Raw genomic sequence first — 65,300 nt, forward strand, 5'->3', positions numbered from 1 at the left:
ATCTAGGATGCCATCTGACAGGATATACACCTTCTAGCAAGATATAGCCAAAAATGACATGAAAGATCTCTCAAAAATTCATTAATGGGGCTCTCCTTTGTGTTCCCAAAAAACTTTGTGACACAAACGTTGCATTTATAAAGGACCAAGTCTCCTAGGAAACAGGGCATGGGCTTTAGAATCAAGAGACCCTGGAGTTTAATTTGATCAACTGATTGATTAGATTGTTCAGTAACCTACTCTGTACCTACCTCTTAAGTGCTAGCAATTCACTAATGAACAAAATGAACACTTTCTCTGCTTTAAAGAACCTACTGTTTAGAGGAGAAAATAGACATTAAACCAGAAGGCACATTAATAAATATGTAATTAAAAAACACAACCCCAACTTATCTTTTTTCTTGTATAAAAATTCCTTACTCTTTCTGAGCCTCAGTTTATTTTTTGGTAAAATGGGAATAATAACACTGCCTACCTGAGTATTGTGAGGATTGGAAATAATGATTCTATTTGTGTACTTAGCATCATGTCTGACACAGAGAGTAGGTGCTCAATGAATGGTTTTGGATGGCTAAAACAACGAGCATTCTAACCGTATTTAGTTTTTTATTTATATGCTGCCTCTTTCTACAAAGTGTTTTCAGTAGCTGGTTAGGTTATTGTTGCATGGCAGATTGTAGGTGAATTTTGACTCCTGATGTAACTCACACTTCTTGAGTATATTTTCTAAATCTATTCTTGGCACATATAAAACATGCAATAAGTGTTTCTTGAATCACACTATACCTGGAATAGACTTTGGAAGTGTCACAACACAACCCTGGTCATTTTGTGGAAGAAAAAAGGCAAAGTTGGAGTGACTTACCCAGAAACATACTTTCAATAGTAGTTTCAGAAAAGAAACTATTTTCAGAAGAAACTATACCAGGAACATACTTTCATTAAAAGTTTCTATTTTCATAAGAAACTTATGCAGGAATGTACTTTCAATAATAGTTTCAGAAAAGAAACTCTTCAAAAGAAACTATTTTCAAACTACTTTCAAAAACTATTTTATGAAATAGTTTTGAAAACTATTTCAGAAATTAGTCATATCTGCTAGGCATTTGTGGAAGGAGAAGAATTTGTGGCCAAGTGGTCAGAGAAGTGAGGGAAAAACTGGGAGAATGAGGACCTTAGAAATGAGCAAGTTTCAAGAAGAGTAACTGATGTTTGACTAACATTGTAGAGAATTTTAGTAGGTAGAAGATGGAAAAAGACGTGGCCATAACAACTGAGAATCTCACCAAAAACAGGTTGCAGAGAGGGAAGAACTTGTCCCCTGAGGGACAGTGGAAGTGAGGACATAGAGACAGACAGACAAAAACTCCTCTTTTAAGACAGTGTGTGATAAAGGAAAAGAGAGAGCTAAGGAGCTAGACGCAGTAGCCAGGGGTACCCAGGAGATTTCCTGTTTATTTTTTTCCGGAATGGAGGACTTGAGTGTATTTGAGGCTGTGTTGAGGAGTTCATGGAAATGAACTCCTTTCAAGACATGGAAAGTACAAGGGGGAGATCATTGTCAGCACCATGTCCTGAATGAAGGAGAATGAATGAATAGGTCAGCAGGATCGGGGGCAATTATTGTATTTTTTATTTTTATTTTTTGGAGATGGAGTCTTGCTCTGTCACCCAGGCTGGAGTGCAGTGACTCAATCTCAGCTCACTGCAACCTTTGCCTCCCAGGTTCAGGTGATTCTCCTGCCTCAGTCTCCCAAGTAGCTGGGATTACAGGTGCATGCCACTATGCCTGGCTAATTTTGTATTTTCAGTAGATATGGGTTTCACCGTGTTGGCCACCTGCTTTGGCTTCTCAAAGTGCTGGGATTAGAGGCATAAGCCACCACACCCGGCCAGGGGCATTTGATAGCCTTCAAAAGTGAGGAGGCACCTTGGCTTCTAAGATGAAATGAAAATATGGATAAACATTTAGCTATATGTTGAGAGGAGAGAAGGGCAGTTGAAGAGGTGAGCTATGGAGACCAGCTCATGGAGAGTGAAGACAGCATCATATGTGGATGGTCTACTTGAATATCTAGTCCCTACTTTCCTGAACTCCTAACCTAGACCTGAGCTTCTCAAAGTCGGGGTCCCTTGGGCCAGTGTGGGACTACAGATTATTTGTTGCTGGCTCAAATTCAGAGAAGAAGCTTGTGTTGGAATGCAAGTAAACAACTGATTTTCTTCTTCTCTTTGAAAGAAGCACAGCATTAATTTAACTTCTGGCAACACTCTGTTTCTCATCACAGTGCCCAGAGCAGGTACTTTTGGGAAACACTGATCCACACAATTTCCTACTGACATATCAATTTCAATACTTCAGAGATGTCTCTAACCAAACTGAACTCATCACCTTACTTCCTATACTTTCTTCTGTTTGTTTACTCTTCCTCGGTGAGTTGGTGCCTTCCATCGCCAAGGCATCAAGCCAGAAATATGAAGGAGTATTCCTCTTCACCTGCCTTGACTAATCATTCACCAGCCTAGTTGATATTCTCCCCTACATAGCTCTCAAATCCACCCTCTTCTCTCTATCCTTATTACCACCAATCTAGTCTAGGTCACCTTGAAATTTTGCTTGGATATTGCCAGGCAAATCCAAGCAAGGCTTTCTGTACACTGCTGCTCCAGTGAGCTGTCAAAAGTCCAAATCTAAACACTTTACTCCACTGGTTGACCCTCCGCTGGTTCCTTATAGCCCATGTAAACACCAGGCATGGCTCAGTTAACTCTCCATAAGCCTGGCATTTCGAACTACTGGAATCTGTCCTTTCCTTGATCTCTGAGTTTTTATGCATGTTGCTTCCTTCACGTAAGATTTTTGGCCTATATTTCTGTTGCCTCTTAGTTCCTTAACACTAAGAATAGACATTTGGTCATTCCAAACACCCAGAACAGTGCCTGGAAAATAGTAGACATCTAGTACATGTTTGTTGAATGAATAAATGAAGCCAAGGAATAACAGTTGATCTCATACTGAGCAGAGCTCATGAAAGTGGTGTCATTAAATGCTTCCTGATTATGGTCAAGGTGGTTTCAGATCCCAGAGCCTATAGAGAAAGTCATAGAACCCCAACAATGGATGTGGAGTGCTGTGGAGGCTGAAAGGTAGAAGAGCCACTACTGAAATGCATCTATTGGTTGTGGCTTCCTTCACTGAATCTGGTACATTCATGAAAGCGTTCCTGGATTACATCAAAATCAGCTGTGGTTGAGATCATCTTTCAGAATGAGAATCTTACCATCCATGCACTTTGTCTGCTACTCTTCATTTCTAGGTTTCCCTGGCTTCTCTCTCTTCCAACGCTAATATTACCATTCCCCTTCCCCATCACCACAGACACCACCACCATGTTGGCTTCTGTCCTTGACTTACCATTTAATTTTTGTCTTTGCATTCCTATAAGATACAACTTGCAAAATTTGGCCACAGACACCAATGTAGCAGAGATAGTAAAACAGACCCAGTTCTGACATTCTAACCTGGTCTTTAGGACTTCACCTGCTAGGTTGTCACTTTATGCCAAAAGAATGGTAGGTAGGACAGAGAGGGAGTGGGGGTGGGGAAACTAGCACAACCATTTGGAGCTAAATAATAGATTATGGCTGGAAACTCCCGTCTTGATTTGGCCCAAGGGCCACAGCTATATTCGGCTGGCCCCTGATTGACATAATTATTATTGCCAGAAAGTAATTTTAGAAAGAACTTAAAAGGAGGACATGGGTGATTAAACTTCTAATAATAACATTTTTTAAAAGTCTGGGTTAATGAATCTGTAACTTAGGTAAAAGAAAAGAGGCTTCAAGTGTTCAGGGACTAGTACCTGGAACTAATCTTGGGAAAAAAATATTCTGTTGGGGAGTCAAGTAGGGCAAGAATAGATCACATGCCCCTAAGAAATCTTGGGGAAATATAGAGAGAAGTAGCTCATTTTATACTGGAAGTTCTTCTAAAAATGTTGTGAGCAAAATAAAGTTTCACAAGGCAGACAATGTTTCAAATTAATTCACTGAGCATATCTTACATGCAAGGCACTAGTCCCTTTGGAACATTCCCATGGGCATGCACAGGGCTGTTGTGAGCATGGGCTTAGGCATTCTGGCTGTCCCTAGCCAGTGTCTGCTTTGATTAGGCCAATGTCCAGTCTGATTGGTTGATGCCCTACCAGTTGTTAAATATTTTGAATATAATAATTTTGACTATCACCTGGGTAAGGCAAACTTCTTGTTTTGAAATAGCTTATAGTTTAGATGATAAGATATGCTTACAAATAACTATAATGCAATGCTATGTCATAACAATTGTCTTTGCAAAGTGCTTTTATACATTTTATCTCATTTGAACTCCACAGCAACTCTGTGGTGCATGTTCCTATTCTTATTTTGCAGATTAAAAAAACATGAAGTTCAAGGAGAGAGGCAGTCTTTCACATTTCATAGAGCAAGAACTTGCCCTGATTTCTCAACATTTTATTTCCCCTTTAGTGCTCACCCCACAGTGCCCATGGCTTTCCCTGTTTAAAACAGCAGATTTATTAATGCAAATAATTATTTTATGAATTAATTATTGATTTCTAAAAACAGATTTTCATACCCAAATAACCCTATGAAGATTAGCCTTTTAACCCCATCATCCTGATAGGAAGTTTAACAAGCCTCATTCTGAGAAACAAAGAGTCACAGAGCTCAGTTGATATACATTTGGGAAAGCATTGAGTTTCCTTTAAGCCCTCTTCTAGGCAGTGAGGTATAAAACAAAAAAGTACAAAATAAAACAAAAAGGCAAGGGCAATAAGAGAGTGGACCGCAGAGGAAAGAACAAAGACAAAAAATAAGCAAGCAAACAAACAACAAATAAAACTTTAAAAATAAAAAGTGCTCCATTATCTGGGTTCAGATCTACACACCTGAACAAGCTGTAGCAAGTCACAGTAGCTCAGCACAGAACAATGTTGGTGCTCCTCATACTGGCTCTGAGTAAAATAGGTTAGAAGCTGCTGAAAGGAGTGCTAATGTTTCCAGAAATAAGCCCAGATTTTCTGGGAATTTACTCATGTAGAGCACCATGTTCTCTAAAGGGCCACATATACATATGACTGCTTTTAAAACACCTCAAGTCTTTATGTACAGGGCCACATACAACATGTAGATAGGGCACAGGGAAGAAGACAATATCTCCCGAGGGAGTGATACCTAGTGTTTATACAATAATTTGTCCAGTGCTTCTGATACAGGAGGATACCCAGATCTAGGTTTTAAGAGCTGGGATCCCTGGTTAATTTGACAGCTTTTCCTCTGTATCTAGCATGCATTTAGCCATGTTCCATCCATTCTACTCCCCCAGAAAGATTTCTTCCATGGAAGCATACAGAAAGTCTATGTCATAATGGAAAGACAATTTACAAATTGTTTAATGCACCTTCTCCCTCTTTTTCCAGGAAACACAAATGAAACTTACAAAAGTAAACTGACTTGTTCAAGGTGACAAGAGAGGCTAGTTATGAAATCAATACTAGCAACTCTAATTTATGGTTATTGTTACTAGGCCTTTCTTATTTCATGTGATTTCCATGTTTGAAATAATCTTACTATGAAAAGACTTGTGGAACTAGGAACTCCACTAGGTATTACAGTGTCAGTCACAGAATTAGGCCACCTTATTAGTACCTGCTCACTAGAACATCCTGCCCTCTATATGAGGAGGGTTTCTGAAAAGTTTGGCATAAATTCACTTTTGATTATTTAGATTCTGTTTTGCACGTATTCAGGGATCTCTCTGGTGCATCTCTGAAAAGACTCCAGAATAAACTTTTTTGTGTGTATGAAGCAAAGAAGCTTGTTACAGGAAATATTTGCTGCCTGATTAATTCTTTTGACAGCTCTAACTGTGCTTATCTTCAGGCTGGCATACCCATATCGCATCGTCATCTGATTTGTTTTGGTCGCTGATTAATTCACTTTGCTGCAATAAGTGCACAAATTAAACCTCCATAAGGGTAGGGAAATTTGCCTATTTTGTTCAACCCTGAATGTCTGATACTTAGACAAGGGCTTGGAGCACAGGAGGTGCACAATAAGTATTTACTGACTGAATAAATAAATTGATGTTTAAGAAGAGAATTCCTGACCTTGTCTCACCTCACTTGTGTCCACCTTCACAGATGCTCCTCTTGCTTGGGGCTGCTTCCTATGAAGAGCATGGCTGCACAGCTGCAAACCATCCCTTTCCTGCTGCACTGGCACAGGTGGCCGCTGCCACCTAGGAACGCCTGAATTTTGCTGTCTCCTTCTTGTGGAGTATGAACAAGCAGGCCTCCGGTCCGATGCGTCAGATCCCTCCTATTATGGCTCTCCATCTTCCATCATTCTTCATGGGACTATCTTCTAAGCTTCCTCAGAGTATGTTTTGTCCTCATCCTAGAAGCTGCCCAACTTAGGTCTACTGTTGGAGTTTCCTCTATCACTCATCTTGGAAAGTACATCCCCATCCAATACTGGGTGGAGACCACAGTGGAGACCTTATGGCCCTACTCCTGCTAAAAACCCAGCACCCTCCTTCCCATTAAGCGACAGAGCTGCTGCCATTGCCGCCACTGTTGCTGCCCACTTTATAGACAGGTGCAGCTTAGTTTCCATACCATTGTTGAGTTGTAAATGCTCTCCGTGTAAAGGGTATCCACAGTTGTGAAGTGTATCAACATCATCTGGAGACAGGATGGCATCATGGTTAATGGTGTGAGCTTTGGAATCAACTGACTGGAGGTTAAGTCTGGCAACTTCTACTTCTTGTATAACCTTGGGCAAGTAATTTAATTTTTCTACAACTCAGTTTTCTTATTTGTGAAATTGGGAAAATACCAGAAACTTTCTTGGAGGGTAAAAGTGAACATTAAATGTGAAAAGTTGCTCACAGTCTGGTACCTATTACAAATGCTCAATAAATCTTTTATACGTATGATAAGAGAAAAACAAATGATTATTTTCAGAGGATGGCAATTCAAATAAAAGTCAAGAGAAGGCCAGATATCAGAAGAAAACAGGTTCCAAGGGAGAGATTAGGGATGGGGTTGGACTAGAGGAAATATAGGGAAAGGAAGGATAAAGAATGTTGAAACAGGTTTGTAGGGAGGGAGAAGCAGGAATTGAAGACAAAGAAAGAGTAAGAGGAAGAAGGTATATCCTAAGCTTTTGAGGAAAGATAATTTTAGGGAAAGAATTTGCCAACCAGTTCTCCTCACCCCCACAGTAGCATATGCTCCCTTGGACTATAAGAACCTATAGTCTTTCTTTTAATTTACAATTTTATAAGTTCTTACTGCTAGACTGTAATTTCTGAACAGTAACAACTCCTCCAGTTTTACTTACTCATGTATCCCAGTGTCTAGCTTAATCTCTGGACCAGATATCTGACTGCATGGAAAGCAGCCCAGGTCTCTTCCTGTCTTTTCAGAAAACATGGGCTTCAAATTCATTTGATTTTAAAATAATGATAGAAGAGATAGAAGTCGTTAGTCCCCTTCCTGCCTGCTCTTGCTATGAACACAACAACAAAGATAAATCAATAAAAGTTAAGTGTTTATTCTCCTTAACTTCAGTTCATTTTGAGATTTAGCCTCCTGTTCATGTATTTACTCTATAATGTGCTTTGCTCAATAAGAGAAAACAGTTATGGATGATTGGGACCCTGATCTATTTCACAAGTTTCAGCTGCTTTTTTATACTCGTAGGTGGTCTAGGTCTCATCAGGGAGCCTCTCAGCGCAGATAAATGGCAAGTTGGTGGAGATGCCCAGCTTTCTGTTCCACCCCAGCTCAGCTTCTGAGCTCTGCCCCTAGGTTCCAGCACAATTCTGACCATAAGTGAGAGAGACTGCATCCCAGTGCTCATGCCCCAGGTCCTCTGTGCTGCTTAGAATGTGGTTCCAGGTTTCATTCACCAGCCCTTTCCCCAGAGGCTACAATCTTCAAACTGGGCTTTATTCACTTATCTCCGAGTCCTTGCTCTAACTCTCCCTTCTCTCTTAAGACTACACGTTGCTTTGGTCCTAACAACAGTAACAACAGTAATAATAGCTAACATGTTTTGAGCATTAGCAGTGTGCCAGACATGGTAGGAAACACTTTATTTGCATAGCCTCATTCAACCTTCACAATCATCCTGTGAAGTATCAGAACTATTTATTTCATTGTACAGATCAGGACGCTAAAAGAGGTTATGTAACTTACTCAAGGCCACATAGCCTGGAAATGTCAAAGCTAGCCCTCAATCCAGATAATTGGTCTTTCTGCTTCTTTATTACGTCTCTCTAATCTGTTCCTCTTACAGAATAATTCTTTAAAAGAGGAAAATCTGAATCCATCAGTCCCTTGCTTGAAACACTTCACTGTTATTTCTCTGCTTTTAGAATAAAATCACTTTGTATTGGGAGACCCTGGAGGGTCTGGCCTCCACTTCTATCCCCAGTTTCATCTCATGTCCTTTCTTCTTCCTTCACTAAATTCCAGCCCCTCTCAGTTCCTGGAGTAAATGGACTCCTTTCCAGCCTTAACATATATGAGTATGCCATTTCCCCTCCGGAAGGCTCTTATCTCAGCTCTTTGCGTATCTGGCTCCACTTTTTCCTTCAGTTCTGAGCTTAAATGCCACCTCCCTAAGAATTTTTCTAAATTGAGTCCTCTTCTTATTCTGTATCATAGCACCCTGTTTATTTTCATCATAGCAGATAACATTTTGAAATTACTTGTTTACTGGCTGATAATCTGTATTTTTTCTTTCTGTTAGAATGAGTTTTGGGTGAGGGCATGAAGGCAGGGACTTCATCTCACTTATCATTGAACACTTAGTCCTTTGCCTATGTAGGTGCTCAGTACTTTTTTGTTGAAAGAATGATCTCTCTGACTCGGGGGTAGATTTGCCATGAAGCTAACAAACTTAAGCTTAAGAGTCTATTACTTGCTAATGGCCCTAGCAACGTGTCCACATGGTCACATATTTTTGAAAAATTGTCAAAACTGAGATTTTTAAACTGCAATTGGTTAAAATCATTGGGGATTTTATGTAGTTCTTAGACACTTCCATGTATAGTTAAGTTGCTACTGGCTATTCTCAAGCAAGACTGATTTTCGGGAATACTTCCACTGTTCACTGTGTGATATCACTTGCTGTTGTGACACAAAGATACAGGGACATGGCATCAGAAGTATGTGGATTATATGTGGATTGTGGAGGAGAAACAAGGTTTGAAATGTTTGGCACCAGGTGCTAGTTTACAGAAAATTCTTCCAAATCTTATAGCTCCTTTATGAAAGTTCAACAGTTTTTCCAACTTTAATAACAATTCTGAAAAGGTATTTGGCATTGGTAATAATGAGTAACAAATCTGAAAGAAAATTCTCTAAATTACTGGGTTGGTGCAAAAGCAATTGCAGTTTTCATCATTACTTTTGCACCAACTCAATATCACTAGTTAAAAAAAATGAAAACAAAAATTTCCTGTAATTGTGGATTTATGACACTAAGTGAACCTTAATATATGCAAATTTTTTAAAATTTAGGAAGTCAGGAGATCCTAGGATGGAATGCAGAGTGTGATACAAAAATCTAACTGAATTAGAAATATATGAACAAGCTTACTGAAGAGGACGGGGGAGAAGGAGAAGAGCCATGTAGCTTGGGAAATGAGTGGCATCTGTAAGACTCAAGGCCACAGACACTGCATAAGCACTGTACCCTATCTGATAAAGTTGTGTCCCACAGACGTAAGGTTAATAATTCCAAAATCACTATCCATGTGTCTTAGTTATTTTGTGCTATTGTAACAAAACACCTGAGACTGGGGAATTTATGAAGAACTGAAAGTTCTGGAGTCTGGGAAGTCCAAGGTCAAGGTGCCAGCAAATTCACTTTCTGGTGAGGGGCCCAGTCTCTCCTTCCAAGAGGCACCTTGTTGCTGTATCCTTCAGAGGGAGTGAACACTGTGTCCTCACATGGCAGAACAGTGTAAGAGCAAAGAAGGGCCTAAGCTAATTCTCTCCAGTAGAGCCCTCATGACTTAATTATTTCCCCAAAGCTCCCACCTCTGTCTTTTCTTTCTCTTTTTCTTTCTTTTTTTTTTTTTTTTTTTTTTTTTGAGACAAAGTTTTGCTTTTTTGCCCAGCTGGAATGCAACGGTGTGATCTCAGCTCACTGGAACCTCTGCCTCCCATGTTCAAGTGATTCTCCTGCCTCAGCCTCCCATGTAGCTGGGATTGCAGGTGTGCACCATCATGCCTGGCTGATTTTGTATTTTTAGTATAGATAGGATTTCACCATGTTGTCCAGGCTGGTCTTGAACTCCTGACCTCAGCTGATCCACCTGCCTCAGCCTCCCAAAGTGCTGGGATTACAGGCATGATCCACCACACCCAGCCTGGTCCCATCTCTTAATGCCATCAAGTTGGGGATTAAGTTTTGGCATGAATTTTGGAGGACACGTTCAAACCATAGTACCATGTATACTGAAATTAAATAATTAAGGGAATAGATGGTAGATGGTGAGAACCAGGTTTCTTGCTATTGGAGTAGGAGGTTACAGAAAAGCAAAAGGAAGAAGCTAGAATGAGCCATAAGATAATGGATTGGAATTAGAGACATCAGTATGAACTGATGTTTAGCTTCATATAGATATGGATGGTTATGTATGGAAATATTTATTGCTATGTATATATACATAGGTTAGCATATACACCTATTTTTCCTTGGTTTGTTAGTGGCAAGGGCCCACAAGCAATAACACTGTAGTAGCAATGAGCACACCTAGTACTTACAACTTGGTTTCTAATACCATTCTCCAATAAAAGAAAATAGAGCACTTTGGAGAAATAATTGATTCTAAACTGGGAGAGGAAACATACAAGATGAATCTGGAGCATCCTATAGTGTCAGAAAGTAATAAAGGATTTAAAAAAAGTACAGGGGTATGTTAAAGGGGCACAAGATCCAACTGAAAGAACTCCTGATGGTTAAAGCAGAAATAATTTGAGCAAAAAATAAATAGAATCATATTTCGTTATAACCCAACATGTAACATAAATATCCACGAGTCCACAGTGATATACATAAGTGATTGAAGACATAGATAAGTGGGTGAGAAGAGACAAATTTCCCATGCTGAAGCATTCCAAGCAATTTATGTAGAATTTCTTTCTCAAGGAGGTGGAATGTAACTCACCACTCCTTGAGTATAGTTTGTGCAGAATGACTTCCTTTGAAGGAGTACAGCATGCAAAGGGGGCAGGGGAAAGGTGCAGAGAATAACTGTTCAGTAGAGAAACCTGAGAAACACCACTTCAGCCAGGTGACCAAGGTCAACATTGATATTAATAATAAGTCACGCTGACAACATAGACCCTTGATAAGATATGATGAAAATGGTATTTTACTTCTGTGTTTTCTCCCTCCCCAAGACTGTAACTTCAGTCTAATCATGAAAAAAAAAAAAATCAAACAAACACTGATTGAAAGACTTTTTACAGAATACCTGACCAATATTGCTCAAAACTGGTCCTCAAAAACAAGGAAAGTCTGAGAAACTACCACAGACAAGAGGGGACTAAGAAGACACTATAACTCAATGTAATGTGGTATCTTTTATGAATCCTGGAGTGGAAAAAAAAGACATTGGTTTACAACTAAGAAAATCTACCTAAAGTATGAACTTTTCTTGATAATAAAATATCAATATTACTTTATTAATTGTAATCAATGTATCATGCTAATGTGAGAATCTACAGGAAACTCTAGGTGTGGGGTATATGGGGCCCCTTTTGACTAACTTTACAATCTTTTTTTTTTGGTAAATCTAAAGTTATTCTAAAAAATAAAATTTATTTTAAAACTTTCAATAACATTTGTTGGAGAAAAGACAATTTATCTTTCTACTCTCTGTATAGAAAATGATATTGCAAAACCAGTTACATATGAAATGGTGGTCAAGGAATATGTGGTGAGTATATACAAGAAAAGAATACTTTAGAGGTGAGTCATGCAGTTATGTTCTGGAGGCCATAAATTAAGTTGAGCAAATAAGTTGTGTTGTTATACTATTTTTCTGTATTTTGTAGAATTTATGAACCATTAGCTTTGCCACATGTGTAATTTTTTGTGACTTCTCATTCTAAATGAATATCGCTTTTGGATCAAATTTGGTATATGTAATTTGGTACTGTTTTCCTTACATTGGACTCCCTCAAATTGTATAAGCTTCAAGCCCCACAAAACCCCCTCCAACTCCAGAGCTGACCTCAATGCTACGTCAGTGGCCATACCTTGAGCCCCAGACCAGATGCTTGGGGCCTTTATGAAACCCCTCATTTGCCAACTGCCTCCCTGTCTTCTAGAACTTCCTCATCTCTGCCCACTGACATCTCTAACTTACTACCTCTTGACCATCATTTACTCCTACTATAGTATTTCTCATACCATTTGGGTATTTTTCTTTTATACCAGACAGTATGATTCTTAAAAATCTGCAGCAATGTGAGCTCCCCAGTTTCTCTGTGGGCCCTGGTCTCACCTCCATCCAGGCACATCACGATCTCACTGCACTACCACTATTTTTGGCAGGTAACTGGCCATGCTCCTGGCTATGCTTAGGAGTAGTTTGTTCCTATAAATACTTTGCACTTGTTCTTCCTCCTCATGATTCTACCACATTGTCAGAAACAAAGTCTACAACCCTGGTGATTTTCATCTTAATTTCTCTGGCAGTAAAATAAAAATTGTCTTTCTCTGAATTTCTTGAAACTTGATTTCCAAAAATCAAGGATTGGTATGTGGCTAGCTCTTCTCAAAATTTCCTTTAAGGGCCATTACAAAGTTAGGGTGACATGGTTTTATCCCCCTACATATTCTTCCTCTTTGTACAGGATTAGTGTCTCTATAGTAGGTTTTTCATGTCATTTTTCTCATCCTCCCAAGAGATTCAAATAAGTAAATAAGTAAGTGACATCAACTTTTCTTCTAATAGAATATGATTTCAGCCACTTTTTGACCATCTAGATGATGTCTGCATCACCACAGTTTCCTTCTGCAGCTTTAGACAATTTGATATTATCCATAGCTTTCATCGGGATGGGTGGTATGTAGTATATTACCATAAAAATGTTACCTTACTGTTTATTTTTACTCATATGATATCCTCCACACTTCAAAACTCACATTTTCAGGTTTGCATAGGCTTTATTTTTTTTAACCCATAGTATTTCTCCCCAATCTTGGTAGGAGTGTGTGTCTGTGTTTGTGTGGGTGTCTGTGTGTGTGTATATATATATACATATAGCACTTCTAGCAGCCTTGTTGAAAAAGAAATGTCCACTTCCATTTTCTGCACTTCTCATGAGGATAAAAAATAAAATTGCACTGGGAGGATAGTGGAAACATTATTTAAGGTGTAAACTAGGATATCGTTCTAGTTTTGGTTGTTTTATTTCAGATGGAAGCATTTGTTGCAGACTCTGACCTTAGAACAGTTGTTAAACAGATGTTTTCATTTGAGGAAGGCAGGATGGGTATCCAATTACCAAACATCCTGTTAAAATTCATCTCTGTGTGTGTACATGTGTGTGAAATAATTGCTACCTGTGTGATTCTCAAGATATTGCTGGTCCCAAAAGATAACAAAAAATTAGATGATTAATTAAACCTAACTGTAGAAAAATTATTAGCTATAACTGACAACAATAAGTCAAACCATTTGTTTTGGTCAGTTATTTACTCCAGAATTGTTGCAAGAATGCGTGAGATACTGTCTGCGAGGTGCTCTGCACAGTGTCTGGCACAGTCTACAGTCCAGGAGTTGTGGCCTCCTCATGCACTGTACTGTAGTCTTTTTGCTCCCTCTAGCCACATTGGTCTCTCCATGCATCAAATGGGCCTTTGCACATTCCTTGCTCTCTTTGAAGCCCTCTTCTCCCCACCTTGTGTCAGGTTCCCTTTTAGATGCTGTCATAGATTTATAACCTTTCCTTCACATCACTAATCTCAAAGTGATTATCTGATTAATATGTTTCCCCTACCAGGTGATAAACTTCACAAAAGCAGGGACAGTGGCTGTTTTTGTCACTGTTGTTTTTCTCCTGCAGAGTGCTTAGCATGTACTAAAGTTTCAACAGTCTTTGTTGAATGAATGGATGTTTATTACCATTAACAAATGATTGTATGTTGGATTTCACTGATTTTATGCTTATTTTGGGCCAGGTCTTCTCCCCTTGTCTCTGCACTTCCTTCACCTCCTGCCTTTCCTACCCCTGTTTCACCACTCACAGCTGTCCTTTTCCTCCTCCCCTTATATTTCTTCCTTCTCTTCCTCTTTTTCCATCATCATCATCATCATCACCATCATCATCACCATCATCATCATGCTATATTTATGGAATATTTACTAGACATTCTTCAGAGGGCTTTTCATAAGTTAACTCAATGAATTCTCATAAAATCTCATAACAACAACAATGGCAGTTTATTACCATTTCTACTTTTCACATGAGGAAAACTGAGTTACAGAAAGTTATTGACTTGCCCTTGATCATACATTAGGTACTAGTTAAGCCAAACTTTGGTCTTTTGGAATTTACTGAGATTTATTTTATGGCCCAGCATGTGGTCTGTCTTGGTAAGTGCTCCATGTGCACGCAAAAATAATGTGTACTCTGGCCAGGCACTCATGCCTGTAATCCCAGCACTTTGGGAGGCTGAGGTGGGCAGAGCACGAGGTCAAGAGATCGAGACCATCCTTGCCAACATGGTGAAACCCTGTCTCTACTAAAAATACCAAAATTAGCTGGGCGTGGTGGTGCACGCCTGTAGTCCCAGCTACTCAGGAGGCTGAGACAGGAGAATCGCTTGAACCTGGAAAGTAGAGGTTGCAGTGAGCTGAGACTGCGCCACTGCACTTCAGCCTGGTGACAGAACAAGACTTTGTCTCAAAATAATAATAATAATAAAATAATGTGTATTCTGAAGTTATTTGCTGTAGTTTCTACAGATGTCAATTAGGTCAAGTTGATTGACGGTGTCTTCACATCTTCTATATCTTCACTGAATATCTATATATATGTTCTATCAGTTACTGAGAGTGGCTAGTTTTATGTGTCAACTTGCATAGCCTTTAGTATCTAGTTTTTTGTTTGTTTGTTTTAATTTTAGATTCAGGGGGCACATGTGCAGATTTCTTACATGGGTATATTGTGTGATTCTGAAGTTTGGGCTTCTAATGATTCTGTCACCAAATGGCGAACATAGTACCCAATAGACAGGTTTCCAACCCTTGCCCCCTTTCTTCCCTCTTCACTTTTGGCATCCCCAGTGTCTATTGTTCGCATCTTTATGTCCATGTGTACCCACTGTTTAGCTCCCACTTGTAAGTGGGAATACATGGTATTTGGTATTTGGTTTTCTGTTTCTGCATTAATTCACTTTGCATCTATGTTGCTCCAGAAAATAGGATTTTATTCTTTGTTACGGCTGCACAGTATTCCATGGTGCATATGTATCACATTTTCCTTATTCAATCCACTTTTCATGGGCATCTAGATTGATTCCATGTCTTTGCTCTTGGAAATAGAGCTGTGATAGATACACGAGTACAGCTGACTTTCTGGTAGAATTATTTATTTTCCTTTGGGTATTTACCTAGTAATCGGATTGCTGGGTTGAATGGTAGTTCTGTTTTCAGTTCTTTGAGAAATGTTCAAACTGCTTTCCACACTGGCTGAACTAATTCACATTCCCACCAATAGTGTATAAGCATTCCCTTTTCTCTGCAATCTCTCTAACATCTGATGTATTCGACTACTTAAACAAACACTAATCTAGGTGTTACTGTGAAGGTATTTATTTTGTGAAAGTGGTTAACATCAACAATCAGTTGACCATTAGTGAAAGAAATTCACCTTAATTATGTGGGTGGGCCTCATTCAATCAGTTTAAAGACCAAAGAGAAAGACTGCAACATCAATTCCTGTCTGAGTTTTCCTTTTGTTACTTCCTTTCATGCTGGCCTGCCCTACAGATTTCAGACTTGACAGTCCCACAATAGCATGAGCCAATTTTTTGAAATAATTCTCCCTCTATGTGTATATCTGGATCTATTATGATTTTTTAATATATATATATATATATCCTAGAGATTACATATATGATATGTAGTTATCTATAAATATATGTATATATAACATACTTATATGTAATCTGTTGATTATATATAAAATATATATTCTGTTTCTTTGGAGATTCCTGACAGACATGGGGTGTTAAAATCTCCTTTATGATGGATTTGTCTATTTCCTTCAGTTCTTTCAGTTTCTGCTTCACATATCTTTAAGCTCTGTTATTAATTACATTCACATTTAGATTGTTTTATCTTCCTAATGATTTTCCCTTTTATTATTATGCAATATTTCTCTTTGTTGCTAATACTTAAGTCTACTTTGTCTGATTAATATAAATACACAATTTAAAAAATGCATATTGTTCATGCAGTATACTTCTTTCCATCTTTTACTTTCTATTAATATTGTGCCCCTTTTAGACAGCATAATTGGGTATTGCTTTATTTGTTCAGTCTGACAATTACTTCCTTTTAATTGTAGTGTTCAGTTCATTTACATATAATGAAATTATTGATGTAATTGAATTTTACCTACCCTCTTGCTGTCTGTTTTACATTTGTCCCTCATGTTTTTGTTCCTCTGTTGCTCTTTTTTAAAACCTATTTTGAGTTAATTGAATAATACTAGTATTGCATTTTAATGCTTATATTGTCTTCTTAGTTACATCTCTCAGCTTTTGTTCACTGAAAAGGTATTTATTTTATCTTCATTGTTGAAGGACATTTTTCCTTGGGATGTAGAAAGCTGGTTGGCAGGGTTTTTTGTCCCTTTTATCGCTTTAAAGGCATTGCTTCAGTGTCTTCTGGCCTCCATTGTTTTCAGTGAGAAGTATTCAAAATTTCTTGTCATTTCCTCCTGTATATATCCTTTTAAAAAACGGTAGATAAATAATTGATAGAGTATTCTTTAGAACAGTTTTAGATTTACAGAAAATTGAATAGATAGCACAGAGAGCTTCCATATTCCCCACCTCACCCCCACTAAATTTCCCCTAAACATCTTGCATTGGTGTGATACATTTATTAGAATTGATGAATCAATATTGATACATTATTACCAGCTAAGTCCACAATGTACATTAGGTTTCATTCTTTGTGTTGTTCAGTTCTATAAATACACTATCATGTCATTTATCCACCATTATAGTATCATAGAGAATCGTTTTACTGCCCTTAAAACCCCTGTGTTTTGCCTATTTATTTATCTCCTTCTCCCCTCAAACCCCCGGCAACCACTCATCTTTTTACTGTCTCTGTAGCTTTGTCTTTTCCAGAATGTCATATAGCTTCAGTCATATAACTTGTACCCTTTTCACAATGGTTACTTTCTCAAAGCAATATGCATTTAAGATTCCTCCATGTGTTTTATGGCTTGATAGCTATTTATTTTATTTTATGTTATTCCCCTCTTCTTTTTAGAGATTTTTCTGTTTAGTTCTGGCTTGCAACAGTTTGACCATGATGTGGCTGGTGTGGTTTTCATTCTATTAATTTTGCTTAAGATTTCCCAAAATTCTTAGATTTGTAAGTGATGTTTTCCTTCAAATTTGGAGACATTTCAGCCACTATTTCGTTGTGTGTTTTTTTTGTTTTGTTTTGGTTTGGTTTTGGTTTTTTGAGACAGTCTCATTCTGACACTCAGGTTGGAGGGCAGTGGTGTAATCTCAGCTCACTGCAACCTCTGTCTCCTGGGCTCAAGTGATTCTCATGCCTCAGCCCTCTGAGTGGTTGGGATTACAGGTGTGTGCCACCATGCTCAGCTAATTTATGTATTTTTTATGGAGATAGGGTTTCACCATGTTGCCCAGGCTGGTCTTGAACTCCTGGACTCAAGCCATTCTCCCACTTCAGCCTCTCAGTGTTTGGACTACAGGCATGAGCCATGATACCTGGCCCACCATGCTTTCTCAACACATTTTTTTTTCTTCTCCATTCTCATGCTCCTCTCCTGAAAATCCAATTAAATGCATGTAATTACTCTACGGGTTTCTGAGACTCCCTATTTATTTTTCTTTCACCTTTTTCCCCTTTGTTCTCTTAATTGGATGATTTATATCTATATTTCTTTAAGCCCCTTTAAATCTCATTAAGTCCTTTTATTCTTCTATCTCAAATTTTCTGTTAAGACCTCTTGGTAAATTTTTCACTTTAATTATTTTACCTTTTAGTTCTAAAATGGCCATTTGGTTCTATTTTACAGTTTTGTTTCCTCTGCTAATATTTTCTATGTTAAAATATGTTGACCATTAAAATACGTTCATTAAGATCTTGTTTTCTTTAATTCTTGGATATATTTTAGGTAGATGCCTTAAAGTATTCATCAGTGCAATTCAACATCTGGGCCACCTTGAGGTCAAATTCTATTGACTTTTTTTTTCTTGACCATAAATTATATTTTCATGTGTGTGTTTTTGTGTGTGCGATTAGTATTTTCTATTGTATACCGTACACTGTAAATTATACATTGTAGAGACACTGGACTTTGTTATCAGTCTCTTAAGTGCATTGGGCTATATTCAAGTAGACAGTTCAATTACTGTCCAATCACTTTGAACTTGTTTAGACTTTATGTTAGGTTTAGTCAGGGAAGATTTGCAAAAAGCCCAAGATGTTGCCCAAGGCTTTTTATTTTGGTGAGTTTCAAATTCCTAACTCTGTTTTCCATACAGATCTTGTCAAAGCTTGGTATGAGGGTTTGATAAGGTGATTATAGAACAGATCTTACTCTAGGGCATGCCCCTTACCTCTAGTCTATGACTTTCCTCAGATCTCAGGATTTGGGAGCACTAACAAGACCCTACACTGGTTCTCCAACATCCCCAGCACTGCTAGACCTCAAGTATCTCTGTTCTACTTGTAACCCCATAGAAGCTGCTACTTAATAAGACTCCTTTTGTCTCGCTCTGCACACACAGACCATGTCCCATTCAAGAACTCTTGACGAACCCCTAAATAGATTTGTGGCCCTCTCTTCACATCTCCCTTCTTTCCTGTGTCCTACCCCACAGATTCCAGCCCCTTTAACAGCCTTGATGCTAATCCTTGGCTAAGGGACACCCCTGTGCTCTGCTTTTGCTCCATCCAATTCTCTCTGCTATAATGTGGATACATTTTCCATGAGAAGAGAGCTGGAGCAAATGTGAGTTTCATCTTGTGTGTTTTCCTTCTCTCAAGGATCATAGTCAGGTGCTATCTATTGTTCAATAACTTAAAAAGTGCCTCATGTATGTTGTAGCAGTTTTACATTTGTTTATGGCAGGAAGGCTAGTCCAGTAATAGTTGCTTCATCATGGCCAGAGATAGACGTCTTGATGAAGCCAGGATTTAAATCCTGTCCATCTGAAACCAGAATTAGTCATCTTAATCACTATGCTATCAGGCCTCTCAGTATAAAGAAAACAAAGTTGTAACCATAAATAAATTAGAAGCAAGGCAAAGTGCGTGGTTAAATCTAGAGTGGGGCTGCTGACCAAGGTATATCAATTTTCAGATTGGATGGGATGGATAGAAGCTGTTCATGTGAATAGCAGTGATAATAACACCATTCTAACCTTATGGAACTTTCAATCTTCAAAGAGCTGTTGTGCTCATTATTTTACTCTCACAACAAACAAATCTTTTTATACCCAGTGGATGAGATGCTGTCATTCCAGTACGACAAATAAAGAATGCAGAGACCACAAATAGTGAATTTACTTGACAAAAGTCACACAGCTACTTAGAAAGGGAGTGGGACCAGAAACTAGGCCCTCTCACTGCTGAACCTTTGTTATCTGCCCTCTCCCAATAAAACTAAAGACATCCTCATAGAAAATAAGGGATTGAGGGAGTAGTTACAGCTTTATGTCAAGAAAGAGGACTTTGGTCACAACTACACAATGAAAACTTAGCCTTTGCCTGTTCTTTTTTTTTTTTTTTTTTTTTAAGGTGATGCAGATATTATTATCTTCATTTTGGTGATCGTTTCATAAGGATATCCATATATCAAAACTTACCAAATTGTACACTTAAGATGTATGCAATTTTTAAATTTTTTTATTTTGATAGGTTTTTTGGGGAACAGGTAGTATTTGGTTACATGAGTAAGTTTTTTAATGGTGACTTGTGAGATTTTGGTGCACCCATCACCTGAGCCATTTCACTGAACCCAATTTGTAGTCTTTTATTCCCTCACCCCTTTCCCACCCTTTCCCCCGAGTCCCCAAAGTCCATTGTAGCATTCTTTTTTTTTTTCTTCTTCTTCTTTTTTTTTTTTTAATTATACTTTAAGTTCTAGGGTACATGTGCATAACGTGCAGGTTTGTTACATATGTATACTTGTGCCATGTTGGTGTGCTGCACCCATCAACTAGTCAGCACCCATCAATTCATCATTTATATCACGTATAACTCCCAATGCAATCCCTCTCCGCTCCCTCCCCGCATGATAGGCCCCAGTGTGTGATGTTCCCCTTTCCGAGTCCAAGTGATCTCATTGTTCAGTTCCCACCTATGAGTGAGAACATGCAGTGTTTGGTTTTCTGTTCTTGTGATAGTTTGCTAAGAATGATGGTTTCCAGCTGCATCCATGTCCTACAAAGGACGCAAACTCATCTTTTTTATGGCTGCATAGTATTCCATGGTGTATATGTGCCACATTTTCTTAATCCAGTCTGTCACAGATGGACATTTGGGTTGATTCCAAGTCTTTGCTATTGTGAATAGTGCCGCAATAAACATACGTGTGCATGTGTCTTTGTAGTAGACTAATTTATAATCCTTTGGGTATATACCCAGTAGTGGGATGGCTGGGTCATATGGTACATCTAGTTCTAGATCCTTGAGGAATTGCCATACTGTTTTCCATAATGGTTGAACTAGTTTACAATCCCACCAACAGTGTAAAAGTGTTCCTATTTCTCCACATCCTCTCCAACACCTGTTGTTTCCTGACTTTTTAATGATTGCCATTCTAACTGGTGTGAGATGGTATCTCATTGTGGTTTTGATTTGCATTTCTCTGATGGCGAGTGATGATGAGCATTTTTTCATGTGTCTGTTGGCTGTATGAATGTCTTCTTTTGAGAAATGTCTGTTCATATCCTTTGCCCACTTTTTTTTTTTTTTCCCACGGTCCCAATTCTATTTATTAAATGATCCGTCTTGGCCTTACTGCCAATATTAAATTTATTATGAAATAATTAAATAGCAAGGTTGCATTTTAATAGAGAATTGTGCTCATGATAATAAATCCATAGAAACAGTTAACATTAATGTTTCACAACTTTTTTTCTGGATAGGTCTCCAGACATACAAAAGAGAAATATGTACTTAATTTTACCTAAATCGGTTTATTCTACACACAGTCAATATATTTTCTTATCAATATGTTACTATGTGTTTGTATTTGTTTATGTTTTGTTTCCTATAGAAATGTTGAATTTTTTTTTTTTTCAGTTAATTTTCTTTTTTTTTTTTATTATACTTTAAGTTCTAGGGTACATGTGCATAACGTGCAGGTTTGTTACATATGTATACTTATGCCATGTTGGTATGTTTATTGCGGCACTATTCACAATAGCAAAGACTTGGAATGAACCCAAATGTCCATCTGTGACAGACTGGATTAAAAAAATGTGGCACATATACACCATGGAATACTATGCAGCCATAAAAAAGGATGAGTTTGTGTCCTTTGTAGGGACATGGATGCAGCTGGAAACCATCATTCTTAGCAAACTATCACAAGAAGAGAAAACCACGCACCGCATGTTCTCACTCATAGGTGGGAACTGAACAATGAGATCACTTGGACTCGGGAAGGGGAACATCACACACTGGGGCCTATCATGGGGAGGGGGGAGGAGGGAGAGATTGCATTGGGGAGTTATACATGATATAAATGATGAATTGATGGGTGCTGGCGAGTTGATGGGTGCAGAACACCTTTGCCCACTTTTTGATGGGGTTGTTTGTTTTTTTCTTGTATATTTGTTTGAGTTCTTTGTAGATTCTGGATATTAGCCCTTTGTCAGATGAGTAGATTGCAAAAATTTTCTCCCATTCTGTAGGTTGCCTGTTCACTCTGGTGGTAGTTTCTTTTGCTGTGCAGAAGCTCTTTAGTTTAATTAGATCCCATTTGTCAATTTTGGCTTTTGCTGCCGTTGCTTTTGGTGTTTTAAACATGAAGTCCTTGCCCATGCCTATGTCCTGAATGGTACTACCTAGATTTTCTTCTAGGGTTTTTATGGTATTAGGTCTAACATTTAAGACTCTAATCCACCTTGAATTAATCTTCGTATAAGGAGTAAGGAAAGGATCTAGTTTCAGCTTTCTGCTTATGGCTAGCCAATTTTCCCAGCACCATTTATTAAATAGGGAATCCTTTCCCCATTTCTTGTTTCTCTCAGGTTTGTCAAAGATCAGATGGCTGTAGATATGTGGTATTATTTCTGAGGACTCTGTTCTGTTCCATTGGTCTATATCTCTGTTTTGGTACCAGTACCATGCTGATTTGGTTACTGGAGACTTGTAGTATAGTTTGAAGTCAGGTAGTGTGACGCCTCCAGCTTTGTCCTTTTGACTTAGGATTGTCTTGGCAATGCGGGCTCTTTTTTGGTTCCATATGAACTTTAAAGCAGTTTTTTCCAATTCTGTGAAGAAACTCATTGGTAGCTTGATGGGGATGGCATTGAATCTATAAATAACCTTGGGCAGTATGGCCATTTTCACGATATTGATTCTTCCTATCCATGAGCATGGTATGTTCTTCCATTTGTTTGTGTCCTCTTTTATTTCACTGAGCAGTGGTTTGTAGTTCTCCTTGAAGAGGTCCTTGACATCCCTTGTAAGTTGGATTCCTAGGTATTTTATTCTCTTTGAAGCAATTGTGAATGGAAGTTCATTCCTGATTTGGCTCACTGCTTGCCTGTTACTGGTGTATAAGAATACTTGTGATTTTTGCACATTAATTTTGTATCCTGAGACTTTGCTGAAGTTGCTTATCAGCTTAAGGAGATTTTGGGCTGAGACGATGGGGTTTTCTAAGTATACAATCATGTCATCTGCAAACAGGGACAATTTGACTTCTTCTTTTCCTAACTGAATATCCTTTATTTCTTTCTCTTGCCTGATTGCCCTAGCCAGAAATTCCAACACTATGTTGAATAGGAGTGGTGAGAGAGGGCATCCCTGTCTTGTGCCAGTTTTCAAAGGGAATTTTTTCAGTTTTTGCCCATTCAGTATGATATTGGCTGTGGGTTTGTCATAAATAGCTCTTATTATTTTGAGGTACGTTCCATCAATACCGAATTTATTGAGTGTTTTTAGCATGAAGGGCTGTTGAATTTTGTCAAAAGCCTTTTCTGCATCTATTGAGATAATCATGTGGTTCTTGTCTTTGGTTCTGTTTATATGCTGGATTACATTTATTGATTTGCAAATGTTGAACCAGCCTTGCATCCCAGGGATGAAGCCCACTTGATCATGGTGGATAAGCTTTTTGATGTGCTGCTGAATCTGGTTTGCCAGTATTTTATTGAGGATTTTTGCATCGATGTTCATCAGTGATATTGGTCTAAAATTCTCTTTTTTTGTTGTGTCTCTGCCAGGCTTTGGTATCAGGATGATGTTGGCCTCGTAAAATGAATTAGGGAGGATTCCCTCTTTTTCTATTGATTGGAATAGTTTCAGAAGGAATGGTACCAGCTCCTCCTTGTACCTCTGGTAGAATTCAGCTGTGCATATCTGGTCCTGGACTTTTTTTGGTGGGTAGGCTATTAATTGTTGCCTCAATTTCAGAGCCTGCTATTGGTCTATTCAGGGATTCAACTTCTTCCTGGTTTAGTCTTGGGAGAGTATTAAGTGTCCAGGAAATTATCCATTTCTTCTAGATTTTCTAGTTGATTTGCGTAGAGGTGTTTATAGTATTCTCTGATGGTAGTTTGTATTTCTGTGGCGTTGGTGGTGATATCCCCTTTATCATTTTTTATTGCGTCTATTTGATTCCTCTCTCTTTTCTTCTTTATTAGTCTTGCTAGCGGTCTGTCAATTTTGTTTATCTTTTCAAAAAACCAACTCCTGGATTCATTGATTTTTTGGAGGGTTTTTTGTGTCTCTATCTCCTTCAGTTCTGCTCTGATCTTAGTTATTTCTTGCCTTCTGCTAGCTTTTGAATGTGTTTGCTCTTGCCTCTCTAGTCTTTTAATTGTGATGTTAGAGTGTCCATTTTAGATCTTTCCTGCTTTCTCTTGTGGGCATTTAGTGCTATAAATTCCCTCTACACACTGCTTTAAATGTGTCCCAGAGATTCTGGTATGTTGTATCTTTGTTCTCATTGGTTTCAAAGAACATCTTTATTTCTGCTTTCATTTCGTTATGTACCCAGTAGTCATTCAGGAGCAGGTTGTTCAGTTTCCATGTAGTTAGCAGTTTTGATTGAGTTTCTTAGTCCTGAGTTCTAGTTTGATTGCACTGTGGTCTGAGAGACAGTTTGTTATAATTTCTGTTCTTTGACATTTGCTGAGGAGTGCTTTACTTCCATTATGTGGTCAATTTTGAATAAGTGTGATGTGGTGCTGAGAAGAATGTATATTCTGTTGATTTTGGGTGGAGAGTTCTATAGATGTCTATTAGGTCCGCTTGGTGCAGAGATGAGTTCAATCCTGGATATCCTTGTTAACTTTCTGTCTCATTGATCTGTCTAATGTGACAGTGGAGTGTTGAAGTCTCCCATTATTATTGTATGGAGTCTAAGTCTCTTGTAAGTCTCTAAGGACTTGCTTTATGAATCTGGGTGCTCCTGTATTGGGTGCATATATATTTAGGAGAGTTAGCTCTTCCTGTTGAATTGATCCCTTTACCATTATGTAATGGCCTTCTTTGTCTCTTTTGATCTTTGTTGGTTTAAAGTCTGTTTTATCAGAGACTAGGATTGCAACCCCTGCTTTTTTTTGTTCTCCATTTGCTTAGTAGATCTTCCTCCATCCCTTTATTTTGAGCCTATGTATGTCTCTGCATGTGAGATGGGTCTCCTGAATACAGCAGACTGATGGGTCTTGACTCTTTTTTTTTTTTTTTTTTTTTTTTTTTTGAGATGGAGTCTCGCTCTGTCGCCCAGGCTGGAGTGCAGTGGCCGGATCTCAGCTCACTGCCAGCTCCACCTCCCGGGTTCACGCCATTCTCCTGCCTCAGCCTCCCGAGTAGCTGGGATTACAGGCGCCCGCCACCTCGCCCGGCTAGTTTTTTGTATTTTTTTAGTAGAGATGGGGTTTCACCATGTTCGCCAGGATGGTCTCGATCTCCTGACCTCGTGATCCGCCCGTCTCGGCCTCCCAAAGTGCTGGGATTACAGGCTTGAGCCACCGCGCCCGGCCGGGTCTTGACTCTTTATCCAGTTTGCCAGTCTGTGTCTTTTAATTGGAGCATTTAGTCCATTAACATTTAAGATTCATATTGTTATGTGTGAACTTGATCCTGCCATTATGATATTAACTGGTTATTTTGCTCGTTAGTTGATGCAGTTTCTTCCTGGCCTCGATGGTCTTGACATTTTGGCATGTTTTTTCAATGGCTGGTACCAGTTGTTCCTTTCCATGTTTAGGGCTTCCTTCAGGGTCTCTTGTAAGGCAGGCCTGGTGGTGACAAAATCTCTAAGCATTTGCTTATCTGTAAAGGATTTTATTTCTCCTTCACTGATGAAACTTAGTTTGGCTGGATATGAAATTCTGGGTTGAAAATTCTTTTCTTTAAGAACGTTGAATATTGGCCCCCACTCTCTTCTGGCTTGTAGAGTTTCTGCCGAGAGGTCTGCTGTTAGTCTGATGGGCTTCCCTTTGTGGGTAACCCGACCTTTCTCTCTGGCTGCCCTTAAGATTTTTTCCTTCATTTCAACTTTGGTGAATCTGGCAATTATGTGTCTTGGAGTTGCTCTTCTCAAGGAGTATCTTTGTGGCGTTCTCTGTATTTCCTGAATATGAATGTTGGCCTGCCCTACTAGGTTGGGGAAGTTCTCCTGGATGATATCCTGAAGAGTGTTTTCCAACTTGTTTCCATTTTCCCCCTCACTTTTAGGCACCCCAATCAGACATAGATTTGGTCTTTTTACATAATCCCATACTTCTTGCCGGCTTTGTTCATTTCTTTTTCTTCTTTTTTCTTTTGGTTTCTCTTCTCACATCATTTCATTCATTTGATCCTCAATCGCTGATACTCTTTCTTCCAGTTGATCGAGTCGGTTACTGAAGCTTGTGCATTTGTCACGTATTTCTCGTGTCATGGTTTTCATCTCTCTCTGTCATTTCGTTTATGACCTTCTCTGCATTAATTAGTCTAGCTGTCAATTCTTCCACTCTTTTTTCAAGATTTTTAGTTTCTTTGCACTGGGTATGTAATTCCTCCTTTAGCTCTGAGAAGTTTGATGGACTGAAGCCTTCTTCTCTCATCTCGTCAAAGTCATTCTCTGACCAGCTTTGATCCGTTGCTGGAGATGGGCTGCGCTCCTTCGCAGGGGGAGATGCGCTCTTATTTTTTGAATTTCCAGCTTTTCTGCCCTGCTTTTTCCCCATCTTTGTGGTTTTATCTGTCTCTGGTCTTTGATGATGGTGACATACTGATGGGGTTTTGGTATAGGTGTCCTTCCTGTTTGATAGTTTTCCTTCTGACAGTCAGGACTCTCAGCTATAGGTCTGTTGGAGATGGCTTGAGGTCCACTCCAGACCCTGTTTGCCTGGGTATCAGCAGCAGAGGTTGCAGAAGATAGAATATTGCTGAACAGCGAGTGTACCTGTCTGATTCTTACTTTGGAAGCTTCCTCTCAGGGGTGTATATTCCACCCTGTGAGGTGTGGGGTGTCAGACTGCCCCTAGTGGGGGATGTCTCCCAGTTAGGCCACTCAGGGGTCAGGGACCCACTTGAGCAGGCAGTCTGTCCATTCTCAGATCTCAACCTCTGTGTTGGGAGATCCACTGCTCTCTTCCACGCTGTCAGACAGAGTCGTTCGCGTCTGCACAGGCCTCTGCTGCTTCCCTTGTTGTTTTTTAGCTGTGCCCTGTCCCCAGAGGTGGAGTCTACAGAGACAGGCAGGTTTCCTTGAGCTGCTGTGAGCTCCACCCAGTTCGAGCTTCCCAGCGGCTTTGTTTACCTACTTAAGCCTCAGCAATGGCAGGCGCCCCTCCCCCAGCCTCGCTGCTGCCTTGCGGTTAGATCGCCGCAGACTGCTGTTTTAGCAATGAGGGAGGCTCTGTGGGCGTGGGACCCTCCCGGCCAGGTGTGGGATATATTCTCCTGGTGTGCCCGTTTGCTTAAAGCGCAGTATTGGGGTGGGAGTTACCTGATTTTCCAGGTGTTGTGTGTCTCAGTTCCCCTGGCTAGGAAAAGGGATTCCCTTCCTTCTTGCGCTTCCCAGGTGAGGCGATGCCTTGCCCTGCTTCAACTCTCGCTGGTCAGGCTGCAGCAGCTGACCAGCACTGATTGTCCGGCACTCCCCAGTGAGATGACCCCAGTACCTCAGTTGAAAATGCAGAAATCACTGGTCTTCTGTGTCGCTCGTGCTGGGAGTTGGAGACTGGAGCTGTTCCTATTCGGCCATTGCCTTTGCCTGTTCTATCCTTCCGTGGATATTTGGCCAGACACACAAAGGGAGAAGTGGCTGGACACAGTGGTCTGCTTCCTCAGAGGGAGGATCTGGGTTCCCCCAGGGCATCTACCATAAAAGATGGCAAAGACATCTTTCTAGACCTTTATACCAGCCCATTCTTCATTCCCTGCTCTTACTTATCCAGAGAGAAAACTGTTCAATGTAAAATAATTATGTAATAAATAACTGCAAGTCACTTTGCAAATATCAAACACTACAGAAGTAACTATTAATATCTCATTCTCCAGAGTTTGGATTTGTGCCCTGCATCCATCAAGTGAGCCTTGGAAAGAACTTACCTAGTATATGTATGTATGTATGTGTGTGCATATATATATATATATATGCACACACACACATATGCATGCATATTGTATAATGCGTGTTATCTTACCTTCTGGAGGTAAGAATTTGTGTTGCAAGTTTGGGATGGAATCAATTATGGTTGAGTTTAAAAAAAAAACCTCTTCAACAGTAGTTCTGATAGAAATCTTCACTAGCCTTTATCAGTAAAGATCCTGCTGGCTCAGCTATTATTTTATCAATCATATTTAAAAGTAATATTCTTCCTTTAAGAATTTGTTCCACGTTTGGCTTATCACTTAGATGGATATAACAGGAATTAGGAAATCTACAGTTGATTAGCTTGCAAAGCTCCAAAGCTGGAGCTGATAAGTGGCTCCTGCTCTCCCTAGGAAGGGTTGGGAGGCCTGTAGGTGGTTCAGGCTCCCAAGCCCAGTGGGAATGACAAAAAAGTGATGGTGGCTAATTCAGCCAATTTATTGTGGTGTTTCCCTTCTTCTAGTTTCCCAGCTTGTGAAAAATAAGGGCTTAGACTCAAAAACCCAGGGAAGAAAAAGACTGAAATATAAGCTTTTTTCTTCATATGGGAGACAGATACAGTGCACCAATATAAATCATGCCTGCTTATAGGGCAGGCATTTCTATAATGGAACTTCAAAATGTAGTCAGTGACTTTATTTTACAGCTGAAGACACTGAGTCCCAGAGAATCACTGAGGACTTGGACTGAAGTTTCCTTCTGATCACAATAACAATGCATTCTCTTTAGGAAGACCCCAAATCTACTTAGTTCATCAAGCAGGCCCTGAAACAGCACTGGAGCCATGGCTAGTCGACAGATGGGGTTTGCCAGACCTGAGGGCAGGAGAAGGACAGCTGAGGCCTGAAGCACATGGGCTAGGAAAAATAGTCATTACCTCTTACATCTGTAGAGTGCTGGGCAGTTCATGAAACCTTCTCCATACATTAGCTCATTTCCTGCTCATGTCATCCCTTTGAAGAAATTAGTATAATCATCTTTATATCACAGTTGAAAAAATAAGCCCCAGCCTGTTTAAAAAGCACCTATCATGGTCTATCTAAACTTGGGCATAGCAGGAATTTGAATCTCAACCTGAATTTTTTTGTACCATATCCAGAATTCTTCTGAGGTTCCAAACTCAGTTGTTTTGTGTTCAAGCCTGTAGGCCCTGTTACTGCAGGTACAAGCCTGAGAACAATGAAGGGGCGCTTTCCCGAACTGCTGTGTGAGCTTAACACTATCTCTGCCATTTCCTTGTACTCCTTTAGCAAATCCTGTGTAAATAGAAGTTTTATTTGAACAAAGGAGAGTGTCCAGGATTCTTTAGCTTTGCCACAACATCAGCAAAATCTGTGGAGATAAAATTTAAGCCAATCAAACAGCAAGAACAAGCCAAAAGTTCTCTCCTTCTCCCTTTCATTTCTTGCTTTTCTTGGTGAGCTCGTTTCTCTCCCTGACTAGAAATAAAGGCCTCTCTTTGGGCACAGACAGTATCTTATTCATCTTTATATATCTCTTCCTGAGATATAGGCATCATGTAGTTTATGTTACAGACACACACCACATGCTTATTAAACAAAAATTAAGTTGTATACATAAATCTTACCACAATCCACGGATGCTATACAACTAAGTTAAGTTCACCATCCAGCCTGGGCATGGTGGCTCACACCTATAATCCCAGGACTTTGGGAGGCCAAGGTGGGAAGATTGCTTGAGGTCAGGAGTTCAAGACCAGCCTGGGCAACATAGTGAGACCCTCCCATCTCTACAATAAAATAAAACAAAACAAAATAAAAGTTTCACCATCTCTTGGCTTTTATCTCCTTTTAAGGAGGTCCTGTGAACCTCCTGCCTACTCCTCAAAATGACAACATGTTTAGTGTTTGGAACACAGAAATTAATCTTGTGCTTTTAAAATGTACAGTTATGATTAAGGAAGCTCAGACTTAGCACAACTAAGGGTTTTCCCTATGATGTAAACCAAATGGCCAATTCAGTTAGTTCAAAGAAAAAATACTCCACCAAGTTGTTAGGTGCTTTCCATAAAGATTACTGTGTACCAAAGGATTTCACCAAGCTGGTAACCGTGTTTAACAATCTTCCATTATAAATGAACCTAATAATTGGATAGAGAGTGGGAAAAAGATATTTGATTGACTATGTTTTGAAAATCCTGATATTTGATTGAATTGTATAGGTGGCATTGAGGAGTCAAGGGCTGCATCTTCTGGGTCTGTGGTCGACACCTTGGCTTCGCAAAATGAAGACAGTAGCAACACTGACATTGCTTGGGAGCTTCTTAGAATACAGAATCTCAGTCTGTGTCCCAGACCCAAAGGATCAGAATATGCATTTTAGCAAGATCTCCAGGGGATCAGAATGTACACTGACATTTGAGAAGCACAGAACTTAACCTCTGGTGCTTTGTATTTGGGAATATGGAGGCACTTGATTTCACCCCACACATTTGAGCAGGCAGAGTTGGAGAAATGTCTCCCTGTAAAACAAAGTTAGAGGAGACAGTATTGGGCACTGCCCAGCTTTGGAGCCCTGGGGAAAGCCATGGCCAAAGAAGATTATGAAAGCCACAGCCCAGAGTCAGCCTTTAAAAAAAAAAAAAAAAAGCTTTATTTAGATATAGTTTACATATGATATGATTCACTCTTTTAAATTATACAATCCAGGCCGGGCGCGGTGGCTCAAGCCTGTAATCCCAGCACTTTGGGAGGCCGAGACGGGCGGATCACGAGGTCAGGAGATCGAGACCATCCTGGCTAACACGGTGAAACCCCGTCTCTACTAAAAAAATACAAAAAATTAGCCGGGCGAGATGGCGGGCGCCTGTAGTCCCAGCTACTCGGGAGGCTGAGGCGAGAGAATGGCGTAAACCCGGGAGGCGGAGCTTGCAGTGAGCTGAGATCCGGCCACTGCACTCCAGCCTGGGCGACACAGCGAGACTCCGTCTCAACAAAAAAAAAAAAAAAAAAAAAAAAAAAATTATACAATCCAGTGAGATTTGTATATTCACAGAGTTGTGCCACCATCACTACAATCAATTTTAAAACATTATTATCATCCCTAAAATAAATCCGTACCCATTAGTCGCCAGTTTCCAATACCCTCATCCACCCCCCAGCCCTGGGCAACCACTAATCTACTTTGCACCTATATACATTTGCCTAACCTGGTTTTTCATCTGAATGGAATAATACATAATGTGGGCTTTTGTGGCTGGTTTCTTTCACTTAACATAATGTTTTCAGGGTTTAGCCATGCTGCAGCATGTGTCAGCTCTTCACACCTTTTGACAGCCCAATAATATTCCATTGCACAGATTATACATTTTGCTTATCCACTCATCTATTGATGGATATTTGGATGGTTTCCAGTTTTTAAGTATCATGAATAAAGATGCTATGCACACTGGTTTACAGATTTTAGGTGTGAACATAAATTTTTACTAGAGACAGGATTTTTTTTTTTTTTAAGTGAAAGCAAGTTTATCAAGAAAGCAAAGCAATAAACAATGGCTACTATATAGGCAGGGCAGCCCCTAGGGCTGCTGGTTGCCCATTTTTATGGTTATTTCTTGATTATAGGCTAAACAGGGAATGGATTATTCACGAGTCTTCCATGAAAGAGGTGGACACTTCCCAGGACTGAGGGTTCCTCCCCATTTTAGATCATATAGGGTAACTTCCCGATGTTGCCAAGGTATCTGTAAATTGTCATGGCACTAATGGGAGTGTAGCAGTGAGAATGACCTGAAACAATTTTGACCCTTAAACAAAGTGGGTGATATGGTTGTCAGCAAGAGAAAGGCAGGTAGGCAGGACTCCTGGGAAGACCAGCAACCTGCTCAGGAAGAAACCCTTCCGCCCCAGCTCTTCCACTACCTGTGAACCACCAGCAAATCACGGGATATCTCAGATCCATGTCTGCAAAATGGACATAAATCTTAGCCACATTGACCTCACACTTTCTTTTTGTGTGTTTCAAATGGGATAATTAGCATAAAGCTGCTTTTAAAGGAAAAATACTACACAAAGACCCAACAGGATAGTTGTTCTTATCACATCACTGTCATTTTGGCAATTCTTGAAATTGCCAGTAGCTAGTGTTAATGACCTTTTCACTCAGAACCGGGGAAGGAGAATCACGGCCAGACCTTTCTCTCTGGTGCCTGAAAAGATTTTCAGTACAGTAGAGATGTGATCTCATTGTGACTCTCAGAAGCTATGATTAGGCTTTCAGTCAATAGGCAATCTCTTTGGGGATAAAATAATCATCTTATTCATGGCCGGGCGCGGTGGCTCAAGCCTGTAATCCCAGCACTTTGGGAGGCTGAGACGGGCGGACGGGCGGATCACAAGGTCAGGAGATCGAGACCATCCTGGCTAACATGGTGAAACCCCGTCTCTACTAAAAAAAAATACAAAAAACTAGCCGGGCGAGGTGGCGGGCGCCTGTAGTCCCAGCTACTTGGGAGGCTGAGGCAGGAGAATGGCGTGAACCCGGGAGGCAGAGCTTGCAGTGAGCTGAGATCCTGCCACTGCACTCCAGCCTGGGCGACAGAGCCAGACTCAGTCTCAAAAAAAAAAAAGAACCATCTTATTCACAATGGCTTGCTACAGAAAAAATTAGAATAAAAGAATTACTTAATTCATTGATTCATTCACTATGTTTTAGCGTTTATGATATGCCCAGCAGTGAGTTGTGTGCTTATAGAGGGTGGTGGAATGAAGGGGGAGTAATATAAGAAAGTACTTGAAATTTGATGCTGTTTTTAGGGGAAGCCAATGTGGCCACTTCTGCTTTCTTATTGACTGTTGGAAATGTAACACAGTACTAGTAATTGTACTCTGGAATAGGCCAGTGGAAGCCCTGTCAGAAAAAGCAGTCCAAGGAAAACTATAATGCTCTGAAGGAGAAGGGAGAAATGACAGAGGAAAAGAAGAGAAAAGATGGGAAGAGAGAGAGGAGAGAAAACAAGAAATTATAACTTCTTCCACCTTTAAGGAAGTGATGAGCCCACATATAGCCCGGGTGATTTTGAGCTAAATATGAAGCTTGTGAATTCCCCCCAATGCCCGATTTGGCCCCTAGAGGTAAAGAGGAGTTTAGAGACCACAAACCCAGAGACTCTAAGTTCGTACAAGGGAGGAGAGAATGGTAGGTGTGTAGGAGGAGGGAATTTACCTGCTTCCTGTTTCAGCCCCTTTTGCTAAAGTGAAATGCTGTGGTTTTGCTGGTTATACTTGTTAATGCAACGCCCTCCCCTTGCAGGATATGTATGTGATAATGGCACCATCTGGGTTAGCGAAATAGATACTCTAAGGTATAACACACTAAACACAGCAGGATGTTCATAAAATTCTTAATCTGGGCCCTTTGGACCACCAAGAGTAGGCATAGAAGTTATACAAGCAAATTACTAAGTCAGGCTGAAACCAGACATATAAGCATTTTCATAAATACTTAAAAATTTACCTACACCACAAGAGGCCAACTCTCCGACCACTCTCTGAGAAATGCTAGACCACCCTGAGAGTCTGGTACCTTAAGCAAACATTGTCTCTTCTTGTTATGTGGTCATCACCACCAGAACATCCATCCCTCTCCTGCCCTCAACATCTAGAGCAATTTGGCTGGGCAAAGTATTCTTTCCAGAACATTTGACTGCTATACTTACATAAGGAGAAAACTCCATTTTCATTTGAAGACTTCAGACCTCCTTCCCAAAGTGATACTGCAGTGAGGAGAAAATGCAAACTGAGGAGTCGCCAAAGCTTCCATCCAAACCCAAGTTCCAGCAGCTGAAACAGTGGGGTCTTAGACAAATGACTTTGCCTCCTCATCTGTACCACAATGCTAAGAAAGTTCATTCAACAGAAGTATTTCAAAAGAGCATCTGCTTTCACGTCTGGCACATTGTAGACATTCCAAGAAGGCTAGTAGCTCTTACCCAGGCCCTTTTGAGGTGATTTTCTCTTACAACCAAGCCAGAAGGAAGTCATAAAGCTCACAGACCTTGCATAGAGAGAAGCATCAGAGAGTTCTCACTCTCGGCCCTCACTGCTCAGTGCAGGAGCCGCCCCAGCTGACAGGACTCACTTCCTCTGTCTACACTCCCAAACCTTCTGTGCTCAGCAGTGTGTGCATGTTTGTCTACACTGAGCTCTAACCAGAGTGCCTGGTTGGGGTCATGACCTGGCTCATTCAGCAGCATGGGCTGGAAAGGACTTTGGCTAATAGGACACCTGGTATCCAACAAATTCCCCACCCTGAATTTGTGACTGCTAAAAAGCCAAGTACAGATGATAAGCAATTCATTTTGATGGTAAAGAGTAGCCCATTCAGGGGACAAAAAGAGTAGTTCCCTAAAGAGACCCTGGGTGTTCAATGCCAGGAGCAGAGTGAGCTTGTGTGTGGGATGTGTGCTAAGGATGTGTATAGCATGGTGAGTCACATTTTTTAAAAATCACAAAAAATGTACAGGTCTAGGGCTGAAAGTCCTTATAGCTGCCTCACAAGAATTGAGGTCCTTTCCTGTTGTTTGCAATCTCAGATTGGTTCGTCTTCCCAGGGGCACGTGGCAGACCACACTTTGGTGATGGGGACTGCTTTGCTGATGTCAGGGTCAAGGGGTGCATGGACCATGGGCAGAGTGCTGGGCTTAGCCAAATGGTTCTGGGTAGGTCTTGCCTCTTGTAGCCTCAGTTTTCTCTTTTGTCTAGTGAAGTTATTATGAAAACTCATCTCTAGCCTTGGCTTACGGAGACAATGTTCTTGATAGGACTTTGGAAATTTGAGATTTTGATAGAAGTGTAAGGGAGCAATTTTTGAGATTGGTTCTATGTACCAAGGGGGAGAGGGCAAACAAAGGCACATTGGGGTGCTGGTTAAGAGCTTGCTTGCACACTCACAGTGTTTTCTTCTCTGGTCTGGGGCGTGGTGTCTGTTCACACAGTTGAAAACTAAAGGTGGTTGTGGGAAGCCCAGGACTTCCTAAGGACACAAGGCAGAACCAACCACCTAGCCACAAAACAGACTCAACCAGAGCCTAGCTAGCTCTCCAGCCTCTGGGCTCTCCCTGCATGGACGGCCACTCTACCTACCTTTAAGACCTATCTGGGCTTGGAAAAGGAAGCTCCTGAACAGCCTCAGCCCTGACGGTGAACTCAGCATCAAGCCACAGCTTCAATAAGTCAGCCTGGAGAAAGTAGGCCCAGAGATGCACATTAGGATCCTGCCTGGCTTACAAATTCCTCCACAGTGAAGTGACAGGGGTCAAGCTAGTACTGCAGCCTGAGTCATGTCACCTCCCTTGTAGGTTCCCTTAAGGTCATGAGTCTCCTGTGCATGGATTCATATCCATGATCCAGTTTAAGTAAGTTGGCCCTTGGCTTAGGCTTTGGTCCCCAAGCTTCTGTTTTGATATCTGTCTGCTGTCCCTTGTCCTTCCTCCCAACAATCCCACCCTCAAATGGAGTTTTCCTGCATTTCCAAATAGCACCTTCCCCCCTGTGGTAGACAGCTTCAAGGTAGTCCCCACTTATCCTCACCTTGCAGTCACACCCTTGAGCAGTTTGCTCTCACATTCACTCAGGGGTGACCTGTGTGACCACAGTAGCATGCAGCTGACATGATGATGTACAACCTCTGAGGTGAGGTCATAGGGGATGTCGTAGCTTGTCTTGTGCCCTTGGACCCATCTCTCTGGGGAAGTCAGCCACCTTGCCATCAGCCCCAGCAGCCTTGTAGGAGGTTCCCTGGGGAGGAGGTTCCCTGTAGGAGGTTCCTCCTCCCTGGGGAGGAACCAAAGCTGTCCACCAAGGGTCAGGAGCCACTTTGGAAGCAGATCTCGGCATCCAGGCAAGCCTTCATAAGACTGTATCTGGCCGACGTCTGATTGTGACCTCCTGTGAGACCTTGGGCCATAACTGCCAACAAAGCTGCTCCTGAATTCCCAATTCACAGAAATCATGAGAGAATAATTATTTTAAGTTACTAAATTTAGGGGCTACTTGTTAAATAGATAACAGAACCGGAGAATAGATAACCAATACACCCGCTTCTCTAGTTTCCTTAAGGCAGTGCTCCACCTACCCGTTGAACACCCCATTTTACTCAGGGAGGATGATCCCCAAACCCTATCACCTCCCACTCGATCATGTGCTAGTGATCACTGTGCTAGTACTTGCTAATTCTATTCCATTCCTATTACTCTGTCTTGCTGTGAGTACAAAAGCCAGGCTTTTCTGTGAGTTCTGAAATAACACTGTAACTAGGCAAATCCAAACTAGTACTAAGAGGATACTTAGAAGGGTAAAGTTCCCAGGACACAGACAACCATATAGACTCGGCTTGCTCTAATTGTTAATCCCTTTGCAAATACATTCTGTAGGTAAGAAGGCAAATGCCTTTTCCAAAAGGGCCTGTGTCCATCTTACAGATGAGGAAACTGGGACTTATGCAGAGCCTTTCTAGGTTTGGTGTATATGAGGGCTCAGCACACTGGTTGACCAGCCTGCCATCGGGTCTCTGTCTTGCCCATGAGTCACGCTTTCTGCTTCCAGGGATGCAGTCTGGTATTGAGCCACTTATGGCCTTTTTGCCTCAATACACTTGACCCAGTTCACTTTGGGGAAACTGAAGTGAAACTGCATGATGTCATCTGGCCACTGCCCAACTGCAGACTACCCTGTCCCTCCAGGTTGCACAGTCGCAAAGGGATTGTCACCTGATGCAGCTGGACCCTCTGGGAAAGGAAGAGAAGCCAGGGGTAAAGGCAAGCAAGGCAGAGGCATTGAAACCAGTGCCAAGCACCAGTGCATGCAGCCTTGATACAGGCCCTGCCATTAGCTGCCAAATTGGAATAAATAAATACGATAAATCATCTCCCCAGCCATCTTGTGAAAGGGCTTCAGAAATGCAGTGTCATCATCAGTTCCCTTACTGGTGTTCTCGCAGATACATTTTAAAATGTCAACCTGAAATGGAAGCTCCAAGCCCCAAACGTTACAGAAAAATGGATTTTGTAGCAAGACATTTTATCATTTGGGCTCCTTCTCTCTCCCTCCTGCAAAAATGTTCTCTTGAGCTGACTGAAATCTGTAGTTAAATAACAGCAAGGCAAGAGGTAAACTGAAGCAGAGAATGGTCTAGATACAGCCTGCTATTGCAAAAAGATGGCAAGTCACAGAAAGGAAGTAAGATGACCATTCAAGATGGACATGGGCAAGCCTAGGAGAACTGTGTGTGGCAGTGGCTGTCCTGGGGTGGAAGTCGGGGTAAGTGGTGGAAAAACCATGAGTACTCACCAACCTGCCCCACCTCTAGGCTCTTCTCCAGAACTGGTTTTCCTTTCTCCCGCTGAATTTGAATGAGAAACGTGAAGTGTCAAGTATATCCACGAAACCTCAAGAAGAATATATGACACATCATTTTTGAGTTCAGAGTTAGAAGCTGCCCTGAAGACAAGGCCATTCCACTTTGCAGGAAAAAAGCTTTGGGGACACCTTCTCTGGTGGGGGCCAGCATTTGTTGAGGTCCTGAAGCATCGTCCAGGGGTAAAACATACCTTGGCCACAACATAAATTCATTGGTGTTTTTAAAAAAAACGTATCTTGTCTACAAGAGAGGGCATTTGTGGTCTCTAACCACCTGAGAGCATGATAAACAATGTTAATAGTGGCAGCTAATACTTAGATAGCACTAACGGTACAAGCAATGTTCTAAGTAAAGTACAATTATTATCTCATTTAGTTTTCACAACAAATTGATGATGGAAGAATGACTGATAGCCTCATTTACAAGCAAGGAAACTGAGGCTCCAAGAGTTTCAGTAACTGACCTAGATTCACCTGGCTAGTAAGCAGCAGAGTGGATGTTCAGCCCAGCTCCTCCTTTCCAGTGCCTATGTTCTCTCCATTACTCAGGATTTCCAGCAGCACAGGCTCACCAGAAATGTGGAGCTACATTCCAGGAAACCTCTGAGAGGCCACACAAGCCACTCCTCTTTGGAAAACAGTGAACTTGTCATTTTCCCTGCAAAAGGAAGGGAGCAAAGTCAGGTGGCCACCAAACCATTGAGGACCCAATGGCCTTGCCCTTTTGCTTGTGCCTTGTTTTTTTGCTTTTGTTTTTGTTTTTTTTTCAGCACAGATTTTCCTTTCCTCCTTTTTTTTTTTTGTCTCTGGCACCATGATAGGAAACTAGCCTGCTTTCCGGACCCATTATGGTTAAGCGACCCAGAAACCTAGGACGCTAACATGAAAATTGCTGGCTGGTGAGGAATCATGGGAAGACCTCGAGCTTGAGAAACCAGTGGGCTTAGGTATGGCTCCCGACTCTGCTGCTTAGGAGTTACATGTTCTTGGTGAAGTACAGAAATGTACCCTGGCTTAAACTCCTCATCTGTAAAATGGGGATTAACAAAAGCCTACTGTGTAGGGTTTTTTTGCTATCAGGGACAAAATGAAACCATGCCTGTGGTTCTGGCTTGATGATAAGTGCTTGATGAATAGGAGCAACTGTTAGGTGTGAAATGAGGAAGATTCTACTTCTGTAGGGGAAGTGTTCTTTTTTTTCTTTCCATTTCATTTTTAGAAATGTGGATTTTGGTTGTTCACCACAATTTAGTTTCCCTCTGCCTATTTTATGCAGAGGCATGGGGAGGTCACACTGATGGATTTAAGAGGGCTTTGCCTGCATTGATAACAGAGTGGAATCATTTTGCAACAGACAGAATGTGGAGTGCTATTTTTTCCCAGCCCTATGCTAGAGTACATTTTTTTTCTAACAATCTACCAGGCCCATAAGCAGAGCAATTGACCGCTGTAGTCAGTTGCCTGGGAGCTCTGGTGAGGAGAGGAGAGCTCTAGTTATGTTCTCCCCACCCCCAGGTCCTGCAGACTTCACATCTCTCTACACAGCTGGGGTGGGAAATTTTGACATTAGACTCCAAAGAGGCTTCTGTGCTTTTCATAGCCCACATCCTGCTTCTCTGTAATTGGGTCTCCGGAAATGATTTCTGCAGACAGAGGGATTCTCTAAAATGTGCAGAATGAATGAGTGAATGATGAATGAATTATCCAATCTGGGATGAAAAGTGGACTCAGGAGAGATAGATGCAAAAACTTTATAAGTTCACACAGCTGAATTGGCCATTGATCCCTGGACTGAATTAGAGCTGCCATCCAACTTCACCTGCATATTCTGTGCAAAGCTACTCAAAAGGGAGAGTGATGAACAGCATGGGGCAGGGATCAAGTCTAGGTAGGTAGCTTTCCAGGTTACCTGGAGGAGCCAGGGTCCAACCAGGAGAAGATAATTGACTCTAAATATTTAAAACAGAAGAAATTTAATTTGAGAACTTGGTCACCCAGGTTTAAACGGGGAGAGACAGAGGAAGGAGTCTGAGAGGGATGTGGTTTTGTTCAACACTTAACACCAACAACTGCCTGTATAGTCCCATCTGGGCCACGTAGAAAGGCCTGGGAAGCAAGGAGCTTGCCCTTTATTATGGTAGCAACTGTGGCAATGCCAGGCTTGTTTTCCCTTGGACTGCGGTGACCTAAGCTGAATAGAGGCTTCCTTGTGGATGTGGTAGGGTTGCAATGATCACAAACCAGGCTCAGAAGTGTAGCGGCATCATCAACCATGCAGAAGCCCAGACCCAGAATCCACCCATAGCACCCTCACAAGTCCCAGTGTCCTCCAGCATGCAGTAATGACTAGTTATTCTACAAGCCAGATATACATGGATTGCCCAAATCAACCAACTTGTAGGCTTTGCCAGCCCTGAATCCTGACAAAAATGGGTGAGCTGAAAAGCCCATTCAAACTTCACAACTGCCATCTTGCAAGCCAAATCATTAAGCAGAAATAAGTGGAGCTATTTTGATTAAATTGGTCAGAAAAAGTAGAAGCCAAACTCTCATTTGCAAGGAAGCTTTGATAATCCAGTGAACTGTGTATTCAGAATGTTCTTGTTTTTTCAGTATTCTCATTCAGCATCAGGGCTGCCTTTATGGTCAGGCACAGAAGCATTGCTTGACAAGCAGGCTTATCTCAGAGAAAACTCCAGGGAAGAAAGCGACCCAGAACCCATTCTGTCCTCTCTTCCAGGCTACAGTTTGGGCAGGATTTGTGTGTGCACAGAGCAACCTGCCTCTCATTCCAGCCTCATCTCTGCGTGGTAACCACTCCTAATGAGCACACTAATAAAGCCTCAGGTGTTATCTAGATTCAAAGGGGAAAGCAATTTAAATGCAAATAAATATGAACATCTTTGTATCTTACAGACTAATGAATGTCGTGGGAAGAAAACATATGACAATTATGAGCAGAAACAGTCCCAGAGAGCAAAAAATGATTTGAGAAGGTCATAAAAGACTTTTCCCCGACTTCTGCCAGGGCATCAACCAAGACAGCTTGTGTAGCTATTACTTAATGTATCCTTCAAGCTCTGATGAATGAGTCAAAGAGCCCTTGGTCATCTGTCCCAAAGCTTAACAGCTAGAACAGTCTTCCTGGTATCTACCTGCATTCTCCTTTTCAATATCTGGGATAGATTTTCTTGCTGTATTTACCGTGCATGTGACATCATAGTGGATCATGGCTGTTGTTGATTTCTGAACACTTAGTCACATATCTGCCTTTTTAGGCAGTTATGTGAACCATCTGATATACAAAAAGGATGGGCTTGGGGGCAGTAATATTAGAATTCATTCTTTTACTCATATTGTCATTTTAAAATCCACAATGCTCTTAAGTAAATGAGTAGCATTTGAGCTAGTAAGGCTTTTGAAGAGGGAAGCCTCAATACCTGTAACCAAGGTGTTCTCAATACCTTTAACGAGGATTTCTAAACTTTGATTTATCCTGAAGCTTCAGGAAAATGCTAGGAAGCTCCCTGTGTCTGTCTGCAGAAGCCAAAAGTGAGCTAGAGGCTAGGACTTACCATACTGTGAACATCTGGGGAGTAATTGAGGAAATCTGTCAAATGTCAGTATTCCCTGAGCTTTCCAATGTTGGGTACCAAGGCTTATTGCCACATTTTCCTTTGGCAGAACAAAGTTTGGGATGGTAAACTGTAGACCTAGCCCCAATATCAGAGAGCTTCCTTTTCATTTTCTGTGATATGAAAATTAGAGCAACATCAGTCTCATTCAGAGATATCCATAGGCCAGGACTCTCATAAAAGAATACAATTGTGAATCTGAGCTCTGGAGTCTTTCCCTTTCTTTTCTTTCTTTCTTCTTTCTTCTTTCTTTCTTTCTTCTCTTCTTTCTTTCTTTCTTCTTCTCTTTCTTTCTTTCTCTCTCTCTCTTTCTCTTTCTTTCTTTCTTTCTCTCTCTCTCTCTCTCTCTCTTTCTTTCTTTCTTCTTTCTTTCTTTCTTTCTGCCTTTCTTTCTTTCTGCCTTTCTTTCTTTCTGCCTTTCTTCTTCCTTTTTTTTCACAAGTCTCACTCTGTCTCCCAGACTGGAGTGCAGTAGTGCAACCTTGGCTCACTGCAACCTCCATCTCCTGAATTCAGGCAATTCTCTTGCCTCAGCCTTCCTAGTAGCTGTGACTACAGGCATGCGCTACCATGCCCACTTACGCCTATACTTCCAGCACTTTGGGAGGTCGAGGCAGGCAGATAGCGAGATGAGGAGATTGAGACCATCCTGGCTAACATGATGTAACCCCGGTCCTGGTGTCTTTTCTCTGAAGTTCTGCAAAGTTGGAGCAGTAGGTAGATGTGAACTGTTTTACTGAGCTAGTCTCTGGGTTATCTCAAGTGTTTGAGGATAGTCATCAGAGTAGACCCTTAAAGATGCATCTCCCACCTCTGACCATGTTGCTCCTTTCATCAAGGGATTTCCCCTCCCTTTGAATCAATTTCCCCTCCCTTTGAATCTGTGCTGGCCTTGTGACTTGTTTGGCTGATAAAATGGGATGCAAGCAATTCAACTTTTATCCTCTTGGAACCCATCCTTGGTGCTCATAGGAAGTCAGTCTAGACTACTGGAGGAAGGAAAGCCATGTGAGGGGAATTAAAACATCTAAGTTAATGGCCAGCATCAACTATAGTCGCATGAATGAGGCCATCTTGGATGTTCCAGCCCCAACCAAGCTGCCAGCTAAGTACAGCCACATGAGTGCCCCAGCTAGCACCATGCAGAGCAGCACTATGCAGCTGAGCCAAGAAACCCACAGAATCAATAGGAAATAATACATTATTATCATGTGAGGCCATGGAGTTTGGCGGTGGTTAATTATGCAGCCACAAACAGTCATGTAGTCCGGATGCTTAGTGATGCAAAACATGCAGGATTTGCCTTATGTGCAAGTGACCGGGAAGGGCCCATCCAACTCAACTGACAAACTATCAGGAGACAAGAATTTCCTCAGAGACTCTTAACCAGATTGTCACTGTGCTTAATAGGCAGCATCAGGGACTCATTCTGTTGGGCACACCATTATCTTTTCCCTTTTGTCTTCTTTTAAAATGCAAATGTAACCCACGTGGATGTAACGAAAAGAAAAAAATTCAAAGAGTCGAAATTTCTAAAGAGAGCATTTTTCCTAGAGTGGCAGTAATCTAAACATAGGCCACAGTTTTGGATATTAAGGATGATACTTGTCCTGATGTAAGGAGAAAGGAAGAAATATTTAAAAGGAAAACTTGGAAAACAATAAAGAGAATGGGACTGGGAGAGTTTTCCCCAAGTCTGTTATCTTTCCAACCCAAACCAGTGTGATAAAGAGCATCTCCCAGCATTCTGAGAGTGGCAGTTACAGGAATCCTGAGGCCCCAGTGCCCAGCTATGTTAACATGTGCAGGGTGAAGCCAGGTCTGTCATCTGAGAGCCTGGGTGGGTTGTAAGGAAAGGAAGATGATATCAGGGATTGACATGATCCAGTCATTGATTTTTAGCCAACAGCCAGGGTGTTATCTTTTGAAGACGGGAATATAAACCAATCTGGCCATGTCTGAATAGTTCTAAAACATATATATATATATATTTTTTTTTTTTTTTTTTTTTTTTTTTTTTTTTGAGATGGAGCCTTACTCTGTCACTCAGGCTGGAGTGCAATGGTGCTATCTTGGCTCGCTGAAACCTTTGCCTCCTGGGTCCAAGCGATTCTCCTTCCTCAGCCTCCCAAGTAACTGGGATTACAGGCACCTGCCACCACACTGGGCTAATTTTTCTATTTTTAGTAGAGATGGGGTTTCACCATGTTGGCCAGGCTGGCCTCGAACTCCTGACCTCATGATCTGCCCGCCTTGGTCTCCCAAAGTGCTGGGATTACAGACATGAGCCACCGCATCTGGCCTAAAATGAATTTTTAAAGAATTGTGGCCAAGATAAGAGACGTAAAGACCCATAAAAAAATGACAAACAAAAGAAGGAACAACGGTCGTGCCAAAAAGGGCCGCGGCCATGTGCAGCCTATTCGCTGCACTAACTGTGCCCGATGCATGCCCAAGGACAAGGCCATTAAGAAATTCGCCATTCAGGCCGGGCGCGGTGGCTCAAGCCTGTAATCCCAGCACTTTGGGAGGCCGAGACGGGCGGATCATGGGGTCAGGAGATCAAGACCATCCTGGCTGACACGGTGAAACCCCGTCTCTACTAAAAAAAAATACAAAAAACTAGCTGGGCGTGGTGGCGGGCGCCTGTAGTCCCAGCTACTCGGGAGGCTGAGGCGGGAGAATGGCGTGAGCCCAAGAGGCGGAGTTGCAGTGAGCCGAGATTGCGCCACTGCACTCCAGCCTGGGCGACGGAGTCAGACGCCGTCTCTAAAAAAAAAAAAAAAAGAAAAGAAATTCGTCATTAGAAACCTAGTGGAGGCCACAGCGGTCGGGGACATTTCTGAAGCGAGCGTCTTTGATGCCTATGTGCTTCCCAAGCTGTATATGAAGCTACATTACTGTGTGAGTTGTGCAATTCACAGCAAAGTAGTCAGGAATCGATCTCGTGAAGCCCGCAAGGACCGAACACCCCCTCCCCGCTTTAGACCTGCGGGTGCTGCCCCACGTCCCCCACCAAAGCCCATGTAAGGAGCTGAGTCCTTAAAGACTGAGACAGACTATTCTCTGGAGAAAAATAAAATGGAAATTGTACTTAAAAAAAAAATAGATTGCTATAAAAACATCATTTCCCAAAGGATAGCCTGTGAAACACTAGTCCTAGAAGTTTCTTCCTCTTAAAAACAGCCTACGGTCCAGCACATTTGGGGAAACCTCCCCAGTGCACACTGTCACCCCCTTGCAGAATGATAGCACACATCAGCATACAAGGGCTCTGAGCTGGTCTAGAGCAAGGGAGCCTCTTCAGTTTTGTTAAACACATGATTTCACAGACATTTTGTTGATTATGAGAGTTACTCCCCACTTACCTGCCATCGACTGTCAAGCAGAAAGGAAAAATTGCTTTTGTATGGAAGGAAATGTCATTTTAAAAGCCCTATTCCTGAAAAGAATTAGTCTTTCATAATTATTCTCAGGTCTATCTCTCTGCAAAACATCCAATAGTGAGCAGCCCATCTATCCACATGCATAGGTCATTTAGGCAGGACTAGAAGATTAATAAAGAAGACAGTGTAAATTCAGCATCCTGGTCTACATGGAATCCCCCCATCGTCTCTATTAGAGACTCGTATCTAGCTAAAAAAATGTCACACTGGGATTATTTCCTCTGTTCTGCTCAGTAGTCCTGAAGATAGGGAAACATTCTTCCCGGCATAATAAGCCATCAAAATACATTTATAACAAATCCCAGGTACACCAGAGTTATCTGTGTTGCCGACAATGGGCTTTCTTCACGCCTGTCTCTCTCATTATGTTCCCAACAAAGGAGGTTAGCTATTACTCTTGCCCTGGCAAAAGACAGTACTTCGGCCCTTGGAGCTCTGACAATTGTACTCAACCCATTTAATTACTTCCAGTACAGGCACACGCTTTATTAACAGAGCCAGGATCAGCAGGGGCTTCCTTGGGTCACAGAAAAGAGAGTTAATTGAGACTTATTTATAAGGATCTATGCACACACCAAGGGGACAGCAGCAGTGGCTATATTTTCTTCCTTGTGTATGAGGTCTAGGAACCAAAACCCAGTCTACACAAGAGCCTCCAGAAGAGTTAACAAGGTAAAAAGCAAACAAACAACAACACCACAGAAATGAGAGTGAAATGAGCTGCTGCTCATTGTTTACAGGTTGAGAAAATTAAAAATTCCTCCAGACCTAGATGCACAACCAACTTGTGCCTTCCAATCCCACAACTGCCCTCTCCAGCTCCTGCCTTGTACCCCAACCCAGCCCTCAGCACTACTCTCAAAAAACAACAAATAAACAAACAAAAGCCCAACTTTCCTCATGTTAAAATGTTAACTGGCCAAGCACGGTGGCTCATGCTTGCCTGTAATCCTAGCATTTTGGGAGGTGGAGGCTGGAGGATTGCTTAAGCCGAGAAGTTTGAGATCAGCCTGGGCAATATAGTGGGACATCATCTCTACAAAAATTTTTTTTTTAATAGCCAGGCATGGTGATGCATGCCTGCGGTCCCAGCTAACCTATGGTCCCAGCTACTCAGAAGGTGGAAGCAGGAGGATCTCTTGAGCCTGGGAGGGTGAGGCTGCAGTGAGCAATAATTGTGCTACTGTGTTCCAGCATGGGTGACAGAGTGAGACCCTCTCTCAAAAATAAAAAAATGTTAACTGTTGTAGTGAAAATTGTCCTCATATCTGTGTTTTGCAGAAGAGTGTCTTCTGTATTCTGTATTCTGTAAGTCAGTATTTAAGGCATTGTCTTCAAAGTCCCTGAAAATACCCTGTGTATCTCCTATGTTGTGGAGGGGCTGTCCCTGTGTTGTGGAGTGGCTGTCACCACAGACTCATATAAACTATAAGGTGAATCATTTGGGGTCCATTCATCTTTGAGCTTTTGAGCTCTGTCCAGGACACTCGGATGGTAGCTGAGCCAATATGACCAGAGGAAAGGTGGGGAGGAGGGTAAGGGGGTTGAATCTGGACATGGTTTCCTTGCTATTCAAGCAAAGGTAGTTTAAAAATAGAAGGATGAGCTCAGGAAGGTCACAGTCACTTAATTCAAATTTATTTTTTAAGTTAAAATACCTTTCTTATACATTCTTATATCGCTTTTTTCATTCTAAGTTGCAATGAGAAAAGATCCAATAGTTCAGTGGTCTGGATAGACATACAAAAAAGTTCAGAGCTTGTCCAAATTGTATCTGACAGCCTAATTAGGACAGCACGTGACTGGGTTGGGGTTTGTCTCATGAAGAACAGGGCATCAGACACTCATGGCTACAAATACTATTTTTCTTCTGTGATAGCCATTCACCCACTTTGTGTCAGGTCAGGGAATTAGAGCAAAAGGAATTCTGGCAATTTCAGAAAGCCTTTCTCCCAATTAGTAAAGCAAATTATGCTGGGTACCAGGACATTACTCCCCCAGCCTAGGGGAATGCAGGGGCAGAGACTGAGGCCTGGATGTGAGTCCTCACTCCTCTGCCGCCCCACCATGCAGGGGCCCCTCCCCCTACCTTTATGGACTCGTGGAGGCTCTAGCTGCCATGCCTCAGCAGACCTTGCTGTGGGCCCCTCAGGGATCCTGTAGCTGGGGGAAGATCATGTGTGGAGGGAGGAAGAGTCTAAGAAGAAATGGGTGTGATGCAAATTTATTCATTCAAAAAATATAGGAATCTCCACCATGTGCAAGGCACTGTATCAGCTATCATAAGAGATACAGAATGATTACAAGGTTGCTGCCCACAAGGATCTTACAATCTATTGGAAGTAGCTTAATACCAATAGGAGGTAGTGGTATTAAGTCATATACATAATAAGTAAGCACACCTGCATAATGTGGCAGAAAGAATGAACTTGTTCTGTGTCAGCCCAGGTTTGGGTCCTAGGCTAGCTTTGATGAGCCGTGTCTCTGTGGGAGAGTTTCCCAAACTTTCTCAACCTTGGTTTCCCCTAAGTAGAAATTAAGAGAAAAAAACCTCATTTTTTCCAGATTTTGTTGCGTATTAAATGATATGGAAAGCACCTGGTTCCTGCACTAACCCAATCAGGTAGTTTCCTGATGTTGATATTGGGCCATATGAACTATGCAATGTCTCTCTGAAATCATTTATGGTCCTTGAAAGGGAAAAAAGAAAAAACCCATTCTATCTTCATGGCTCAAGGATCTCTTAAATGAGGTATGGAAGTAAAAAAAAAAAGTAATACAAATTACTTATTTAACATTTATTAAACATTTAATATATGCAAAATTCTGTGTTAAACACCTTTCAGATATGATCTCATTTAATCTTTACACCATATAAGGAAGGCACTTTAAAAAATTCTCAATTTACAGATGAGGTACCTGAAGACCAGAGGGGTTAACTAACTCTCATTAAGCCCACACTGGATCCAAACAAACACCCTTTTGACCCAGGAGCCTGTGCTATCTATTTGCTGCCTACTTATTTCTCTGAAGTCTCGACCACAGAAGGATCTAGCTGGACAGCAATAGGTCTCAGAAAGCTGTCCCCACCAGCAGTAGGGCTGGCCTCACTCAGACAGCCCCGGGAATGTCAACATCCCTGAAAGTCCCAGGACTTGGATTGGCAAACGGATGCTCTGGTGACCTGGGATTGTTGCTACAGTGAAAAGCTATGACTAGCTACAAGGCACGCGTAAGACATTGCCCTGCCTCCTGTTCACTCTACACCGTGAGATGTGCTTTTCAGGCTGGGTGAGGGGCCTCATGCCTGTAATCCCATCGCTTTGGAAGGCTGAGAAGGGTGGATTGCTTGAGCCCGGGAGTTTGAGACCAACCTGGGCAACATGACGAAACCCCATTCTATAATAAAGACAAAAAATTATTTAACAAGCAAGATGCTTTTCAGAAACCATGGCTGTATAGAAAGATCATCCTGAATGCTTGCAAGAGACCCAGTCATTGAGTGGCAGCCTTAATTTTCTTCTTCATAAACTCAGTTTTTCATTTGAATTTGTTTCTTTCTGTGGGCAGACCATGTTGCTGGTCCCGTTGTTTTGGTTGATGAGTTCAATTATTTCCTGAATCGACTCTGGTCCATTGTTTTCAGCCTGCTTCATGGTCATGGAACTTTGATCGTAACACTAGTAAACGCATTCCTTTTGCCCTGGCGAGGCAGGCTTACATATGAGATGATAGCATAGCCTCACATCCTAGTGCAGGGGAGAACTTCAAACACTGTACAGCCATCTTCACAAGCACAGGGAAACACCTGTAAGTCTTTTTTTTTTTTTTTCTATTCTGAAACATTCTTCTAACTCAGGAGCCAGCAAACTATGGTCTTCAAATCAAATCCAGCCTGAACTCTGTTTTTGTAAATAAAGTTTTATTGGAACACAACCATGCTCACTTTTTAAAAATGTCTTACTTCTGGCTGCCTTCATGCTACAATGGCAGAGATGAATAATCATAACAGGGAACAAATGGTCCAAGAAGCCTAGAATATTTACTATCTGACTCTTTATAGAAAAAGATCACCAACTCGTGCTCTATTTTATTTTATTTTCTATTTCCATTGCTTGAACTGTTGTGATTTCCAGATTTGAGATTTCTTATGTGATCATCTAATATTTCATAATTCTTCAGTGACACCCATTGTCTCCAGTACAAATCCCAACTGAATTCAGCATACAAGGCCTTCCATAACTTGGCTTCTATCTAGATTTCTATTCTCTTCTCCTGTTCGTTTTCCATCAACCATACACATACCCTTGTCATAGAACCACAATGAGTTTGTCCTTCACGTGTAAATAGCCCAGGCTCTTGTATCTTCTGGTATGTTTTAGGTTATGTTCTCTGCCTGGAGTCTACATTCTTTATGCTAGGTAATAAGCCACTCTTTCTCTAAGATCTGACCTGTCATCTAGCTTTCATAATTTGTCACTTTTCTTCTTCACTGTGTTTTAATAATTTGTTTTCACATCTGCCTATCCTATAAAACTGTGTATTTCCTGAAGGCGGGGCACTCTGTCAACTGATATTTATATTCAGTGTGTCCGACACATATTTTGGTACACGGTAAATACTCAGTAGATGTTTGACAAATGAATGGGCCAATAGAGAAATGCATGCCATGCATATATTGGTACTTCCATTAGTAAAGCATATGCTCTCCTTGGGATGACCCTCCCTATCTCCCACTCCCATTAACATTATCTGACAAGACTCCTTTTTAGGTGGGACAAACATGGGCTTAGCAATGAACATGAAATTGATGAACACGCTCTGTCTGCAAGTCTGCTGCTCACTAGCCCAGGCATCACCAACTGAGGGATGTAACTTCTGCCCACTGGCCTGATCCATGAAGGTGGCAGAAGAATTTATTTTTCCTGAAAGACTGTGAGCATTAGTCCCTATATCAGAAGAAGGTATAAAAATAAGGGAGACTATATTGAAATGTCTAAGGGAAAAGCCATGCCTAGGGCTGCCTAGACTTCAGAGGCAGGTAAGAGTGTACCTGTGTACACTTGGTAAGGTCAAGGCGGCTCTGCTGACAGGAAGGTTACCTCTGAGCCACGTGACTCAAACTGCACAGAGCAGAGCCAGCCTTTGGAGAAGGTCAATGTGGTGAGGAAGAAGGGAGACGAGGACTTGGAGGTTTCTTTGGGCTCAGTCATTGGCTCAGTGTTCAGCAGCAATTTTAGCGCAAACCTCAAGTCATAGACCAAGCAGAAAGAGCCTGGATTTCCTAGGACTAAATCATGGGTAAGGAGGAAGACAAGACAAGAAAAATGCATGGGGAAAGAGGGAGAAACAAGAAGAGATCAAAGCAGTCAGGGTGAAGAAATGAAAATAAAAACAAGGGGGTGAGATCACATGAGCAGAGGTGGTAGACTATGACCACTTGTCATTCATAAGGTCTCAGACATTTCCTGGGCAGCTTCTCTCCACTTCAAGCCCGTTAGCAGTTCCTCTATTGATCAAGCTGGCATTTTCTGCCTTGCCACCTCTGCACTCTCTCCCTCTTCTGTCTTTCCTTTCCTCTCTTCCTCTGTAGTTCTCTATCCCTCCTCCTGCCTGCCTCAGCCTCTATTCTCCTTTTTTCCTCTTTCTCACTACTCTTGTTGCCCTATTTCCAGTGCCTCCTTTCCAGTGTTAACTTGATCCAGAAAGGATCTTGCCTCTTGGGGAGGGAGCACAAAAGTAGTGAGAAGAGGCTGCTTTCTATTGGAATTGTCATGGAATCATGCCTGAAAGTATCAGGCTGGAGCACTGGCTCTATCTTGCCCCTGAGAAAAGTGACCAAACTTTCCTTTACACACACACACATACACACACACACCCCCCCCAATAACATGCCCACCAATTCAAACACTCTCCTACACAGGAGACTGTGATCCCCTGGCACAAGGGAACAATGCAATTGTTCAGAATATTTAACCTGATTCCTTTGTGGGGAGTTCCAAACTATCATAACAAAATTCTGATGTCATGCTGGTAGCAGGGAAATAACCCATCTGCTCTGGACTAACCATGTTACATCAAGTTTTTATTACATGCAATTATATTGGTGGAGAGAGAAGGGGATGACTTGAACTGAGGCTCTGTCAGTAATCACAGGCTAGGCTAAAGGGACTTTTGCTGGGAAAGTAAATGGATGCCCTTACACGGATGATACAAATACATGCTCAACAAAATGAATCAGTTGCCAAGTTCTGTTGGTTCATCCTGAGTGATGTCTGGAATTCTCTATCCCTTTGTTTCCTTTCCATTTCACCGCTAGTGTCCCAGTTCAGCTCATGTTGCCTTAAACTCAGACTATTAGTGTAGTCTTGCAAATACTTTCCACCCCTCCTGGAGCTTCCCTTTTCAACCCAAATTGCCTGCTAAGAGTAAATTGATTGTTGTAAAGAAAAATCTCATCATAAAAGCTTTCCACTCACCTATAGAAAACAGCTCATTCTCTTGCCACATTCATGGCTCCTGGCGTTCTGCCCTCAGCCCACCTTTTCAACCACATCTCCCACTACCCTTGTACATAGATCCTAGATTCTGGCCATAGTTGAATATTCTCTAAACATGTCTCATGTTAATTATCATTGAAACTTTAAAAAAAAATTCAACTGCAATATCTGATACCCCTGTTTTCCTAATCTTCCAGACCCACTCATCTATGGTCTAGACTCTGAAGCCTCTTTATGATTAATGGTTCAGAAATGATGTCTCCCTTCTCTGAATCTTTAGAGCATTCAGATAGGCTTTATCCCTGTAAGGCAGTCCAATGAAGACACAATGGTCTATACTAATAGCTCATTGAAGGCAGAGTTAGTTTCTATTTAATTCATCTTCTATCTCCCACAGTATCTTACACGGAGTAAAAACTGAATAAATAAATGATTTTTGTCTATTGAACAAGTTTAAATACAATGGGGCTTATAAGTTGAACTGGATGACAAGGAAATAAAACACAAGTACAGAAAAATGTATAAATTATATATACAACCAATCCGACAGTCCATTGTGAGATTAAACCAGCACCAAGAAGTTGTTAGAAGCTTATGAATGGAAGCAAAAGGGTAGAGAGACAGTGTAGGCAAAGTCTTTGACACCAGAGGAAGATTTTGACTATGTGGGAACTTTTCTGTGCTAAGTGCTGTGCTGGTTGCCTTACCACACATCTCTCATTCAATCCTCAGAACCACCCTGTGTTACATGTGAGGAACCTGCCTAGGGCCACACAGCTGGAAAGGCAGAGTCAGGACCCAAACGCAGGCTCCCAGATCCCAAGCCCACATTCTCTGCACAGTACTATCCTTCCCCTAGCGTATTGTCCCTGGTGTAAGATGTCTGTCATATCAAAACTACGCTCATTGTTATAGAAGTTAAAGTAGAAAGAAATTCATTTTTAGAATAAAGTTATACAAACTATACTTTTGTTCTTTGTACTTCCTGGAAAAGAAATCATGTTTTATTAAGTCACCTTTTGCTTTATCAAAATATTATTAAGATACTTCAGACCCCCATCTCTCTCCCGTGCTCCCTTCCCTGCCACTGACTGTATGACCCCTAACTGTCTTCCTAAAAGCCTTGTCAACTGCACTCTGTTCACCTGATTGTCATGCCTTTATTCTTATATGTATGGCTTTTTGCTTATGTTTTAATAGAATAGTCATACCTACATACATATATAAAGTTATATATATGTGTACACACATATGCATACACATACACATGAAAGAACTTGAAAAAATTCATGGAAAATAGAATTAAAAGATAAATATAAAATACATAATCTTTGTTTCTCAACATAAACTCTATCAAATTCAAAACAAAATTGTAAGTGATGATACCAGCCATTTAGTCCACCCCTAGAGAACTGAGGGGCCTGGGAATTTAACCATGTCAATGTAGTAATTTTTACATTATTAACTAGAGAAAAATGGGTGCCCTTTAAAGATTTTTTAAGATTAGGAAACAAAAGAAGTCAGAAGGAGCCAAATCAGAACTGTAAGTTGGATGCCTAATGATTTTCCATTGAAACTTTCACAAAATTGCCCTTGTTTGATGAGCGAAACAAGCAGGGGTATTGTTGTGGTGAAGAAAGACTCTCTAGTAAACTTTCCTGGGCATTTTTCTGCTGAAACTTTGGCTGGCTTCTCAAAACACTCCCATAATAAGCAGATGTTGTCATTCTTTGTCCTACCAGAAAGTCAACCAGCAAAATGCCCCAAGCATCCTCCAAAACTTTTGCTATAAGTTTGGCTCTTGGCTGGTCAGCTTTTGACTAGACCACTTCCACCTCTTGGTAGCCATTGCTTTGACTGTGCTTTCTCATCTGGATTGTACTGATAAAGCCATGTTCTATCTCCAGTTACAATTCTTCAAAGAAATGATTCAGGATATTGATCCCACTTGTTTAAAATTTGCATCCAAAGCTCTGCTCTTGTCTGCAGCTGATCTTGGTACAACAACTTTGGCACCCATCAAGTAAAATGTTTGCTCAGCTTTAATTTTTCAGTCAAAATTCTGTGAGCTGAACCAATTGAGATATGTATGGTGTAGTCTACTTGTGCTATTAATAATTGGTCCATTTCAATTAGGGCACAAACAAGATTAATGTTTTTCTCACAAATTGATGTGGATGGTCTGCTGCTATGGGCTTTATCTTCAACATTGTCTCATCCCTTATTAAAACAAGTATTTATTTGTAAACTACTTATGTCTCTGTAAGCTTTTTGTAAAGCATCAGTGATTTTACTATTTTTCTACCCAAGTTTTTTTTGAGACAGAGTCTCGCTCTGTTGTCCAGGCTGGAGTGCAGTGGTGCAATCTCGGCTCACTGTAAGCTCCGCCTCCCGGGTTCACGCCATTCTCCTGCCTCAGCCTCCTGAGTAGCTAGGACTACAGGTGCCCACCACCACACCTGGCTACTTTTTTGTATTTTTAGTAGAGAAAGGGTTTCACTGTGTTAGCCAGAATGGTCTTTATCTGCTGACCTCATGATCTTCCCACCTCAGCCTCCCAAAGTGCTGGGATTACAGGTGTGAGTCACTGTGCCCGGCTTTCCACCCAAGCTTTAACATCAATTTGATGGGTTTTTTTTTCTTGCTTATATTTTAGCAGAATTCATGCTGCTCTGTTAGGGGCTCTTTTCAAACTGAAGTTTTATTCTTCTTAGTGCCTCAAACTGGATTCTATTCAGACATGTTAAAACAAGTTAGTACAGGTTCACTTTGGCACAAAAAAATCTTAAAATCCATACATAGTTTCCTCATAACACACATTTCCCATGAACATTTTGAAGACCCCTTGTGCATATAGAGATACGTATATATTTAAAAAGCAGGAAACCAATATCACAATTTACCATTGTTGTGCACCAGCTATGGGTAGGCATGAACTAAAGAAATGTAGGTACCCTGAGAACAAGGGACTCATCTTCCTGTATACACAGTGTGTTTGCTTTGTTGTTGCCAAAATCCATCACTGTGTCTGGCATAGCAGACCTTAACTAAATGGCTGTTTACTAATGATTGAAGAGATGGAGGATGGAGTGGGGGAAGGAGAAAAGGCCATGTAGTTTTTGATGTGTGCTTTTCAGGAGCCAATGCATTTATCTTTTAATGTGATGTTACTCTGCCACCATTAAGGAAACTCTAGCTTCTGCTACTTCCACACCAGTCCAAATCTTTGGGTAGGACTCGCAGAGACCAAACTAATGGATTGAAACCAAGAAAATTCATGTATGTGGCACTTTGTTCATGAATTCTCCCAACCATTGGTTAGATCAAATGTCATTTCATCAGTCACCAGTTTTAACATTTTTTTTCAAACCCAAGCCAGTTTCCAAATCTAAAAACCTGACTGTGTTCCACCAAAATAAGAGGTTACTTGAAAAACACCTAAGTATAAATTTTGTTTAAATGTAGTTATCTAAACAGAATAAAGCAAAACAAAATTAAAAGTGGCTTGGTTGAATTTGATTTTTCAAAAGAGCATGAGATGTACATATAAAGAGAGCCTTGGTCAACAGTATTTGCTGAGGACCATCTGCTTGCAGAAGCTTGCAGTGGTTGTTTGGGAAAGACGTTACCCAAAGAGAAGATATATTTCTGCAAAACACAGCTATACAATAAGGCAAAAATGCACACTTTAGATGATATCTTACGTTTTTATTGTATAATATTCTGTACAGAGGCCATAAGAGAAAGAGTGAAAAGAACTAGGGTAGAAACAAGAGAAAAAACAGACTTGAGGAACTGAGGTTTATGTAATCCATCCCAGACCTTTAAATTATATTTAGAGCATTTCGTGGAGTTCAGACACATCATAAGAGTGGGGAAAACATGATATTGGTCACAAAGCTATTAAGAGACTGGCATTCCAACCATGCCTCTGCCTCTTAATGGCTTTATGACCTTAGGCCAGACATCTAAACTCTTCAAAGTTCAATTTTCTCATCTGTAGAGAATTGCCTTGGAATTGGTCATCTTGGTGTTTCCTTCAGTACTGATATTCCAAGATGGTGGTCAATCTTGTTTTAAAATATTTTCTGTGACCTCCCCAGGTAGTCAGTTTCACAATTTAATAACATACTTGTATACATGTATTTAATTGGAATCTCCCCTCCTGCACTTTAAACTAATTTCTTTAGTTTGGTCCTTGGCAGAGTTATAGAAGAAGAGACATTTACTTGATGATGAAACACCATGTGCTTAAAACAAATAATTAACTCTTTTTCTTTCATAAAAGTAATATACACTTACTGTGTAAAAACTTAGAAATATAGACAAGTATAGAAAATAAAATAATAACCACTTGTAATTCCACCCAAAGAGCTAATAACTATTTATGTATGCATTTCTTTCTGCTTTTTAACATAGGATTATGTGCCAAATATATTTTGTACATAATTTTTAAAAACTTATATTCTCATGAGGATTTTTCTTGTCATTAAAAATGATTTAAACACTGATTTTTTAAAAACGATGATTTAATATCCTATTGTATTCAAAGAGATAAAGTTCATTGTTAGACTTCTTTGTTTGTTTGGAATTCTAGTTGATTTTAAACTATCATTTATTTTTACCAAACTAATACTAGTACATATTTTAAAAGTTAAAAGATAGCTACAAAACTCTTAAGACAGGAGATGCTTCCCCTTCCTTCTTTTCTTCAGGGCCCAACTTCTAATGACAGATATTTTTTAACTCTTTGTTCATCTCTTTGCTTCCATATTTCAAAATTATGTGCTTATATACTTACTCTCATTTTTATCAGTTTTGTCACCAAGGTTAGTGACTTCATATGATGGGGGATGAGGATTTAGCATGCCTATCCCAACAACTACCATATCCCCTCTTCCCCTCTTACAATTCTCTCACCAGAATACAATTATAATTTTTGGTTAAATCAACATTGACACCATGATTATAAATATATTCTTTACTGCTGAGACAAGTAGTATGCTATGATTAAATTTAAGTTTTTGCATATGCAACATTTTACTTTACTAAAGACATCTTTCTTGGAGCCCTTTTATTATCCTGTTCTAGTTTCACTGGTTGCTTTCTGGACCAGGTTACATCTATTGTCCAGATACTTATGATTGCAATAATCTTGGATAATCTCCTCACCTCTCTTGTGTTCTGTGTCCCCTATTTTTCCAGTTGTCATGTCCTGCTTTCTTTTGGTTCACTCTTTCATTAAATGAAGCACATTCTTCAAAAGCTTCATGAAGAAAGGAGAATGAGAAGTAGACTTTTGAGGCTTGGCACATCTTAAAAATGTCTTCATTTTTCCATCACCATCACAGTTGATGTATAGTTTGGCTGGGTATAGTATTTTAGGTTGAAATCTTTTAGAACTTTGAAGACATTGCTGCACTGTCTTTTAACTTCTAGTATTGCTTTAAGTAGTTCAATGCCATTTTAATTCCAGGTCTCACATGTGTCATCCTTTTCTTTTTCTCTCTCTGAAAGCTTTTAGAATCTTCCCTTTATTGGTGGTGTTAATTTGCAGTTTCATCATGATCTGCCTTCAAGCATTTTATTTATTTATTTGTTTATTCATTCAAGCTAGGTACTTGGAAATTTTTATTATAAAAACTCACATTCAGTTATGGACTTTTTTAAGAAATTGTTTCTTTGATAATGTATTTCCTTCTGTTTGAAAATGTTTTGCCAACTTTCACAATAAAACAGCATCTATTTTAATTAACTTTTTGATAACTAATAACAGTATGACTTAATTCACTGCTGATATTTTATTTTACAAATAATACATTTATTGATCTTGTGCATGATTCAAACATACAGAAATACAGTGAACAGGTTGTATTTCTTTTCTCTCCCTGTATTTCTACTCCCTTCCTAAGATAGCCATACTTAAAAATGTGCTGTGTATCTTTCCAATCACCTTTTTTAACATATATGTAGACTCACATTTGTAAAGTATGATAATAAAATCATACTACACTTTTTACTTTGCAATTAGATTTTTTCCACTTGTCAATAAATCCTGGATAATTTTTGGTGTCTGCACATGTACATTTCATAGTATATAGCACCACACTGATTTATCCAATTATATATCTATTAAGATGTTTTCATTTTTCTTAATGATACTTCAAAGCAGATTATAGATTAGAAATATTAAACTTTTAAAATAACATTTTACCATAAACTATCATATACTTTGATGGCACTCAGCTCTCAAGCTGATGAATTACTCTAGACTATGGATCAAATTCACTGGCCCTCCCATAGCTAAGTAAGAGACAGAAGAGAAAATCAAAGATGCAAGAGACAAAAGATAAGTATTGTGGTTTACATCAGGTTAGTGGACTGGGGTACCCGTCCATGGTCTATTAGGAACCCAGATGCACACCAGGAGGTGGACTGTGGTCTAGCGAGAGTATTACTGCCTGAGCTCTGCCTCTTGTCAGAATAGCAGCGGCATTAGATTCTCATAGGAGCATAGACCCTATTGTGAACTGCACATGTGAGGGATCTAGGGTGCACGCTACTTAAGGGAGTCTAACTAGTGACTGATAATCTGAGGTGAAACAGTTTCATCTGAAACCATCCCTCAGCAGCCCCACCAGGGAAAAATTGTCTTCCACAAAACTGGTTCCTGGTACCAAAAAGGTTGAGGACCACTGGTTTACACAAAGCTCACACTTACCTTCAAGAAATTGTGCTGTGCACTTGGGGGTGTATCTCTGTTCTGCTGAGAGGTGGCTCACCAAATCTTAACTGTGCTTCACTGGGGACTGGTGATTCAGAATAGTCATCTATTCTGTATTGTGTGTAGTCTCACCCCCAGCAAAGCAGGTAATAAATACAACCATAATAATGGTAATAACATTTGTAGAGTACTTTATAGTTGCACAGCTCTTTCAGATGCATTACCTCATTTATTGTGCACAATGCATAACAATAGCCATGCAATTTGTCCTCATGGTTCCCATCAGCCACATATTTGTTAAAGCTCAGAGTCTGGGATTGTGTCGGCCAGCTTTTCAGGCAGGCAGACCTGGATTCACAATTTCCTTCTCAGTCACCAGTTGGCTTTGTGACTTTGGGCCACAACTCAACCTACCTTAGTCTCAGTTTTCCAGGTTAGCATTCATGCTATGAAGTATGGTTGTTTTAATTAAATATATTGTAAAAGCATCTAGCACAGAGTTCAAATATTTTAAGTTTGAAATAACTTAGAACTTTGCTTCCCTTTTACTCAATCCAAATGTCTAAAGAAAATAGACATACCCCTTTATTTCTTCTTATTTTCGGGATTTGCTTCTTAAAGGAATGCTAACAATGTCTAGAGACCTATGCTCCCTTCAATAGGCCAGATAGAGGGCAGGAAGAGAAGATAGAAGTCATCAGGAGGTAGGAGTAGGGTGGGGCTGGGGAAAAGGTGTTGGCACGGGGAAAGTAAATGGGGTCCATTTGAATTCAGAATAAAGTGTGTTCAGGTGGTAGGGCTGCCTCATATCAAACCTGACTCAGCTATTAGAGAACTTAGACTCATAACATCTTCCAAATTGGTGAGTTCCAAATTTTAACTACAGACACCTGTAATTAGGAGATTGGGTGACACAGGTTTCAACATAGCCTCAGTTAGTATTTGTCTGGCTGTAATCCTCTCTGGGTTCTGGAGCCAAGTACTCACAGAGCCTCATCCCAGAAGGGAGAAGTGATTCAGGAGATATGACTCACTTGGGTGATTTGTTTTAACAGACACAAGCTGCTTGTATTCTTTTTCCCTCACCCTGTAATCTCCTTTCTACTGACTCTTTTCTGTGTTCTCTGCACTTCTTTCAAAGCATTATAGAGCCTGGCTCCATGGGGGACAAAAGCAAAGAACAGTTGATATGACATCTCAGAGAAAACCAGCCCTCAAATTCCCAAGGAGCTGGATGGTGACTGGCAGGGACTAGTTTTCCTATGAACTATCTCTGTTGGTGCGAGCTATTCCTTAACATTATTTGATGAATCTGATTTATGATTATTTTCATCTGAGAGTCAGGTGACAAGACCAATTACAGTCTGTCTGAAAAGGTCAAAAAAAAAAAAGAAGAAAGAAAGCCATTTCAGCTGGCTTTATTGGTCTTCAATGACAAAGGCCAATTGTGCCTACCAGCAGTTTTTAATGATCTATTGGTATACTCAAAAAGTACAGTGATGATTCTATTTAGTGCTTTAGATTTAAAGAAATGTGTTCGCAATATTAGCTAAGTCTTATTGTTTACTAGACATGTAAAGTGTCATTAAGTGACTCTTTTGTTTTTGTTTTTGACAGGTTAGGATGCAGTGGCATAATCTCAGCTCACTGCAGCCTCCACCTCCTGTGTTCAAGTGATTTTCCTGCCTCAGCCTCCCGAATAGTTGGGATTACAGGCATGCACCACCATACCCAGCTAATTTTTGTATTTTTAGTAGAGATGGGGTTTCACTATATCAGCCAGGCTGGTCTCGAACTCCTGGCCTCAAGTGATCCACTCGCCTCAGCCTCCCAAAGCGCTGGGATTATAGGTGTGAGACACCGGGCCCCACCGGTTTTTTCGATTTCTTGATCTGGAAAAATTGCCATAATTACATCAGGTTTCTTTCAAATCAGTTTGTCTATTATTGGGTAATACACAATGATTGAATGAGTTAATAAGCTTCAGCAGATATGGGTTTTTCTAAGGAAAATAGCATAGCATATTTGATATGACCTCACTAAATAAACCCACTATCAATCTGCTATTCCACAGACTTTTTTAAAAAAAGCTTTATTGGCAGTAGATTTCTCAAAGCAGTTCTAATTGTTGTTTGATATTTTTGTATTCAACTAATGTTTGCTTAATCTTACAAATTACACTATACAAATTTCCGTTTACAATAGTTTGTAGATACTATTTACCATACCAGCATTCCATTTATCTTGAAAAATGTACACAAACCTACTCCCCTTGGCTGATTACTCACTTCTCTTCTCTTACACTTTCTTATATCCTTAGGGTAAAAAGAATGCACATTATTTGCTTGTAACATTAAAATATAGTTTACATATATATATATATATATATATATATACTTTTTTTTTTTTTTTTTTGAGACAAAATTCTGCTTTGTCACCCAGGCTGGAGTGAACTCTATGAGATCACGGTTCACTGCAGCCTCAACCTCCTGGACTCAGGTGATCCTCCCACCTCAACCTCCCAAGTAGCTGGGACTACTGGGTGTGTGTCACCATGCCCGGCTAATTTTTTGTAGACACTGAGTTTCGCCATGTTGCTGAGGCTGGTCTCGAACTCTTAGGCTCAAGTGATCTGCCTGCCTTGGCCTCTCAAAGTATTGGGATTATAGGCATAAACCATGGTGCCCAGACTTGCTTTCTATATTAGTAGTAATCTATGAAAACAAAACAAAGAAGAAAAAAAGGAGATTCATTATTTTTTCCAATCATGTGTTGTCTTTGCTTTAAACTTGTGGAGCATTGTTTTTTATCATGACTGATAAGAAACAGCTCTTCAGATACAATGACTAGATTAGTTAGGATGAAGGTGAGACTCAATGTGAGAAGAAAGAGAGAACAGGAAATGTTTGATATGATGAAGGCAATGAATGAAGAACATTGTCCTCTCTTCTGAGCCCCCAACTCCACAGCTTCCAGACAGTGTTTCATACTCTAGTTAAGAAAAACCAAGTGATTTATTTTTATTTATTTAGAGATAGGGTCTTACTGTGTCACCCAGCTGGAGTGCAGTGGCACTTTCATGGCTCATTGTAGCCTCGAACTCCTGGACTCAAGCAATCGTCTTGTATCAGCCTCTGGACTAGTGTAGCTGGTTCAACAAGTGTGAGCCTAAAGTGATATTTTTTCCATCGCAAAGCAATTACTTATCTACTGACTGTTGTCTTAAAGCTGATAATGTGTAGTTAATCAAAAGGTAGGTGTGCTTCTTATGTCTGAGTTCTTAGCAAAGCCTTTCAATCTCATGAAATTTGTGTGTGTGTGTTTCTTTAATAATTAACTCCCCTCTGCCTTCTCTGTTCTCTTTCTGGAACTCGCATTAGTTGAATTTTCTACTTTTTCTCTTCTGTTTTTCTTCTTCCACTTTCTGGTGTGCTTTTATTAGCATAATCTTTCAACTGCTCTCTTGAAAGTACGGTACAGAGTTTTTTATGTTCTTATCTTCTCTATATCATATTCTGTGTTTTTTATAGCACCTCTTTCTTCATTAATACACTATCTTTTCTCTCTGAGACCCATAATTTCTTCATAATTTCATGCGATTTTATTCCTGTCTTTCATTTTCTTAGTTTCTTTCTGTATTAGTTCAGGCTGCTATAGCAAAGTAACATACACTAAATGGCTTACAAACAACAGAAATTTATGTCTCATAGTTCTGGAGGTGAAAGTCCTAGATCAATCTGTCAGCATGGCCAGGTTCTGGTAAAAACCCTCTTCTGGGTTGCAGAATGCCATCTTCTTGTATCGTCACATAGCAGAAAAAGAAGAGAGAGCTCTCTAGAGTTTCTTTTATAAGGGCACTAATTCCAATTATAAAGGATCTAGCCTCATGATCTAATTTCTTCCCAAAGGCCCCACCTCCTAATACCACCATATTGGGGGTTAGGGTTTTGACATATGAATTTGGGGAGAGATAAACATTCAGTCCACTGCATTTCTCAATTTCTTATTTCATTTTTTTGTTTCTTTGTTTTGATATCACTTTTAATGTTACATCATTTCTCCACATGTCTGATGATTCTTGGTTCTCTCTTTATATTCAAGAATGAGTCACTAAAAATAAGATTAGAAGCAGACACAAAGTTAGAAAGAAAAATTCCCAAACAGAGAAAATATTTCTTATATATGATACAATAATGGTCCATGCTTATATATCTAAAAGTCATGAAGACATCAATAAGAAAGGACAACTGTCCCAATAAAAATAAATAAGTGCGGCCGGGCGCGGTGGCTCAAGCCTGTAATCCCAGCACTTTGGGAGGCCGAGATGGGCGGATCACGAGGTCAGGAGATCGAGACCATCCTGGCTAACACGGTGAAACCCCGTCTCTACAAAAAAATACAAAAAACTAGCCGGGCGAGGTGGCGGGCGCCTGTAGTCCCAGCTACTGGGGAGGCTGAGGCAGGAGAATGGCGTGAACCCGGGAGGCGGAGCTTGCAGTGAGCTGAGATCCGGCCACTGCACTCCAGCCTGGGCGACAGAGCGAGACTCCGTCTCAAAAAAAAAAAATAAATAAATAAATAAATAAATAAATAAATAAGTGCTATAGATAATCATTTTCAAAATATAAGTAGTTAGCAACATTTCAAAATGTTAAAATAGTGATAAAATATACATGTAAACAATAGGATGCCGTATTTAGCATCAAATTGTTAAGGATTTTTGTTTGTCTGTTTTTTCGGGGTGTTCTTTTAGTGATGATTCCAAATGTTGGCAAGGATGGGAAAAGGATACTCTCATACATTGCTGATAGAACTATGAATTGAGAAAGATGTTCAGGAGAACAATTCAGTTAAATTCAGTAAAGTTTTGAGAAATAGTGTACCCTTGGAGCCAGCAATTCTACTTCTAATAATCTTAAAGAAATAGTCATGTTTGCAAAGATCTATGTTTATTTCAGTGTTGTTTAGGATACTGAAAAAGGGACACAATACAAATGTTTAACATCGAGGGACTAACAGGATAAATTATGGTTATACCCACCTGAGAAATGCTATTCAGCTATATGGAATAATGTTATTGCAATATATTTTGTGACAAGTAAAGATGTTAATGATATATTATTAAGTCAAAAACTGTGACTTGATTGTATCAAAATAGAGATCTATTGAAAATATTTATGATATATACATATATAGAAAACATCTAGATGATATATGTAACCATTATTATTTATAAAAGGTGGAAATATAGTTGATTTTATTTTTTTCTTCATGATTTTATATAATTTTCAGATTACTTAAAATAAACCTGATACTCTGTGTATAATAAATCAAATTCTGAAAAAGGAGAGACAGAGAGTAAAAATGGATTTAGGATCTCTAAGAATGTTTATAGGGTGGGAGTTGGGAATTTTTGATTCAGCTGGCTTTACCATAGAGTGACAAGATGGGGACAGTCATTTTATGAGAGAACCACACATACTAGTATCTACAAGCATGCTGGGCCCGTGTATCTCTTTCTACAAGGAGTAATCTTCTGATCATTTTCTGGAGGAGTATAAGATTGGCAGCCAGTATTCTGGGAACCAGGGCTCACCATAATTAACTTGTCACTTAATTGTCCCATTTCCAGGCTGGCATTTTCCCCACTATCTTCTGCCATGACTATGTGCTCAAGTAGAGCCTTCCAGGTTAAATTTCCCTGAAAAAGAGCCTCCACTCTCCTGCCCAGGTGAAGAAGGGTTAATTGACTGGTGGTCAGAGATAGAAAGAGGATTGGAAATCTAACTCTTCTTTACACAGATTTTTAACTAATGTTCTATTTTAAGCCCCATACTTCCTCTAACTTCAGAGTACTTACTGCCTCCAAAATTCTAAACATTTACAGGGTTCTGAAATTCACGTTGACATTTTTCTTTTGCCTCCCTCCTCAATATTCTTTCTGGGCTCTGATAAATAATTACCAGTCATTCATCTATTTCCAGATTCCAAAATTTTGTTGACATTTCTTATTTGGTGGGATCATCTTTCTTGTTCTCTTCCTCCTTGTTGATTTTTACTCTTCTATTTTTTTCTACTCTCATTTTAATAAAATTTCAGAAGGAGCAGAGATAAATATTTGCTTTCAACGTGGTACATTTAACAGGAAGTCCCATGGATATTTATACATTTTGCTCCTATTCATAAATAACATTGGGCACAGATGTCTCACATAAGAAGCTTCAAGGGTTTGGCAAGGCAACTTAATGCTAACTTGGTGAAGAGGATACACATGATGTCACTTGTATTCACCTGACCTAGCTACGAGCTGGAACACGAAGATACTTCTTTCCTGATTAGTCTAGCCATGGGGAGGAATACGCAAAAAGCACATGGCAAAAACAATATGCCAATTTCTCTATAATAAAATGTTGTGCTTGGATAGGAAGGAAATTGCAGCTGTTCCATACAGATGGCAAATAGCTGACTGCTTTTTAGCAGGATTCAGTGAAATATCTAAAGTGAATAGGCACATCGAGAGAGAAATGTGTGAGTTAAGTTCCTACTTTCCATTTCTTTCAAAAAAAAAAAAAATCCCTGGATAGTTAATACTTGTTTAGATTTTGTTTAATGAAAATTTTCCAGGTATGGTGACTCATGCCTGTAATCCCAGTGCTTTGGGAGGCTGAGGTGGGAGGATTGCTTGAGGACAGGAGTTTAAGACCAACTTGGATAATATAGTGAGACCACTAACCCCCTACAAAACAATAAGTGAAAACTTTGCCCCAAACCACTGACCCCAGTAAAGAATTCCTAAAAGCCAATTTGCTGGGTATGTGTCCCAAGATGCTCTTGGACTTACCCAAGATAGATTAGATTTTTTAGAATTATCTCTGTAATTGCCTATGCCAAAGTCATCATTACCACATAAAAGTAGTGAGGTCAGATGCCTACATGTGAATAGGTGTGTGTTTGTCTGCATACATGTGCATATGCTGTTTACTACTATTTTATGTGCATCCACTTTGCCTCCACATCTACAAAATTAGAATTTTCTTAAGGGGAGAGATAATGATTATTCTTCAAAATTCTTATTTTTTTTATAACTAAACATATAGTAGGAATTCAACACATACGTGCTGATTTTCTGATGTACAATATTATTGAAAAGGGCTGTTGGGACCCTCAATAACACCAAGAGTGTATCTGGATCTATGTGACATACAAACGAGTTGACTGAGGAAAATGTTATAATAGTTAAGAATTATCAGTGAAATCAACAAGTCACAAAAGGACAAATTCTATATGATTCCATTTCTGTGAGGTACCCAGAGTGTCAAATTTCTGTGAAGTACCCAGAGTAGTCAAATTCATAGAGACAGAAAGCAGGATGGTGGGCAGGGGCTGAGAGGTGAAAGGGGAAATAGAGAATTAGAGTTTAAAGGGTACCGAGTTTCAGTTTGGGAAGAAAAGTTCTGAAAATGAATGACAGTGGTG

General features: G+C 40.3%; 1 protein-coding gene and 1 long non-coding RNA gene across 2 annotated transcripts; one reads left to right on the forward strand and one right to left on the reverse strand.

Moving 5' to 3' along the window:
* Positions 1–16,301: 16,301 nt before the first annotated feature.
* LOC117075411 lies at positions 16,302–34,190 on the reverse strand. The gene is made up of 3 exons (XR_004433990.1): positions 33,820–34,190; positions 29,020–29,474; positions 16,302–17,053 (listed from the first exon to the last, which is right to left on the reverse strand). It is a non-coding gene; the product is annotated as an uncharacterized LOC117075411 (long non-coding RNA).
* Positions 34,191–43,510: 9,320 nt separating this feature from the next.
* On the forward strand, positions 43,511–44,260 carry LOC117075410 (40S ribosomal protein S26-like). Its single transcript, XM_033197742.1, has 2 exons — positions 43,511–43,628; positions 43,950–44,260. Exons 1-2 carry the CDS (start codon positions 43,516–43,518, stop codon positions 44,182–44,184), a joined length of 348 nt encoding a protein of 115 aa, XP_033053633.1. The 5' UTR covers positions 43,511–43,515; the 3' UTR covers positions 44,185–44,260.
* The last annotated feature ends 21,040 nt before the right edge of the window (positions 44,261–65,300 follow it).

This window comes from Trachypithecus francoisi, unplaced genomic scaffold (genome assembly GCF_009764315.1).
Source record: "Trachypithecus francoisi isolate TF-2019V2 unplaced genomic scaffold, Tfra_2.0 Lachesis_group5, whole genome shotgun sequence".
NCBI lineage: Eukaryota > Metazoa > Chordata > Mammalia > Primates > Cercopithecidae > Trachypithecus > Trachypithecus francoisi.

What these genes read in the sequence shown, in the direction of transcription:
- LOC117075410 (XM_033197742.1), top strand. Translation starts at nt 43,516, where the DNA reads ATGACAAACAAAAGAAGGAACAACGGTCGTGCCAAAAAGGGCCGCGGC. An exon ending in AAGGACAAGGCCATTAAGAA is followed by an intron (nt 43,629 to 43,949) that starts ATTCGCCATTCA and finishes AAAAGAAAAGAA; the next exon opens with ATTCGTCATTAGAAACCTAG.